A 64,555-nucleotide genomic window follows, 5' to 3' on the forward strand; every position below is an offset into this window, starting at 1 on the left:
CCAGATACAATCAATCTTTGCTAAATGATCACATGCTTATCCATAAATTCTTCAAAAGATAGTCATTCCCCATTCATGTAGGGGGTTTTGGGTTGAAGGTGTATGTGTGAATGGAAAATGAAGGAAAAATAGTGGAGGGAAAGTGAGTCCACACAAAAATAGAAAGTGTGCTAAAAAAGAAAAGTGTACTAAATTCTCCCACATTGGTGGGAGAAATAAGCTTTCATGTGTTTATATTGAGAAACACATCTCCACTTGGATAGTGAGGCAAGAACAAGGAGGTGCCTAGCGTCATCGTCGTCCTCGCTCGCTCGGCCTCAACTTCGATTTGGATTTGTCAAATGATTGATTGGTGAGATCTATCCTTTTAGAGAAAATTTATTGGAAACTTGAAGAAAGAGTGAAATTTAATCCAAAGAATCTCATAGAATTATTTTTCTCCATATGCGGGCACATTTCTGACGCTGGGCAAGCACATGCACATCGCACCTCGAAGGGATGCAATCCTTCGAGGTAAAGGACACACTATTTTATGCAAATAAGTGATCTGCACGCGCACATGGCAACTAGCGGTAGAAGGTCCAGCATAGGTGTAATGCAAAAGCCTTTGGAATTTGGACAGTGTCACCTGCGGTAGCAGATCGGACGCAGTTCCAGCACAGACTGGGCGTAGGTAATGTGAATGTACTGAAAAAGTGCCTTTTTCCTGCACCAATGCTTCCTTTCTAAAGGGGCACATTAAGTCTATAAATACCTGACATATTCCTCATGTATAGACATGATTTTCGACATCTAAAACAATCATCTTCTCTTTAAAAACTGATTGTGATCATTAACTATTGAGTAAGTTCGACGAATCCAATAATATAAGGTACCGTTATTAAGTTCGACGAATCCAATAATATAAGGTACCGTTATTGTTAGATTGAAAGCTATTTTATCCTGAGAGGAAAATTCCATAACCTCGGGTACTTGAGGGATATTATTTCATTAAGGACACTCCGTGAATTTGGAGGACTTGGCTTTAACTTTTTGTTTCATCTTATTTCTAAAATTATAACACACTTCTTGGATAAATTATTTTTTATCTTATGTTGAAGGTATTGTGTAACTTCGTAGGTGTTTTTTTTTTTAGACTTGAACTGGTGTTGAAGTTGTTGTGCCTAAATATAGATTTTTGTACCCCAAAAACATTGAAAATAACAATCGAAAGGAAATAAATAACTTTACATAATTTGTATACTTTTAGTTTCTGGAGATTAAAGCTTTAAGCTTTTTACTCCGTTTGAACATAACTAGTGGTTTGAAGAAATAAAATCTTCATCACAAGTTAAAAGATCAGTCGGTTGACGATTGGAATTCATAAAAACTTCATCGTTCAACTAGTAACAAGGGGTGTTTAAAGTTGCTACAACTTTATAAGTAGTATTTCGATACACTAAAGTTATTGTCTTGTTGTGATAGGAAAATGACTAGTGACAGCCAAGTGAATGATACAACAATGCCTGTAGTAGCAACTAATGTTGCCACAATGAGTCATATGAGTGCTCCGCAGGCAATAGTACCAGCGAAGAAACCTAAAAAATTCACGGGTGTTGATTTCAAAAGATGGCAACAGAAGATGTTCTTCTATCTTACAACTCTATATCTTTAAAGATTCACTTCTGAAGAAGCTCCAGAGGTGCCTGAGGGAACTTCGAACTAGGATAAATTTCCCGTTATAGAGACGTGGAATCACTCTGATTTCCTATGCAGGAACTACATTCTAAATGGCCCTCATGATGAATTGTACAATGTGTACAGTGGAACGAAGACTGTAAAAGAGTTGTGGGGAACGCTAGAAAGAAAATACAAGACTGAGAATGCTGGAACCAAGAAGTTCTTTGTTGCAAGATTCCTTGAGTTTAAAATAATTGATAGCAAACCTGTTGTATCTCAAGTCCAGGAAATGCAAGTGATCATCTACGATCTCCTCGTGGAAGGTATAAGTTTAATAAATACCTTAATTGAACATATTAAAAATGTTATTGATGTTTACATCAACTTTATTGTAGGTTTGATCGTGAACGAGGCATTTAAAGTCGTGGCAAAAATAGTAAAGTTACCACCTATGTTGAAGGACTTCAACAACTACTTGAAACATAAGGAAAGGAGATATCAGTCAAAGTTCTTATAGTAAGACTTCACATTAAAGAAGACAACAAATTCGCGAAAAGAAGGTCGAAAGGAAACTCTATAATAAGTAGAGCAAATATTGTAGAAGCCGACCACAACAATACCAAACAACGGAAGAAAGCTGGACAGGAAAGCAATCAATAAAAGAAGAAGTTCAAGAGAAAATACTTTAAGTGTGGCAAGATTGGCCATAATTCAACGGATTATCGTGCCCCAAAAATATTAAAAAAGAAGGACCAAGACAATATGGCTGAATTCGAGAAAGAAACGGACGATCTCTGTGTTATGGTGTCTGAATACAACTTGGTGGGAAATCCTCAAAAATGATAGATGGATTTTGGTGCCACCCTCCACGTTTGGGCAAATAAGGAGTTGTTTGTTGTTTTTACTCTGGCTCAAGGCGAAGAAAAGATATATATGGCCAACTCTGCAACTGCAAAAGTTGAAGGAATAGGAAAAGTCTGCCTTAAAATGATATCAGGTAAAGTGTTGACTTTGAACAATGTTCTGTATGTACCAGAGTAACGTAAGAACTTGATTTCTACATCACTTCTTAACAAAAATGGATTCAAATGTGTATTTATTTCCAGAAAAATTATACTTAGTAAAGGAGAAGTGTATGTAGGAAAAGGCTACCTCACTGAGGGCCAATTCAAAATGAATGTAATGAATGTTGAAATCAATAAAAGTTCAGTTTCTTCTTACTTGCTCGAGTCTTAGAATTTATGGCATGAATGACTTGGACATGTCAATTACAAAATATTGTGAAAACTATTTAACATAAAAGTTTTGCCAAACTTTGAGTGCAATAAATCAAAATATCAAATATGTGTAAAATCAAAGTATGCTAAGCATCCGTATATGTCTGTTGAAAGGAATTCCAATCCTTTAGACTTAATTCACACTGACATTTGTGATATGAAGTCAACACCATCTTATGGTGGGAAAAAATATTTTATAGTTTTTATTGACGATTGCACTAAATATTGTTAAGTCTATTTTCTAAATGGTAAGGATAAAGCAATAGATGTGTTTAGGCAATATAAATTAAAAGTTGAAAATCAGTTAGAGAAAAAGATCAAAATAATAAGAAGTGATAGGTGCGGAGAATATGAATCTCCCTTTGCGTAAATATGTGTACAGAATGAAATTGTCCATCAAACTACGGTCCCGTATTCACCTCAATCTAATGAAATTACGAAAATAAAAAATCAAACCTTGAAGGAAATAATGAATGTCTTACTAATAAGTTCAGGTTTACTGGAAAACTTGTGGGGGAAGATATCCTTACATCTAATCGAATACTCAATAGAGTGCCCTATAGTAAGACACAATCATAAGAAAAGAAACCAAACTTGAAATATTTCAAAGTGTAGAGGTGTCTAGCGAAGGTCCAAGTTCCTATGCCTAAAAGAGTAAGGATAGGACCTAAGACTGTGGACTGCGTGTTCATAGGATATGCTAAAAGTAGTAAAGAATGTAGGTTTTTGTTCATAAATCCAAACATCCGAATAATAATAAAAATACGATAATTGAATCAGATAATGTTGAATTCTTTGAACACATTTATACATATAAAATTAGACATGAAAAGTCTAGTGTGGGGTCTAAACGACCTCGGGATAAACCAACTGAGAATGTATAAAATAATGAGAATCCAAGACGTAGTACACGTCAAATAATGTCACCTTTGTTTTGATCAGATTGTGTAATATTTCTCTTAGAAAATGAGCCTCAAACATTTAAAGAAGTGACGACGTCTTTAGACTCATCCTTTTGGAAAGAGAGAGTCAATAGTGAGATTGATTCAATCTTTAGTAGCTATACATGGGAATTTGTTGATCTTCCTCCTGGAAATAAACCTTTATGTTCTAAATGAATCTTCAAAAGGAAAATTAAAGTGGATGGTACTATTATAATACCCAAAACTTTTTCTAGCTTAAATTCATTCCTAGAATGTTAAGGGATTAAAGCATTTTTAAGTTGACTGTATGCCAATTGGGCAGTCACTGCATCACGGTGAAGGAAAATTTCATAATTGTCACTTTCCAGTGGACCACCGCGATGTTGGCGCATTGCGACGAGGTCCAAGTTCAGATTCGTCAATTTTTAGTGGACCTCTATAATTTTGGCCCATCGCAGAGAGGTTCATTTTCCCAATTGTCGAAGTACAGTAGCCCAACGCAAAAGGGGCGCATCGCGCTGAAGGACAAAATGACATTTCTATAAGGCACCGCGATGGTGGTGTGTCGTGTTGAAGTTCTACTTCCTAATTGTCAAAATCCAGTAGGACAACACGATATCTCCGTATTGTAGAGGACCCCAATTTCCCATTCATGAGTTTCCAGTGAGCCACCGCGATAGTGGCGCATCATGGTGGCCCACTAAATTGGGACCCAGTTACATTTTTTTAGTTTTGTTCAGACGTCAAAAAGGGTATTTTGGACTTTTTCCCAGCCCTCAATTCCGTTTAAACACAAGATTTAGGGCTATTACAAGCATCTTATGATATATTTCTCAAGATTTCTCTCAACCAAAAATCCTAAGCTCCAACAATCAACATCAAGAATCCTAAGATTCCACCATCCTTTTTTCAAATTAATTTAAGATTTATGATTTCCAACATAAGAATTCCAAGAACGATCATTCAAGAGAACAAATAGAGTCTCAAAAGCAAGGTTGTTCATCTAGTTCATCATCCAAGGTATGTGGGGTTTGAACAAGGATAAATCTTTCATTTTTGTGCCCAAAAACTTGAATTTATTAAAGATTACATAATTTACAAGTTGGGGTTTATACCCAAAGCATCTTGTTTTAAGTTTATGAAGATATAAGTGATTTAAGCCTTGAATTGCATGTTTATCCCACCTATTTATGCTTTGAATTGAGAATTTATATTGATAACACTCAACTTACACGTCAATTTAGTGCAAGGCGATCGTCGTCAATATATTTACCCAACTTTGGAGTCAGGGTTGAATCCATAGGGAATAATGTGAGTGGCGATTAAACTAGTTTGAAACTAAGGCTACAAGTTAAATTCAAACAACTCGCACGAAAAGATAAAATGGAGGTTTTCAATAATCAGACAGATGTTAAAGTGTTAACTTGCTTCAGAACTCAAAGCCAAAAGTTCAATAGTTCAAATCAATGATAAAGAATAAACTAAGGTTGTGATCACTATGATTACTAATCCCCATTAAATAATAGTTGTGGCATCGGGTTCCCATGACTTGCGGGAAACACCAGATTATCAGTTTTGACAGTCCATCTAAGTGCTTCTCAACCTACCTAGATGTTGAACTCCCTAATTCTCTCGAACTTAAGAAGTCATTCTATACGTACTGATTTTATCTCAAATTGATCAATCTTGTTACAACATTAATCATTAGATGAGAACTTAACCTTCCTAAATCCTCATTGATAATTCACTTCTTACTCGGGTTGATTTCTTATCTCAAGCAAATCAACAGTAAGCAAAGTCTATTGTTTGCAACCAACAGAAAATAATTAATACAAAAGAATTAGCAAGATGTTTTCATAATCACTCGAACCCTAAACAACTACTAAATCAATGAAACAATAGTCATAGATCCCACAACCCTAGTTGTGGGTTTTAGTTGCTCATAAGATAGAAAGAGATAACAATGGTAAGATTCATAATTTAAAGAAATTAAACTTACAAAAGATGAAATCCAAAGTTGATTCCCCTCCAAGTATAATAAGAATTTTTCACAACTAAATCAAAGGATTAAAAAATTAAAATACAAGCTTAGAGACTAAAGAGAAGTAAAATAGCCTTTGGAATGAGTTCTTGATAGTTACAGATGATGAATGAACCCTAAAAGCTTCTATTTATAGTCGTAACTTGAGAAAAAGTCAAAATTAAAAATTCAAATTTTCGCCCCTTAGGTGACGACATTTGTGACAGCTTATCACAAATCTGATAACTTATCACAAATTTGACGACATTTGTGATGACTTATCACAAATCTGATAACTTATCACAAAATGACTTCAGACATTCTGCCCATGTGTGATGACATTTCTGACGACTTATCACAAATCTAACGACATTTGTGATGACTTATCATAATATTTGTGATGACTTATCACAAATCTGATGACTTATCACAAAATGTCGTCAGAAATGATTCACCTTTCTTGTTCTCTGCCTATATTTGATGACATATTCTGATAGCTTATAACAAATCTGATAGCTTATCAGACCAAGTCGTCAGATGAAATCTTCAGAACTTAATTTCTTGCATCTTTCATCAAAAATCATCCTTCTTGACGTAGCTTTCATGAGTTTTCATCCATCTTGACTTTCCTACAAAATCATAAGAAATATAATCAAAAACAACAATAGTCACTTAAGAACTTACAATTATTCCGAGTTAAAAGTCCTAAATGTGCTAACAGAATGCTAGCACATCAACACCCTCAAGTTAAAACGATTGCTTGTCCTCAAGCAACTACATGACACAACACTACGATGCTTAACCAAAAGAAACATAAGATACCTATGACAGTGGATCATTAATTTTAGCTCAAAACTCATCACTCTCTCTAAGTTCAATCACTTTAACCGAATTGTGTATATTAATGAAAAATAATAGTGCGACATATAGGAATCAAGATATGGCATCAATTCAGCAACAACAACCATGCGTGTACTAATATTACACTATCCAAACAAGTTAGAAACTAGCAACATAACCAGTGTGCCCTCACAACAAAAAAATCCCTCCTCACTCATATATGAAATCAAACATGTAAATGCAGGGACGGTCAAGAGGCACTCACTCTCAGAAAGAAGTTCCAGTCAATATATGCCAAATACCATAAGTTTGCCCTTATTTTCATTAGCAAAGCTTTCAGACAGTTAAGTTAGGATCACTATAGGACTTTTCTTCAGCTTGTAATGTACGTTTGGGGTTGGTATGATACACAAGGATATTTAAAGTAACTAAGCTTCCTTAGAACTACACTATTTTTGGGGTCTCACTTATCAACCTTTACCTTATTTCTCCCTTTCTTGATTAAAGCACATTCAAGCTGGGTGCAGTTTTTATTCATTCATCAATTTTTTTTTACAACTTTTCTTTTCTAGTTCTTTTCCTACCACACCCCGCCTTGCATTTTTTTATATTACCCTTCTTCATACTCACTTTATATCACGCATCCCTATGATAGCCACCCTTAACTTAGGCTATTTGCCTAAGCTAAAGTGCACAATGTCTAAGGAGGACCAGGGCCAAAACAGATTCATTGTGACACAAATGAGAAGGTGATAGGTATAATAAAAAGAATAGGCATTTAGGCTCAAAATCAGGATCAAGGAATATTATTCACACATGGAAGGTCATTTAAGCTAAAAGTGGACTAATATCAACAACTGCCTATGATCCTTTCCTAACCGCTATCCTACAACCAAGGCAAGACCAACTGGGCAAGTTTTGGATTTAACACACAACAGGAACTAGGTAGTATCTCACACACACATGGCATAAAGGTACATCACACGCTACTACGCATTCGGTTCATGCAATTATAAGCAGTGATTATCATGTCCCTAATACTAATGCCATAAAAATATTCACAATAGTCACATATAGATGCACATCACACAGGTACCAGATAGACAATTGGAGAAGTATTTATCATTCCAAGAAAAATCAACAAAAATATGTCAACTGGCCTAGATACTTATTTTTCCTCCAGTTAACCACAACACATCACAAAACAAACACAATACGCCTAAACATACCGGCTCTACTAGGAACAAGACTCCGGGGAAAAGAGGCACGGCAACAAAAACCCCAAGAGGACATCAACTCCCATAAGTAGCCGCACCCTCAACGTAAAATCATGCAATGTCCCCAATGCATCAAACCAAAACAAGAGAGTCAGAAACATACCTATGGCACCATAGGTGCGAAGATTTGATGTCAATCATATAATACAAATACAAACAACAAAATCCCTTGGGTTGCCTCCCAAGAAGCGCCTAATTTAGTATTGCGGCACGACCCGACTCAGCTTTTTCCTCTACCTTGAGGATATGAATTTTACCCTTAACTTAGAGACCATCTTATTTCCTCAATCATAGGGTGGTGGTACAAAGATTAAGAAGTCGAGTAATGGATGATGCATGGTAAACAACTCGGTCTTAAAGTGAGGTATGTTTTTTTGTTGCTTGTCTAATGTAAAATCAATAATATAGGATTCTTCTTCCTCATCTTTAAACTCTTCTACTATTTTAAATAATTCCACAGACAAGATATCATCTAAAGATAATATAGAAAAGTGCTTTGAATGAGGCCCAATCAATCCTACTTCAAACTTTATAGTTTTTACTACACACTCACTTTTATTCACCTTCTCAATATCAGTCTCAAGATCAAGATGGCAATTGAGTGGTTGTGATTCTTGAGTTTTCTCCTTAAATTGGCTAATGTCCTCCTCATATTCTTCTTTGTTTAGACACTATAAACACGGTGGGAGTGGTAACTCCTTTAGCTCTGCCCATAACTGTTCTTGATTCTCTAAAATTCGTTTCATCAATTTATTTGGTTGAATCGTGACAGCACACATATCTTCAGTATGATCACTTTGACCACAAGCCAAACACTAAGTTATAGTAAGTAAGACAGTATCTACATTATATTGTGAAGGTCCAGTCCATGCACTGTTAGGTAAATTTGGACAGCAAGCCTCAAAATATGGTTCCCCACAATAACAACAAGAATCGTCACAAGACTCGTCATCACTCAAAAATCCATCTATCCAGGCTGACATCTCAAGAAAGGTGTGAGAAAAATAAAAATAAAATAAAATAAAAAAATAAACTAAACAAATATTTACAAGTTTGAATTCAAGAAAGTAAACTAAAATTCCAAACCAATTCCAAATTGTTCCCTGGCAACGACACCATTTTTGATAACGCTCAACTTACACGTCAATTTAGTGCAAGGCGATCATCGTCAATATATTTACCTAACTTTGAAGTCTGGGTCAAATCCACAGGGAACACTATAAGTGGAGATTAAACTAGTTTGAAACTAAAGCTACAAGTTAAATTCAAACAACTGGCATGAAAAGATAAAATGGGGGTTTTCAATGATCAAACAGATGTTAAAGTTGTAACTTGCTTCAAAACTCAAACACAAAAGTTCAATAGTTCAAATCAATGATAAGGAATAAACTAGGGTTGTGATCACTATGATTACTAATCCCTATTAAATAATAGTTGTGGCATCAGATTCTCATAACTTGTGGGAAACACTAGATTATCAGTTTCGACAGTCCATCTAAGTGTTTCTCAACCTACCTAGATGTTGAACTCTCTAATTCTTGAACTTAACAAGTCATTCTATTCATACTGATTTTATCTCAAGTTGATCAATATTTTTACAGTATTAATCATTAGATGAGAACTTAACCTTCCCAAATCCTCATTGATAATTCACTTCTTACTCGGGTTGATTTCTAATCTCAAGCAAATCAACAGTAAGCAAAGCCTATTGTTTGTAACCAATAAAAAATAATTAATGCAAAATAATTATCAAGATATTCCCATAATCACTCGAACTCTAACCAACTACTAAATAAATTAAAGAATAGTCATAGATTCCACAACCCTAGTTGTGGGTTTTAGTTGATCATAAGATAGAAAGAGATAACAATGGTTGGATTCATGATTTAAAGCAATTAAACTTACAAAAGATGAAATCTAAAGTTGATTCCCCTCCAAGTACAATAAGAATTTCCCACAACTAAATCAAAGGATTGAAAAATTGAATTAGAGACTAAATGAAAGTAAAATAGCCTTTGGAATGAGTTCCCGATAGTTCAAGATGATGAATGAACCCTAAAAGCTGCTATTTATAGCCGTAACTTAAGAAAAAAATAAAAATTCAGATTTTCGCCCCTTGGGTGACGACATTTGTGACAACTTATCTCAAATCTAACGACATTTGTGACAACATTTGTGATGACTTATCACAAATCTAATAACTTATCACAAAATTTCTTCAGACCTTCTACCCATGTGTGATGACATTTCTGACGACTTATCACAAATCTGACGATATTTGTAATGACATTTGTGATGACTTATCACAAATCTGACGACTTATTATAAAATATCATCAGAAATGCTTCACCTTTCTTGTTCTTTGTCTATATGTGATGACATATTCTAATAGCTTATCACAAATCTAATAGCTTATTAGACTATGTCATCAGATGAAATCTTTAAGACTTAATTTCTTGCATATTTTACCAAAAATCATCCTTCTTCACATAGCTTTCATGAGTTTTCATCCATCTTGACGTTCCTACAAAATCATAAGAAATATAATCAAAAACAACAATAGTCACTTAAGAACTTACAATTATTCCCAGTTAAAAGTCCTAAATGTGCTAACAGAATGCTAGCACATCATATATCATGAACCGTACATCCCTATTGTGAATTGATATTTTCAAGTTTTGTCCAAGATAATTGTTGAGAATTAAGCTCATTATGAAATTGTGATCATTTAAGTACATATGCTTTAAACCCAAGTATGAATTTTGATATTTCATGAAGAGTATATTATTATCATACTTTAACAAGAAAGCATTCATATTTTAAAGAAAGATTGATCTTCCTAACCTAAGCTAAGATAGGAATCCACATTATTTATGATTTAAAGCAAAGAGAAGTATAATTGGTTTTTATTATAAACCCTTGTGATATTTTAAGATGGATTTCCTAAAAGTTCTGAGCAATAAGTATGGGAGTAGTATTTAGCACTAAGTTGGTTATGATTCCAAAGTTTTATGCCCCAGATCTACAAGCCATTGTAGGTTCTAAACGCCCATAGTGGGCTACGTTAGTAATCACTAAAGTTAAGGTTTTATTCCAATGGAAAGGATAGAATAGCACTCTCCAACGTGGGCAAGATGTTAGACTCCATGTCAACTCACATGGTTTAAGTCAGTTAGAAGAAACTCTCTGAGTCCCAAAGTCCCTAAGTCCCGAAGTTCCAAGATTTTAAAAGCTCCAAAAGCTTCTAAGCTTTAAAAGAAAAGAATGATAGAAAAGCTTTTATAAGACTAAGTGTTATACCTCACTAGATTTACAAGTATGATTTATTATACATGATTTTATATTTTGATATTTTAGATAATCAAGCTTATGTGAGTCATGTACATCCATATATATTTACTTTCTAATCATGATGATGGTTACTTATGCATTACACCCTCACATACTCAGTACATCCTCAAAGTGTTGATCCGCATATATGTCTATGCGCTACATTGTATTATAATATAGGTTCAGGTGCTCAGTATCAGCAGCATGAGTAGTTCGAGCATCTCTATATATACTTTCATAGTTGGTGAGTCCTCATGATTTGAGGGCCTACTTTTTTATATTTCCAGCTTTCATAGTAATTAAGTTATCATTTTCAGTTTAGCCCGAGTCAATTGGGGTCTGTCCCAATGGCTCTCTATTTCTTTAGTAGTAGAGGTTTGTCGCACAATGAGTTTAATTATAGACTTTCAGTATTTGTTATTCAGACAGTATCTACAGTTTATTCAGTTCAGTTTTGGTATAATACAACATTAATTTTTGATTAGATTATCTTAAAGTAAGGTTCAGTGACATCTCAAGATTAGATTTTGGGGCGTTACAACTATTGACAAATAAAAAGCAAGACTTGTAGTAAAAGGCTTCAGTGACGTCTCAGGATTAGATTTCGGGGCGTTACAACTATTAAAAAATACAAGGCAAGACTTGTAGTAAAAGGCTTCAAACAGAAAAAAGGCCTTGACTATTTTGATAAATACTCGCCAGTAACAAGGATAACATCAATTCAAATATTAATTGCCTTGGCGATGGTATATGATCTTGAAATCCATCAATTGGATGTAAAAACAACATTCCTAAATAGAGAATTGGAGGAAGAAATTTATATGGAACAACCCGAATTCCAGAAAAAGAAAATAAGGTGTGTAAACTTGTTAAGTCACTTTATGAACTAAAACAAGCACCTAAATAGTGGCATACAAAGTTTGACCAAGTCATGTTGGCAAACGGGTTCAAGAAAAATGAATGTGAAAAATATGTTTACATTAAAGACGCTCCAACTCACCAAGTCATTATTTATTTATATATGGATGATATGTTGATCATCAGTAGAGACATTTTTGATATAAATGCTACAAAATGAATGCTCGAGAGCAAGTTTGATATGAAAGACCTTGGAGTTACAGATATGATCTAAGGAATAAGAATCCATAGAAATCCCCAAGGATTGGCATTATCACAGTCTCACTACATCGAAAAAATACTTAACAAATTCAAGTATATGGAATTTGGTATTGCCAAGACTCTATTGGATGTGAGCTTTGCAATTCAAAAGAATTAAGGTAAAAGTGACTCACAATTGGAGTACGCAAGAGTATTGGGATGTTTAATGTATATAATGAATGCTACATGACCAGACATAGCATGCGCAATTAGTAAATAGATTCGGTACATGAGTAATCCCAACAAAACTCATTAGATGGCAATGAAAAGAGTTTTGGGGCATCATAAATACACCCAAACTATACTTTGCATTATAATAAATATCCTGTGGTACTTGAAGGATATAGTGATACAAACTGAATCACCAGATCAAATGAAGTAAAATACACGAGTGGATACGTATTTATAATAGGTAGAGAAGCAGTCTCTTGAAATCATCCAAACAGACATGTATTACTCGCTCTACAATGGAATCAGAATTTATCGCATTAGATAAAGACGGTGAAGAAGCATAATGGCTCTAGAATTTCTTGGAAAATATTCCTTATTGTCCCAAACCATTGACGCCAATATGTATACATTGTGATAGTTATGCTACATTAGGCAGGGAAGGAAGCATGATGTACAACGGTAAGTCTCATCACAGAAGATGAAGACATAATACCGTTAGAGAACTTTTCTCTTATGTAATTATAATTGTTGACTATGTAAAGTCAATGGATAATGTGTCGGATCCACTTACAAAAGGCCTATATAGAGAAGGAGTTGAGAAGACATCCAAGGCAATGGGTTTAAGGCCTAGGATAAGTCAGCATAGCGGTAACTATACCTAGCAGACTGGAGATCCCAAGAGCTTGGTTCAAAGAGATCAAATAAAGTTGTGTCTTACAAGTTCAACATCGTCATTATACCCAACATATTCTCATGATGTAGACAATATTTAGTAAACAAGGATAAGACTTATGGTGTGAAGTCTTTTAATAATTGTCTAAATTTGACAGATTTAATAAAATAATTAAATTTAAAGGATTGAACATTTAGAAATCACCTATGTGAGGGAGAAGTGGAAACCACTTCAAGGAGAATGTTAGTAAAGTTCTATTCTCAAATCTCTCATGAAACCGGAACGTATTTATGTCTTAAAAAACAAATTCATGAGAACCTTAAATGGTAAAAGGCTGCTTGTGTGACATATGTTATCTAGGTGTACATTAAAGTTTGATGGTTCAAAGATATCAAATCTATCAATTGACCGAGTGCATCCGATGCATGTTCACTATGAAAAGTTCAAAGGAAAATCCACTTATCCAGATGCAATCAGTCTTTGCTACATGATCACATGCTTATTCAAAAAAATTTCATAAGATAGTCGTTCCTCATTCATGTGGGGGATTGTTGGGTTCAAGGTGTATGTGAGAATGGAAAATGAAGGGAAAAAAATAGAGGGAAAGTGAGTCCACACTAAAATAGAAAGTGTGCTCAAATAGGAAAGTCAACTAACTTCTCCCACATTTGTAGGATAAAGAAGATTTCATGTGTTTATATTGATAAACACATCTCTATTTAGATAGTGAGGCAAGAACAAAGAGGTGCCTCGTATCGTCGTCATCTTCGCTCGCTCGGCCTAGGATTTGGATTTAGATTTGGATTTGTCAAATGATTGATCAGTGAGATCTATATTTTTAGACAAATTTTAATTGAAACTTGAAGAACAAGTGAAATTTAATCCAAAGAATCTGATAGAATTATTTTTTTCCATATGCGGACTCATTTCTGACGCTAGGCAAACATATGCACAACTCACTCCGAAGGGATGCGACCCTTCGAGGTAAAGGACACACTGTTTTGTGCAAATAAGTGATCTACCGCACACCTGGAAACCTGCGGCAGTAGGTCCAGTGCAAGTGTAACGCAGAAGCCACTGAAATTTAGATAGTGTCACCTGCGGCTGTAGATCGGGCACAGTTCCAGCACAGACTTGGCGTAGGTGACATGAATGTACTGAAAATGTGCCTTTTTCCTGAACTAATTCTTCCTTTACAAAGGGACACATTAAGGCTATAAATACGTGACATATTCCTCATGTATAGACATGATTTTTGACAGCTAAAACAATTTTCTTCTCTTTAAAAACTCATTGTGATGATTAACTATTGAGTGAGTTCGACGAATCCTATAATTTGAGGTACCGCTATTGTTGGATTGAAAGCCATTTTATCCTGAGAGAAAAATTCCATAACCACGGGTAGTTGAGGGAAATTATTTCCTTATGGATACTCCATGAATTTGGAGGACTTGGCTTTAACTTTTTGTTTCATCTTATTTCTGAAATTATAACACACTTCTTGGATAGATCATTTTTTATCTTGTGTTGAAGGTGTTGTGTAACTTCATAGGTGTTATTTTTTTTAGACTTGAACGTATGTTTAAGTTGTTGTGCCTAAAGATAGATTCTTGTACTCAAAAAATATTGAAAATAACAATCTTAAGGAAATAAATAACTTTACAGAATCTGTATACTTTTGGCTTCTGAAGATTAAAACTTTAAGCTTTCTACTCCGTTTGAACTTAACTAGTGGTTGGAAGAAATAAAATCGTTATCATAAGTTAAAAGAACACTCGGTTGACGATTGAAAGTTATACAAACTTCATCGTTAAACTACTAACAAGGGGTGTTTAAAGTTGCTACAACTTTATAAGTAGTATTTCGATATACTAAAGTTACTGTCTTATTGTGACATGAAAATGACTACTGAAATTCAAGTTAATGGTGCTGCAATGACTATGGAAGCAACTAATATTGCCACAATGAGTCATACGAGTGCTCCGCAGGCAATGGCACCAGCGAAGAAAACCAGAAAATTCAAGGGTGTTGATTTCAAAAGGTGGAAATAGAAGATATCTTCTACCTTACAACTCTGTGTCTTCAAAGATTCACATCTGAAAAAGCTCCAGAGATACCTAAGGAATATTTAGACCAGGATAAATTTGTCATTATGGAGGCGTGGAATCACTCCGATTTCCTATGTAAGAACTACATTCTAAATGGCCTCTAAGATGAATTGTACAACGTGTACAATGGAATGAAGGTGGAAAAAGAGTTTTGGGGTGCTCTAGAAAGAAAATACAAGAGTGAGGATGTTGGAACCAACAAGTTCTTCATTGCAAGATTCCTTGAGTTTAAAATGATTGACAGCAACCCTATTGTATCTCAAGTTCAGGAACTGCAAGTGGTCATCCACGATCTCTTCACGGAAGGTATGAGTTTGATGAATACCTTAGTTGAACATATTAAAAATGTTCTTGATGTTCACATAAACTTTATTGTAGGTTTGATCATGAACGTCGTGTTGCAAGTCGCGACGATAATAGCAAAGTTACCACCTATGTGGAAGGACTTCAAGAATTACTTGAAACATAAGCGAAAGGAGATGTCAGTCAAAGATTTAATAGTATGACTGTGCATTGAACAAGATAGCAAATCCACAAAAAAATAGTCGAAAGGAAACTTTCTAATAAGTGGAACAAATATTATAGAAGTCGACCACAGCAACACCAAAAAGCAGAAGAAAGCTAGAAAGAAAAGGAATCAACCTAAGAAGAAATTCAAGGAAAAATGCTTTAACTGTGGCAAGATTGGCCACAAGTCAACGGATTGTCGTACCCCAAAGAAAGGGAAAAAGAAGGACCAAAAATATGGCTGAATCCAAGAAAGAAATGGATGATCTATGTGTTATGTTTTCTTCCCGAAGGACCAAAAATATGGCTGAATCCAAGAAAGAAATGGATGATCTATGTGTTATGTTGTCTGAATGCAACTTGGTAGGAAATCCTCAAAAATGGTGGATGGATTCCGATGCCACCCACCACGTTTGAGCAAATAAGGAGTTGTTTGTTGTTTTTGCTCCAGCTCAAGGCGAAGAAAAGATATATATGGCCAACTCCACAACTACAAAAGTTAAAGGAACAGGAAAAGTATGCCTGAAAATGACATCAGGCAAAGTGTTGACTTTGAACAATGTTTAGTATGTACCGGAGTTACGTAAGAACTTGATTTCTGCATCACTTCTTGACAAAAATGAATTCAAATATGTATTTATTTCTGAAAAAATTATATTTAGTAAAGGAGATGTGTATGTAGGAAAAGGCTACCTCACTGAGGGCCTATTCAAAAGGAATGTAATGAATGTTGAAATCAATAAAACTTCAGTTTCTTCTTACTTGCATGAGTCTTATGATTTATGACATGAACGATTAGGACATGTCAATTATAAGATATTACGTAAATTGGTTAACTTAGAAGTTTGCCAAACTTTGAGTGCAATAAATAAAAATCTCAAACGAGTGTGGAATCAAAGTATGCTAAGCATCCGTATAAGTCCGTTGAAAGAAATTCCAATCCCTTAGACTTAATTCACACTGATATTTGTGATATGAAGTCAACACCATCTCATGGTGGGAAAAAGTATTTTATAACTTTTATTGACAATTGTACTAGATACTGTTATGTATATTTGCTAAATAGTAAGGATAAAGCAATAATGTGTTTAAGCAATATAAAGCAGAAGTTGAAAATCAGTTAGAAAAAGAGATCAAAACAATAAGAAGTGACAAGGGCAGAGAATATGAACCTCCGTTTGCACAAATATATGTAGAGAATAGAATTGTCCATCAAACTACGACCCCGTATTCACCTCTATCTAATGGAATTGCAGAAAGAAAAAAATAAACCTTGAAGAAAATAATGAATGTCTTACTAATAAGTTCAGGTTTACCACAAAACTTGTGGGGGAAAGCTATTCTTAGAGATAACCGAATACACAATAGAGTGCCCCATAGTAAGACACAATCAATTCCATATGAAAATGGAAAGGAAGGAAACCTAACTTGAAATATTTTAAAGTGTGGGGGTGTCTAGCAAAGGTCTAAGTTTTTATGCCTAAAAGAGTATGGATAGGACCTAAGACGGTGGACTACGTGTTCACAGGATATGCTAAAAGTAGTAAAGCATGTCGAATTTTGGTTCATAAATCCAAACATCCAGATATCAATGAAAATACCGTAGTTGAATTGGATAATGCTGAATTCTTTGAACATATTTATCCGTATAAAATTAGACATGAATAGTCTAGTGGGGGTTCTAAACGACCTCAGGATACACCAAGTGAGGATGTACATAATGATGAGAATTCAAGATGTAGTATACGTCAAAGAACGCCAGCTTCATTTGGATCAGATTTTGTATCATTTCTCTTAGAAAATGAGCCTCAAATATTTAGAGAAGCGATGGCATCTTCTGACTCATCCTTTTGGAAAGGGGCAGTCAATAGTGATATTATATCAATCTTAAGTAACCATACATGGTAATTATTGATATTCCTCCTAGAAATAAACATTTAGGTTCTAAATAGATCTTTAAAAAGAAAATGAAAATGGATGGTACTATTAACAAGTACAAGGCAAGACTTGTAGTAAAAGGCTTCAAACAGAAAGAAGGCCTTGATTACTTTGATAAATACTTGTCATTAACAAGGATAACGTCGATTTGAATGTCAATTTCCTTAGCGGTAGTATACGGTCTTGAAATCCATCAAATGGATGTAAAAATGGCATTCCTGAATGGAGAATTAGAGGAAGAAATTTATATAGAATAACCCAAGGGTTTTGTGGTTCCAGGAAAAGAAAATAAGGTGTGTAAACTTGTTAAGTCACTTTATAGACTAAAACAAGCACCTAAACAGTGTCATGCGAAGTTTGATCAAATTATGTTGGCAAACAGGTTCAAGATAAATGAATGTAATAAATGTGTTTACATTAAATACACCCCAAATCACCAAGTCATTGTTTTTTAATATGTGGATGATATGTTGATCATCAGTAGAGACATTTCTGATATAAAGGCCACAAAACTAATGCTTGAGAGCAAGTTTGATAGAAAAGACCTTGAAGTGGCGGATGTGATATTAGGAATAAGAATTCATAAAACTCCTCAAGGATTGGCATTGTAAACAGTCTTACTACATCAAAAAAGTACTCGACAAATTCAAGTACATGAAATTTGGTATTGCCAAGACTCCATTGGATGTGAGCTCCGCACTTCGAAAGAATGAAGGTGAAAGTGGCTCACAATTGGAGTACGCAAGAATATTGAGATGTTTAATATATATAATGACTTGTACACGACCAAACATAGCATGCGTTATTAGTAAAATGAGTCATTACATGAGTAATTCCAACAAAACTCATTGGATGGCAATGAAAAGAGTTTTGGGGTATCTTAAATACACCTAAGACTATGCTTTGAATTATAATAAATATCCCGCGGTACTTGATGGATATAGTGATGCAAACTGGATCACCGGATCAAATAAAGTAAAATCCACGAGTGGATACGTATTTACAATAGGTGGAGGAGTAGTCTCTTGGAAATTGTCCAAACAAACATGTATTACTTGCTCTATAATTGAATTAGAATTTATTGCATTAGATAAAGCCAGTGAAGAAGCAGAATGGCTCCGGAATTTCTTCAAAGATATTCCTTATTAGCCCAAACCATTGGCACCAGTATTTATACATTGTGATAGTCAGGCTGCAATAGGTAGGACAGGGAGCATGATGTACAACGATAAATCTCGTCACATAAGACGGAGACATAAATACCATTAGAGAAATTATCTCTAGTGGAATTATCACTGTTGACTATGTAAAGTCAAAGGATAATGTGTCTGATCCACTTACAAAAAAACTATCTAGAGAAGGAGTTGAGAGGACATCCAAGTGAATGGGTTTAAGGCCTAAGACAAGTCAGCATGGCGGTAACTCTACCTAGCAGACTGGAGATCCCAAGAGCTAGGTTCAAAGAGATCAAACAAAGTTGTGTCTTACAGGTTCAACAATGTCATTATACCCAACTCATTCTCATGATGTAGACGACATTTAGTAAACAAGGATAAAATTGATTGTGTGAAGTCTTTTAATGATTATCTAAATTTGGCAGATTTGACGAAATAGTTTAATTTGAAGGATTGAATATTTAGAAATCACCTATGTGATGGCGAAGTGGAAGCCTCTTCAAGGAGAATGTTAGTAAAGTTCTATTCTCTAAACTCTAATGAAATCGGGACGTGTTCATGGCTGAAAAGGAACAAAATCGTGAGAACCATAAACGGTAAAAGGCTCATTGTGTAACATGTGTTGTCTAAGTGTACATTAAAGATCGATGGTTCAAAGATATCAAATCTACCGATTGACCTAGTGCATCCGATGCATGTTCACTACAGAAAGTTCAAAAGGAAACCCACTTATCCAAATGCAATCAGTATTTGCTAAATGATCACATACTTGTCTGTAAATTCTTCATAAGATAGTCATTCCCCATTCATGTGGCGGATTGTTGGGTTCAAGGTGTATGAATTAATGAAAAATAGAGGAAAAATAGTGAAGGAAAAGTGAGTCCACACTAAAATAGAAAGTATGCTCAAATAAAAAAGTCTACTAAATTCTCCCATATTGGTGGGAGAAAGAAGCTTTTATGTATTTATATTGAGAAACATATGTCCACTTGGATAGTGAGGCAACAACACGGAGGTGCCTCGCACCGTCTTTATCGTCGCTTGCTCGGCCTCGGCCTCGGCTTCGGATTTGGATTTGGATTTGGCAAATGATCAATCTATGAGATCTATCTTTTCAGACAAATTTTATTTGAAACTTAAAGAACAAGTGAAATTTAATCCAAAGAATCTGATAGAATTATTTTTCTTTATATGCGGGCACATTTCTGACGCTGGGCATATGCATGCACAACGCACCTCGAAGCGATGCGACCCTTCGAGGTAAGGACACACTGTTTTGCGCAAATAAGTGATCTGTGCGCGCACCTGGCAACCTGCGGTAGAAGGTGTAACGCAGAAGCCACTGGAATTTGGACAATGTCACCTACGGTCGCAGATCGGGCGCAATTCCAGCACAGACTGGGCACAGGTGATGTGAATGTACTGAAAAGATGTCTTTTTCTTGAACCAATACTTTCTTTCTGATGGGACACATTAAGGCTATAAATACCTGACATATTCCTCAGGTATAGACATGATTTTTGACAGCTAAAACAATCTTCTTCTCTTCAAAAACTCATTGTGATCATTAACTGTTGAGTGAGTTCGACGAATCCAATAATTTGAGGTAACGCTATTGTTGGAATGAAAGTCATTTTATCCTGGGAAGAAAATTTCATAACCTTGGGTATTTGAGGGAGATTATTTTCTTAAGGACACTCCATGAATTCGGAGGTCTTGGCTTTAACTTTTTGTTTCATCTTATTTCTAAAATTATAACACACTTCTTGGATAGATCATTTTTTATCTTGTGTTGAAGGTGTTGTGTAACTTCATAGGTATTCTTGTTTTTAGACTTAAACTTGTGTTAAAGTTGTTGTGCCTAAATACAGATTCTTGTACCCGAAAAACATTGAAAAGAACACTTTCTACAGGTAAATTTGTCAATGGGAAGCTTTGTTGGACTGCATCTGCTGGTCTTGATGATTACGATGTGTGCAACATCATTTATCTTGATTTGGCAGACGAGACATGGGGAAGCTTAGAGGTCCCCATTGGTGGAGAAGACTATTCTAATTTCAAACTGGGAGTCGTGGGAAGTGACCTTTCTATGCTTTATACTTGTCAGCTAGATCCTACTACTACAACTAATGATGTGTGGATTTTGAAGGATTGCATATTTTGGACAAAACTGATCGCCATCGAATATCATGCTAGGCGACATGTGTATTTTCCATGCATTAACACATTTTATATACATATGCTCCAGTCAAATAAGGGCGAGATTTTGCTTTTTCTTCACTCATCCATCATGAAATATACAGTTCAACCGGACAATTAAAGCACACGCTTGATGTTGACAGAGCCCATGCTGAAGAAATCTATGTCGAAAGCCTTGTGAACCCCCTAACATTATCTGACCTGGAAGCCTCACAATCACTATGCTTATAAGTTGTAAGAATTCTGCTTAGATAACAGAACATTGAATATATATGTATAGCTTGTAGTTCTTAAAGTTGTTGGACTATGTTTTACTTTATCTGTATACTTTCCAACAAAGGAGAGAGTAACAACATTTATTGGTATCTCCTCGCATACACTGAACATGAAACATCGTAATGAAGAATTCAAGGGTTCTTTAGTTGTAGTTTTCTTTTAAAGAGAACGGGATGACTTAGGTTATTTCAAAAATTAACAGAACTTGAGATTTTCTATTGAAAACAACAGAGCAGGAAATTAATTGCTTATTATACATAATACTAAAATTGTAATTGTTAACAGTACCGAGACAACCACATAAACTTGGCACAATTTGTAGGATAGTCGCTCAAAGTTAATGAGTGATCAGACAGACACTTAAGATCAGATAGACACTTAACGTTCGCAGAAGTGTATCTTTTAAACATCCGCATACATAAGACCAAGTGCGGGAATACACTTGCTTATGATGTATAGAATAGACCAATTATTGAATGGCGTGTGTAATATAAAAAAAAAATTGAAACCCCACTCCCCCATCCCCTTGATCATTCCCTTCATTTCCCATCCCCCAGGTCGTCCCGCCATCTCCCCCATTTTTTCTTCATTTTTTAGCTCTACTGTTGATTGAATCTTTTGTACTAAACAACTCATTACCCGGCTAATCAAGTTTTCCATGCAAATCCATCGCAAAATATGGGATAAAGACTCTTCTAAGAAATCCACTCACAAAGATCAACAACTTTGCATTGTTACTAATTTTACTTGTATTATTATTTGTGTCCTCTTCTGACTCAATCGAAACAAGAAAGAATTTGATAGATGTGGGTGAGTAAGTAATTGTAACTTTTCGACTAAAAATATTAGCAAGTTCGAACTTGTTCTGGATAACGAACTGAAATAGTAATTATTATTTTGAGGAAAGAAAGAAACAAGTGGAGGAGTTCAACAGTTCACGCATTTTTCAGTTAGTTTAGGTTGGACTGACCTTTTTTCCGATCACATAATCACTGGAAATTGTGAAAAAGATCAGAGTGAAATGTTAGAAATCTTTTCAATAAATAAAGTGAAAAAATATGGTTAAACCTAAGTTTTTCACGCGCTTGAAACTGGTTTTAAAGCACATATTTTGCCACGTCAGACATCGATGTTTAAAAAATACACTTTTGACAAAGAAAATTCTCCATCTGTTCCATTTTAACTGCCACTTTATCACTTTTCACGTCTATTAAGAAAAAGGACAGACACAAACATACAGTTTACAAATTTTTCCCTATTTACTAAATGCTTTTTGATAATTAAGCATTATTAAAAGAACTAGTTCTTTAATGTTGAGTGTATAGTTGGAAACAATTGTCAACTTTAGTCTTAAATTTCTAAAGCAACAACAATTTTGTGAGCTAATTGTCAACTTTAGTCTTCAATTTAGAAGAAAACTGACTGGGAATTGGCAGAAGACTAATGTGCCAAAGGGGTTTGCTGCCCTCCGAGCGTGTTTAACGCAGGATGGTGCTTTTTATGTGAGAATGCTAGGAATGCATTCAGAATTTCTGGACTTGCTAGAGTCTTTTGCCAGGTCCATTTTGTGTAATCTTTTCAACATTAATGTTAGAAATTATGCCCTTAATAAAAAGGAAAAAATGTCATCCGAATGATGCTCCATATAGACACTCAAAATTCGAAGGGGTAAAAAACAAAGGAACCTTGTATCTTTGCTCTTTTTTCTTATTGGAACAGTGACCATCAATAGACTAATAGAAGATGGTGGGAAAAGGGGATTTGAGATTGTCCATCACAGAAGAGGAAATATGGTCACATTCTATCTATTGTTCACTAATGATACCACTTAGGTTAATTAGACAATTTCAATGCCATATTGAATAATAGTTTGGCTTAAAACTATGTTATCATGATACAACTTTGAGATGCGGCACATCCATACATGGTGTGAGTGTTTTATTGTTGTCTGTTCATCAAGCTTAGACATATGAGAAGAGATTGCCTAGTTTTCTTAAATGGATTTGACCCTGATCTCCCATAGTTTCCATCCCACCTTATTAATTTCTTCACTCCTTTGTTTGTATGTAGTAATTTGTATGAGCACATTTTATTTTATCTATTACAGTGTTGGTAGTGGATAATAAGATGTTCGTTCACGAGGATGTGATCTGATGGGTCTATCTTGAAGTATGAACAGTTCAGAGTTTTCTTCTTTTCGCACCCAAATGTGTGGCCTAAGAGTCAATGATGTGGATTGAGAACTTAGGTCTCGGGATCAAATCTCAATAAAGGCAAAAAAAAAAAACTGTAAGTGATTATTCCTTGGTGGACAGAGTTACCAGCACTACCAAAAAAAACTGGAAAACCGACCAAAAAGCGTGGTAGCTTTTTGAAAACCGACAACGTGTGGTCAGTTTTTTAAAAAATATATTTATTTTTTTGAAATTCAATATTATTTTTTTAAAAAAAATTTTAAATAAAATAAATTTTCAAAATAAACCGACCACAAGTGGTTGATTTTTTATTTAAATTAACTATTTAATTTATCAAAAAATCGAACAAATGTGGTCGATTTTATTTAAATTTATAAAAAAAAATAACCACATGTGGTCAGTTTTCAAAAAAAAAATTAAAACCCACCACATGTAGTCGATTTTCTGGAAAAAAAAAAAAAGTGAAAACCGACCATGTGGTCGGTTTTCTGGAAAACTCTATTAGAAATCGACCACTTGTGGTCGGTTTTCTGAAAATCTATTAGAAAATCCGACCACATGTGGTCGTTTTTCTGAAAATCTTTTAAAAAACCGACCACTTATGATCGCTTTTATAAAATATTTTAAAATTAATTTTTAAATAAAACTGACCACAAGTTGTCGCTTTTTAAAAATACTTTTTAATTTTTTAAATAAAATCGACCACAAGTGGTCGATTTTTTAAAATTATTTTCTTTTTTTATTTTTTTATTTTAAAACCAACCACTTGTGGTCGCTTTTATAAATTATTTTAAATTTAATTTTTAAAATAAAATCGACCACATGTGGTCGCTTTTTAAAAATACTTTTAAATTATAATTTTTAAATAAAATCGACTACAAGTGGTCGATATTTTAAAATTATTTTTTTTTATTTTTTTAAATCAAAAATCGACCACTTGTAGTCGGTTTTATAAAATATTTTAAATTTAATTTTTAAAATAAAACTGACCACGAGTGGTTGCTTTTTAAAAATGCTTTTTGATTATATTTTTTAAATAAAATCGACCACAAGTGGTCGGTTTTTTAAAATTATTTTCTTTTTTTTTTAATTCCAAAACCGACCACTTATGGTCACTTTTATAAAATATTTTAAATTCAATTTTGAAAATAAAACCGATCACAAGTGGTCACTTTTTAAAAATACTTTTTAATAATATTTTTTAAATAAAACCGACCATTTTCAAAAGAAAGTTAATTCCAAAACTGACCACAAGTGGTCGATTTTTAATTTTTTTAAAAATAAATAAATAATAATTAATATAAAAATTATTAAAATGATTATTTTGAAATTTTAAAATATAAAAGCGTTTTTTAAAATAAAATAAAAGATAAAAAACCGACCAAATTTGTGGTCAAAATAACTATTTTTTTTAGTAGTGCAGGTATTTGTTGCTGGGGCAGGTGTCAGATATCTCGTGGATTTAGTCGATGTGCGAGAAAGATGGCCGGCCATAGTTATCAAAAAAGAAAAAGGGAGATTCTTCTTTTCTATGCATATTCTTGAAAACGTCCTGGCGGACTAATTCTTTATCAAGTTATTACTTTCGTCAAAAGACATCCAGAGGATGAAATTCTGTACATTATTCATGATGTATACCCCAGAAAAAGGGAACAGGACTGATATATATGGAAAATGTGGCGCGCAGCGTTGCAATAGGTTTGAAGTTTCAACATAGTGCTGCTCAGACATCATTGCTTACCAATAATGATGATTTTCTCGCATCTAGATGGCTATTTTTGCAGTGCTTTACAATGTTTTTACCAAAATTTTGTGAGATGCAACCTTAACTTGTTTTGTACTATTGAATTTCAGGAAGTGTAAGCTAATCAATGGTTGCTGACTGCATGGATCGAAACGAAGAAGTCTTGTAATGTATTCTTTGCTTTCTCCATGTATTTTGTAACAGACCTGTAGTGCTATCTTTTTACTAGTGTTGCAAACATCTTCTATAAACCAGAATCCTGAAAACAACCACTTTAAAAACTTGTTTTGGTATAAGCCTGTTGGGTACGATGTAGTTTTGATGATTGATAAACTAATAATATAATATGAAACATGTCAGTCAAGCTGGTTCACAGACGCACTGTCTAATGTAGCTGAAACTTGTAGCAAAATCATCGATGATTAAAGACAAGGGTGGAAGAAATAAAGAATCAGATGAGTGGTTAATTATGATAAACTCAAGAAAATAAACATGTGCTAATTTGAAGAAATTAAATTTGATTCAAACACTTGATGATAAGGGAAAGCAAGTTGAGTTGAAAAAGGAGTCCTATGAAAAGAAGGAGTTTCACTTCTGAGCATATCCTGAAGAGTCCTATGCATAGAAGGAGAAAGATTCTGCAGATTGAAGAAGTCTACGCAAGATAAGAAACATACAAATTGAAGGACTCTTTGTTAGATCAATGAAGTTTTTGATGACTGACACATGAATGGACCATGTTACCTGAGCTGGTCCAAGCATAGGAAGACAGGTTTCAGATTTCACTGATAGATGCAGACAAAGATTGCTTAAAGTCAGGAATGAATGAGCGAGCCTAATTCTGATATACTCAATTTACTTATCACATGAGAAATTGAAGAAGTTGTGGTTCAGTAAAATACTTGAAGATAAGCTGATTTAAAGAGTTGGAATTTTATTACAACACTAAGGAGACAAGAGCTGGAATTGAAGAAGGAGTCTCACTTGAAGTAGACCTCTATGCAATGAGAGTTCTGATTAAAGGAAGAGTTTGAAATAATGAATGAATCTTTGGAGAGCTGTGCTTAAATGGAAGATGTATCATTCAGAGTAACTTACGCACTTACAGAGAGAGAAAAGGCTAAACACAAGCAAATTGAGAAAGTTCAAAATTGAGAGAAATCTGACTGAAGATTCAAATGCTGCCAGTACAAAGGAACAGATTGACGAACTTGTTTCACAGGATTAAACTTTACAGTTCATGAGTCATTTTAAATGTATTGTTCTTATTGAGTTGTAATTTATTGCTTTCCTAGATTGATTGTTTAGGAATAATACTGAGCTGAGTTAACTTCAAGTTTGGGATAACTAGAAGTGGGTTCAACAGTCAAGCGTCATTGTTGAGTTATAGAAATTAGAGTTTATGATTCCTAGTTGTTGAGTTATAGGAATTAGAGTTTACGATTCCTAGTTATTGAGGTATAGAAACTGGAGTTTATAATTCCTAGTTGTTGGTTACAAGAGTCTTGTAATCAGTCGTTGTTGAGGCTCAAAATTATTTAGTGAAGTTGTGGTTAAATCCTGTAGAAGTACTGGTCGTGGTTTTTTACACCTTTTTGAGCCGGGTGTTTTCCATATAAAAATTATTGTGTTCTTTACTTCATGTTTTACTGCTTCCTTGGAACATGTCAGGCAACCCGTTCCATCCAAAGGCAACTCTTACGTTAAATTCATTGATAAGTAGGGCACGTACTCTAGCAAAGCCCTTTTTTCATTGTATAGTTAGCTATTTGATTGTCTTTAGAGTGTGAAGAGAACACGATATTGTTGAGTATCGGAATAAAACAAGTCCCAAATGATGCAAAATGGATATCACGGATTCATATAGTTTATTCGTACTTGTATACAAAGAATGTTAGAGGAAACGTGTTCCCAAAACCTATAAATAGTATATTAGATTATTGAGAAATAAATGATCAGAGGTGGATTCTTCCCCTAAAAAAGCAGCCCGGTGCACCGAGGTTCCCGCTATGCTCGGGATCCGGGGCAGCGCCCAACCACAAGTATCTATGGTATGCAGTCTTACCTTGCATTTCTAATAAAGGTTGTTTCCAAGGCTTGAACCCTGTGATCATGGCTCCCCTTTAGGTAGATTCTTCCACTGCTTTTCATTTTTTATTTTATTCAAATAATCATCAATGGTACAAAATCCAGAAAATAATTTCTTTTAAAAAGGTGGAAGATGTTTTTGTAGTCTATTTCTCTCCAAAAACATTAATCTCTTCACCACGTAGCTTCGGGATCTCAGACATGGCTATGGGATTATCACAAAGAGAAAATCCATCAACCGTTTCCCTTACTCTATATGTTTCTATTTTATGTTTTTTCATTAGGTGAGTCAAACCAGTTTGTACCTTCTCCTTCGTTGCTACTTCTTTACTTGATCAGCTTTGCCACAAGATCCATTAAACTTATGGCTGATTCAATAATTCCTATTCTTCCACATAAATTCATCATAGAGATCCTATTAAAGGTTCCCCCAAAGTCTCTGTTGAAGTTCATGTGCGTTTCAAAATCATGGCTTCAACTAATATCCAATCCTAAGTTTGTAGAAACCCATCTAAAATTAACATCTAATGACAATGAATGCAGCAATCATAGGATTATGTTTCAAGAATCCACAGGCAATTTCATGTATGTTGTCTTCCTTCCTTATTATACAATGAAAAAAGCACTCAACTATTTGACATAGATTCTCCCTTGGAAAACCCCACTATTTATACTTGGATAGTGGGTTCTATCGATGGATTGATTTATCTATACAATAAGATAGAAGAGCCAATTCTATGGAACTCCACAATTAAGAAGGCAAAGAAATTGCCTACATTTGGAGAGAAATTGAGGAAGGATTGCTCTTACTATTGCAAATATGGCTTTGGATATGATGAGTCACATGGCGATTATAAAGTGGTAGTTATTCAGTGTATATCTGAGGATGATGGCTCGTATGAGACCATAGTCAACATTTATAGTTTGAAGGCTGATTCTTTGAGAACGATCAATAAGTTTCAGGGCAACTTTATTAGGCTTTATCTGCTGATGTTGATACGTTCAATATGTGCAACATCATTTCTCTTGATTTACCAGACGAGACATGAAAAAGGTGGAGCTTCCGACCAGTTACGGAAAAGGCAGTTATCCTTTAACTCTAGGAGTGGTGGGAAGTGACCTTTTTATACTTTGTCCTATTTGTTATGAAGGAAGTAATTTTGATGTCTGGATTATGAAGGATTATGGAGTTAAAGTATCATGGACAAACATTTTCACCGTCAATATCCTAAAGATCTTGGGAAGTTCATATTCTTTTCACCCATTTTCTCTGCACCTTTTTGCCAGTCAAATAAAAATAGATCGTTACTTTTACTTCCTCCAGTTATCATGATATATGATGGTTCAACTAGACAACTAGAGGTTGTTGATCAGTTTAAGGAATGCGCTGCAGCAGAAATCTATGTAGAAACCCTTGTTGATCCCCTATTGATTTCATGAAATAAGATTGTATGAGAACATATTCCCATAGTCGGGGACAAGAGGCGAAACGACCTCTTGATCTTCATGTTGCAATCATATATTCTTGGAATGCCAGAATTTCTCCTCTTAATTGATGAACCAACTTAGGCTAAATCAATTAAGTTTTGTGGGCTCCATCTTAGGAGATGATAAAAAATAGGAGAATTTCTTTTTTTCTATATATACAAAATTTGGACTTATATTTACCAAACATAAAAGGTGATTTCCGTTTATTATAGCAAGACTTGTTTTCCAAAACATAAATAAAATTTTGCTTAAAGCGCAGAATTTTTCTCACATTTTTCGTCTACGAAGATTGTAGAAAATCGGTATGAAATATGTACATTTAGCTCAAGGCTTAGTATTTTAGCCACATTTTTCTTGTATGAAAACTGTATAAAATATGATATTAAATATGTATATCGCGTTCAAATTTAGAATTCCGCTTACAATTTTTATGTACGAAAAATGTAGAAAATCATATGAAATATGTAACTGTTCAAATTTTGTATAAAGTTCATGTTAGGTTTCTAGAAAAAAGATCGCGCATAAAATCTTACTCATATGATTCATGTATGAAAATGTACATAACTGTATAAATTTAAGAAAGGGAAAATGGTCAAATTTACCCTTCTATTTGTAAAATTGACTAAATATATCCTTTGTCATACTTTGGGGCAAATTTATCTTTGTTGTCATACTGTAGATCTAAATTTACCTTATAGTTAGAAATATTGCTAAATATTCCCTTAGTCATACTTTGGAGTCAAATTTATCCTTGATGTCATAGTTTAGGATGAAATTTACCCTCGTTGTTAAGAAAATTTTCATATATGTCCTTCTCTTAACAAAAAAGCCTAAATCAACATAAAATTTTTCAATTTTTAAAATAAATCACATCATAATCTAATTCGCCTGATTCGACCCACAATAAAGACACAAATAAATATACCTTCTTTAGTTCTGTTGGTCAAAAATTTTCAACGAAATTAAGCCACTGGATATTTATTATAGCATAGCAGAGGCGGAGCCAGGATTTGAAGTATGTTCTGAATTAAGTAAAAAAGCATAAAAATCAAGGAAAACTAAACATATGCTGCTGGGGTTCGAACCCACATCTGTGGGCCAAAGATAGCCTTAAAACTGACCCAACAACCACTGGGTCAAGCAACAATGTTTGACAATGAGTTTACAGTATATAATAATATACATATATTCAGAATTTAGTAGTATAAATATAGGGTCTACGTAAAAGCTACTGGGTTCGCCCGAACCCCCATAAGGCACTATAGCTTCGTCCCTGTAGCATAGCTCATGAAAAAATAATTTGCATCAGTGTAAATACAAAAGAAATATATCCCTCTCTCAGTTCATGGATCTGCATCAGTGTGAAGCTCATGAAAAATGGCACTTGACAGTCAAATACAATAGATTATGCCCATTGGATATTTTTCTGGGTGGTTGAGGTAAGAAGTCTCCCTATGTGTCAATCGTGACATCTCTTCATTCATATATATCTTTATATGCAATTTAGTTTTATAAAAAAATTTCATCAAGTCATTTGATCAGAAAATTTATTCATTGATTCTAGAATCTCGATGCACATAAAATTGCATACCAAATTTTAAAATTTGAATATAATCAAACAAGAGCAGAGTTTGTAATAGACATTTTCTCTAGTTTCATGCTTTTACGTTATCCCATTTCGTTTTACATTTTTTTTATTTGTAAACAGCCTACCAGCATTCACGTTGAACGAGAAGTATTTTTGTTCGTTGAAAAAATTCAACCAACAGAACTCAGGGAGGAGTATATTTGTGTATTTTTTGTGGGTCGAATCGGGCGAATTAGATTAGGGTGTGATTTATTTTAAAAATTGGGCAATTTAATGTTGATTTGAGATTTTCTATTAAGAGAAGGGCACAGATGACAAGTTTCTTAATAATGAGGGTAAATATGACCCCAAAGTATGAAATCAAGGGTAAATTTAGCTCCAAAGTATGGCGAAGAATATATTTAGCCAATTTTTCAAAGTAGAGGGGTAAATTTGACCTAAAAGTATGACAGTGAGGGTAAATTTGACCCCAAAATATAACGAAGAATATATTTAGCCAATTTTTCAAAGTAAAGAGGCAAATTTGACCTTTTTTCCTTTAAGAAAAGACATCAAAACGTTCTCAAACTTGTCCACAAAACTTACTTTAGTAATATACATTACAGATAATTCTTTTTCTCTTAAAGAACTTTCAAATGAATTTCACACCACCTCTAGAATATCACATCACTCTCACTACGGAAAGTTCATTATACATACGCCACATCGGAGCCACGTAATAAATTATGTTTTAAAACAAAATACCCCCCACCCTAATTATCTGCAGCTCGCCGCCAACCACTCTTTTTATTCTTCAACCCCACCCCAGCCCTTTTTTTCATCATCTGAAAACCCCATTTTTCCTCCCCACCCTCCCTTTGAATTCGAACTCGATTATATTTTGAGGTCCATTATTTTTTATTTTTAATCCAAATCGTTGAAATTTGATTCTTGAAGAATTACATAGTAATGCAAAATATTTTGAGTTTTAGTATAAGGATAAAAAGAAACAAAAATATGACAATTATGGAGTTAATTCAGACTATTGAGTAAAATTGATTTTGATGGAATAAATTGAATTTTCTTGAAGATTTTTCTATAAGAAGATGACCTTATTGCAGAAGTCCACATGACAATATTTTGATACATATTTGATTGGAGATGTTTGATGGGTAGAGTGAAAAGAAAAAAAAAATAGAGGAAGGAGAAAAGAGGGAGTGGTGGGGTGTGACTTGTGAGGAAGAAGAACGAAAGAAAAGTTGGTAGCTGAAAATTTAAAAGTAGGTCCTACTTATTTTTTTCACTTCTTTTTTGTCATTATGCATTGAACTTAAAAAATTTTGCCACGTCAGCCATTAGGATTGTATAAAATTCACTTGAATGTTGTTTAGGGAGAAAAATAATTATTTGTAAAGTTAAAATTTTAAAGTGAGTTTTGTGGACAAGTTTAAAAATATTTTGATGTCTTTTCTCTATAAATTTTGTATAAAGTTCATGTTGATTTCTGAAAATCTAATACAACTATAATAACATGGTATGCAACTTTTATACAATATCCATATAAGTTTAATACACTCGATTGTAGCATCGGACTTCAATGAATGGATTGATATTCAGTCCCAAACTAGTTTAGATTTTATCCAAATAGTTCCAAATTTTAGTTTTGAAACCTCTCCCCTCCCCCCCCCCCCCCCCCCCCACCCCACCCCACCCCACCCCCGAAATATTTCAATTCTTTTGAGATATCACCAGCGCAAAATAAAGTTTATTTGCCGCAAATTGATTTTTGAAACTTGAGCTTCGAGCTCCTTTAATTAGGGCTGGCATAAAGTACTAAAAATTGAATTATCGAATCGAACTGAAAATTTTGATATTCGGTATTCAATAATTTTGTATTTAGTACAGTATTTGAGAGTAACATTTTAAAATTACGATATTCAAATTTGTGTTTAGTCAAGATGTTAATACCGTTTGGTATTCGATACTTAACGAATATCGAATTATTTATTAAATAGAGATTCTATATATAATTAATTATAAATAATCAATACTATCCTAGATTGTAAAATGTTATATACGAACACATCCAACAAGCTAAAAACCCTTTGCACTTATTCAAAGTTTTCTCTACTCAAACTCTTTTTAGTCTATTTAATTTTACACTAGTCTTTCAAAGTGTAGTTTCACTAAAATTGGAAAGAAGGTAAAGTATAATGTTACTTCTCATTGATGAGAGTTTTGAAACAATTGGCTTTATGAGTTGTTGAAAAGAATTGATCAAAATAAACAATTGCTTCCAGAAACATATCAATTTTTTCTCATATATTTTTAGTGTAAGAGAATCACATATCAAACTGCGTATCAAAGCAATATGTGTTTCACCTTTATTGAATTTATTTCTATTAGCCTTTCTCTCCAACTTTAATATGGTATTATCAAATATCGTATCAAATCAATGTCTTTTTTATGGATTATCGAATTACCCAACCGAAGTTTAAAAGTATGGTATTTTTTATCTACGTTCAATTACCAATTATTGAACTACCAAACTCAAAATTTAAAAATATATTTTATATCTACTTTCAATTACCAATTATCGAACTAACAAACTCAAAATTTAAAAATACCGAATACCGAACGCCTACCCCTACGACATTAATAGCTTCCCATAGAGCTTTCACCCACTAAAAATGTTGTTTTCCATTTCTAGAAAACTAAGAAATATGAAGGAACTATAGGGAAACAATCCATCATGGAAGAGCTTTATATCCTTTTTTTTTTTCTTTGATAACTTTGGTGTTTGAATCAGCTTGTGTTGTTCCTTGATTAATTTTACGGATACTTGTCATCTCCTATCAGCAACAGGTATCAGATAACTTTGTCCATCGAGGTTAGAACAAATGAAAAGAAATCACCTGGTATTTGTCTCTTTTGGGAATCGAACTTGAGACCTCATTGTGCTCAACCCAACTTTACTGAACCAGTTGGCCAAACTCTTGGATATTTTTGACAAATATTTAGGAATAAGGTAAATATATAATAATAGTCTTATTTAGTAAGTGAAAATTATCCTAAATTAACTTATTAGATTATTTATTGCAACTTATGACAACATTTTTCAATAATTACTAGACTAAAGAAATTATTGCAAGTTATAACAACTTTTAAGAATAATTTTTCAGAAAAATGTTAGAAAATTATTTTTTATTTTTAATATTCATTTTATATCCTAAATTATTGCCTTTAGTATGTATCACTTTTATTAAATCTTTTGATAATTATGGTAAGTTTGATTATTGATATCAATAATTATTTCTTTTTTTAATTATATTAATTAAGTAACAAAATCTGTTCACAATTAAAGCACTTAAATATGGTAAATATATTTTTTTACAATAATACTTTGTATTTGATTTTTATTTACTTTAACAATTAATTTTGTAGTTCTATAGTTACACGATTTCCAGTTTTAGTTTACCGATAAGACTCTTCTTCTTTTCCATTAATTTTTTTAAAATTTTTCTCTTCTTTTGATATTTCGTGGTATGAAGTTGGTATTCCCCAACTTTCAAAACTCTAATCCCATTGACTTTTACTTTTATTGATATCAGTGTTCTTGTTTTTTTTATTGAGACATCCGAAAAAATAAATTTAATTGTACTCAAAATAGAAAAAGTTTTATATGAATACAAGAAAATAGTTTGATTATTCTTTTTTGCTTCTCTTTGATTTGGGGTGTTTTACCCTTCTCCATTACGATTTTACATAATCAAAGCAAAATTTTGCCAATCAAAATTGATTTTTCAAAAAGTTCATCATTATTGAAGCAGCTGCAATTGAACATGCAGAGAATACTTGTAGCCAAAAAGATTGTTCCACAAGGTAAGAGGATTGATAAGAGAAAAAAAAATTGTAATTGAACAAGATTTGAATTCTGATTTAGAAGAAGAAATTTTCACTCAAAAAATGAAGAAATCAAAAAGAAAAATCAACAAAATACTCGAGTTACAAGGTCCAAGTCTAATGTCGGTGTTGGCAAAATTATTGATAAGAATGTTCACACGAAGAAAACAAGAAAAGTCTGTAAGGTTAATATAATTTGAATTTTGACTTAATATTTTTTTATATTATAATGGTATAAACTTGATATTGAACCATTTTTTTGTTTTTATAGTGGCATCCATGTTAATTAGATTTCAGAATACTTTATTTTAGATTTCAGAAAACTTAATATTTTATTTTATGTTAATTATTTTAGAATACTTCAAATCCCGGTGGACTTTTGGAAGTATGCTGGTAGGACTGGTTTAAGGTGATTGACTGATTTGTTTAACAACATTTTCAAGACTGCGAGAATGTCTGAGGCTTGGCGATGGAGTACGATGATCCCGTTATATAAAAATAAGGGTGATATTCAGAGCTGCAACAACTATAGGGGTATTAAGCCGTTGAGTCACACTATGAAGATTTGAGAGAGATTGGTTGAGAGGAGATTGAGGAGGGTAGTGTCCGTATTGGAGAATCGGTTTGGTTTTATACCTGGCCACTCGACAACAGAGGCAATCCACCTGGTGAGGAAACTGGTGGAGCAGTGTAGAGAAAGGAAGAGGAATTTACACATGGTGTTCATCGACCTGGAAAAGGCATATAATAAAGTTTCGAGGGAGGTTCCGTGGAGATGCCTGGAGGTGAGGGGGTCCCGATGGCTTACATCCGAGCTATTAAGGACATGTATGATAGAGGAAAGACCCGGATGAGGACGGCAGGAGAAGACTTTGAGCATTTTTCAATCGAGACAGGGTTGCATCAGGGTTCGACCCTTAGTCCCTTCTTATTTGCGCTGGTGATGGATGTGTTGACGCAGAGTATTCAGGGCGAGGTGCCTTGGTGTATGTTATTTGCGGATGATGTAGTACTGATTGATGAGATGAGGAGGGGTGTGAATGACAAATTGGAGGTTTGGAGGCAAACCCTTGAGTCTAAGAGGTTCAGGTTGAGTAGGTCCAAGACAGAGTATTTAGAATGCAAGTTTAGTCACTTGAGGTAGGAGGAAGAAGTGGTGGTGAGGTTGGATGCCCAGGAGGTTTGTAAGAGGAATGTTTTTAAGTATCTTGGGTCTACAATTCAGGGGAACAGGGAGATTGATGAGGATGTTTCTATGTGTATTGGAGCAGATTGGATGAAGTGGAGGCTCGCCTCGAGAGTGTTGTGTGATAACAAGATGCCTCTTAAGCTTAAGGGAAAATTATATAAAGTGGCAGTCCACCCGGCCATGTTGTATGGACCGAAGTGTTGGCCGGTCAAGCACTCTCACATCCAAAAATTGAAGGTGACGGAAATGAGGATGTTGCGTTGGATGTGTGGACTTACTAAAGGGGACAGAGTTAGAAATAAAGTTATCTGGGAGAAGGTAAGAGTGACTTCAGTGAAGGACAAAATGAGGGAAGAAAGGCTAGGATGGTTTGGGCATGTGAGTAGGAGGGGCGCGGATGCCCCAGTTCATAGGTGTGAGAGGCTAGCTTTGGATGGATTCAGGAGGAGTAGAGGTAGGCCAAAGAAATACTAGAGGGAGGTGATTAGACACAATATGGAGCAACTTCAACTTACTGAGGACATGACCCTAGACAGAAAGGTGTAGAGGTCGCGGATAAGGGTAAAAAGCTAGTGTGAGTGTGTGGATTGTAGCAAGCGATTAGGTGAGACCTTGTGTTGCCGGGTTAGTAATATTAGGAATCTTAGTATTCTTAGGTGTCTTTGGTATGTGCGAGTATGTTACAACTAGGTAGGTGTCCTTCGTATTTTTTTGCGTACTTCTTATTTTCTCTTTTTCGTGTTGCCCTATGTATCGTATGTCGTATTTTCTCTGTTTTCTAGTGACAGTACTTCTTATCACGAATTTTTTGTTGTGGTATTCATCCTTTTGTTACTGTTCTGTATCTCGAGCAGGGGGTCTACCGAAAATAGCCTCTCTACTTCTTCGGAGGTAGCGGTATGGTCTGCGTACATCTTACCCTCTCCAGATCCTACTTTATGGGAATACACTGAATTTGTTGTTGTTGTTGTTGTTGTTCAAATTTTAATATTATTTTTATTGTCTTTTGTATGCCAAAAATTCTACAAAAAGTATAGGATTAAGTTGTTTATTAACTGTAGAGGTTTGTATTACAATGGTATAAATTTTATATTGAATCAGATTTTTTTTGTTTTTATAGTGACATCTATATATATATATATAAAAGCAAAACTAAAACAAGACAAGATGCCAAGTGGCAACTAATTAAAATAGACACGTGGCGGTTTTAGGGCAAAATTAAAAATATTGTAATAAAACTTTTGAATTGAAACATCAAGTATTTAAACGTGAAATATATTATCTTAATAACTAAGAACTTATTATTGAAGGGTTCTAATAGACTATTACTATTGCAAACTTATCTCTTTTATAATTTAAATATTTATTTTAATAATATAATAATAATAAGTAATAAATAATAGTAATAGTAATACACAAGTTGTATTGCTTTTAATTTAAAAATAAAATGCGGTGCAGTAGTAATAGTAGTAAAAATAATAAGAATCTATACAATAGTTTTATAAATAATATATTGTATGGTAATAGTGGTGGTGGTGGTGGTGGTGGTACTAGTAGTGGTAGTAGTAGTGGGACCACCACCACCACAACTACGACTACTACTACTACGACTATGACTGCGACTACCACTATCACCACTACTACCACTACCACTACCACCACTACTATCACTATCACTACTACCACTACTACTACTAATAATAATAATAATAGGATAAGTAGTAGTTGTAATAATAATAATAATAATATTTAAAAAGAAAATAGTAGTAACAGAAATAGCAATACATAGTAGTGTAATAGTTGTAGTAACAATTATAAGAATAATAATTAATAGCAATGATCATTGTCAAGATAGTTATTTATCACATTAAAGAGTTTAATTGGATTATTGTTGTCTAACTAATTCTATTAAATATTATTTATGTTATATCTTTTTAAATTTGAATTTAAATTAAAAACTTAAAAATATTTGAATTTGAAAATAGTAGGCCTTGAAAATTTTAAAATAATTCATTAACTTAAAATTAAAAAGTCATAATTGAAGAGTCCTAAAACATCTCTAACTATATCATAAATTTATCTCTTTTAAATATATTTAAATATTAAATATAATATAATAATAATAATTAGAAGTTAATTTATAATAGTAGCAGTAGTAGCACTGCTACAAACGTACAAACGTAATAGTAGTAATTGGTAGTAGATGTACTGATACTAATACATTTTAATACTAATACTGATATTAATAATAACAGTAATAATAATGATACATTATTTACAAGTAAAAAATATATGGGTTGATTTCAAATATTTCTTTTATTTCAGTTATAATATTATAAGATAAATTTGCATTGTATTTTGCAGAGAGGTAAAATGGCAAAGATAATTAAAAGTAATAAATTGTTGACTTTAAATTTAAAATAATATTAAAAAAATATAAAATTGTATATTAGAAGTAGATAATTATCATACTAAATAGTTTTAATTGGACTCTTATTATTATATAATCACTCCTCTAAGATATTAGTTATTCTATAAATTTTTTTTTATTTTGAATGGGAGATAAAAATATTATTTCAAAGATAAACTTATAATTTACAAGAAAATAATAGATTATTAGATGTGCTTAATTAGTAATCATGCTACACTTTTTTTTTTTGGCTACATGATTGATCTTAATATTTATCTCAGATAATAATGAATAGATAATAATAATAGTAATAACAGTAATAGTAATACATCATAGTAGTGTAAAGTAAAAATAATTAAACAACAACAACAACAATTCTAATAATAATATATTATATTATTATTATTATTGTTGTTGTTGTTGTTGTTGTTGTTGTTGTTGTTATTATTGTCTTATTTATTTCAATATTTATCTCAACTCAAATATATATTGATTGTAAATATGTATTATATTTGAAAAATGTAAAGATAAGAAAGAATAACAAACTAATCTTTTTAACAAATATATGTGATATTTGAATTTGAATTTAAATGAAATTTGAATAGGAATGAAATTCTATCACTCGGCCTCTTTTATATATATTTCTCTATCATTAACTATATTCATGAATTTATTTATTGCATTTTTTTTGTTCTTCATTTGAAAAGTTGTTCTTGAATTGACTTTTTTTTTTATGCAGAAATGATATAACATTTCCATCTTATCTTTCTCTGTGAATGTTCAAGGTCTACCAATTTAAATTAATATAAGTAATTGTTCTTTTTGATGATTCAATTTAAGAATTAATATTGTTGTGACTACTCTTTTTTATCATCATAATCATATATCTCCACCGTCATCTCTTTCTATTGCTTTCACGTTTATTAAAATTAATTATGACGATTTCTTTTTATGAATTCAAATATCAATTTTCTCACAAAATTTTTTTAAAATATATTACTAAATGTTTACTCTTAATATTTGTATGTGCTTTTATCATCATCTTTGATGGTGTATGCTTATATAATTTGTTTCATTTTGATGATGAATTAATTCACTACATCTCAAGTTATTTTCAATAGACAACAAAAAGCATAATTTAATTGAAGTGATATAACATGGTTGAACTTAATCGAGTAATTTTTAAAAAAAAAAAAATTAAGATAATAAAAATACGAATTAGTAGTTATTAGTTGATTTTGAGCTTACAAACAGACAATTTTATTTGATGTGATTTTTGACATTAGTAATAGCATATATGTTAAAATAAATTGATAATTGATATTTTATGAGTAACTTAAGAAATATTTTCTAATAGCATTTTTGTATATTTAACACACAATAATAAATTGCATAAAGGTAAAGTGATGGATGAGAGAAAGAGTAGAAGATTATGACGATTGGGGTGGGGTAAAGGGTGAGCTAGGTGGGTGGGGTAGACGAAGTGGTAGTGTAGGTGGGGCTTGGAGTTGTGTAGTAGGAAATTTTGTTAAAAAAAAGTTTAAATTTTTTTGGGGCCAGGACAGAAGGATGGAAAGTTTTTTTGTTTTTAAAATCAAAAATAAAAATTATTTTTGTAGGGTTAGGTAGGGGGTCGAATGGGTTTTGGGGGTAGGGGTAAGTGTGATAACTAAATGAAATTTATGTATTTAATTTTTGAATTGAAACTAAATGAAATTTAAAATTTGAAATTGAAAATTTTGTAATCAATACAAGTGAGTGCTTTTAGTATTTGAGATGCAATTAAAAGATGTAACTTTTTAAAAATAGTATAGTTAGTTGTGAAGTTAATTGATAGACAAAAATATTAAAATTTGAAATGGAAGGTAAGGAATGTAATTATGTCTTATTTGATTAAAATATAAATATAAGAGTTCAAAAATAATATTAATAATTATTTATATTTTATATTTAATTATTTTAAAATTCCTTAAATAAAATATGATTAAAGAAATATTTTTTTTTCATATCAAAACATCTAAAATAATTGTAATTGTGATTAGTTATTAAGAGTATCAATTGTAATTTCACTATTAACACTATTTTTAATGTTTCAAGGCCAATTTAAAATACATCAGTGTGATCAATAAAAATTATTTAATTATATTATTTCAATGTGAATTAGATAACATTTTCAACGCATATTATTATAAAAATATTTCGTGAATCACGCGGGTACTTCTATTAATGTATGTTAATTATATTTCAGAATATTTTTTTTTTAATTTTTTGGTTCAGATCTTAATATTATTTTTGTTGTCTGCTATATGTCAAAAATTCTACAAAAAATATAGATTTAATTTATTTATTAACTGTAGAGTTTTGTATTATAATGGAATAAAATTATGATTTGAACCAATATTTTTGTTTATAATGGAATGCATTTTAATTAGATTTCATATTTTTTTGGGTTTAATTATTAATATGTTTTTGTTGTCTGCTATATGTCCAATTTTTTTTTAAAAAATACAGGTTTAATGTCCTTATCAAATGTAAAGTTTATTGATTTCAATTTTATCAGTTTGACCGTTATTGTATAATTAACATAACATTATTATTATATCTTTAATTTCAGGGGAAAAAAAAGATAGTCACTAGTACACTTCATACATTAAGGTTAATGTGTTTGATGATATCAAATAGAGAAAGCAAAATGTTACTAGCAAGCATAGCAGTTTCAAAATATAAAGTTATTTCAAAAATTCAAGGACACGATCATTCCAATCACAAAACAAGATTATAGTAGACGTTTTTTATTTAGTTATTGTGTTTTTTTCTGGATCTTTGTTATTTGAATGTAGTAGGTTCAGACATTATTTTGTTCTGTTAATATTGTGTTAAACTTTACTAATTATATTTTATGACTTATTAGAAAGTGATTGAATGACTTTTTTGTTACCAAGTTTCATATTATTGTTATTTATTTTTTTGATCTTTTATATGAAACAATCTTATTAAGTTCAAGTTAAATATTGTATGGACTTTGTTCCTCGTATGTTATATTTTTTTTTGCAATATTAATAATTTGCAATTAAACCATTGGATTCAAATTACATGCAGTAGATGAGAAAAATCTTTAATCGCCTTTGCATACATATTTTATCTTAATAAACGCATATATGTCTTTCGCTATCACATATAATTAATATTAGTTAGATTATTTTTTTAGTTTAGTGTAATTATTATATCGCTACACACAACTAATAATCAAAGTATACATAAACAAACTCTACCACCATAATGAAAGAGCCAACAACACATTGAAACTGTATAAACAGAGTATTGAAAATGATAAAAACAACATCATATAAATAATTCATGATAAAAAAATCATTTATTATAACTCAGTCAATATCATAACTGATAAAGCAAATTCAAATAAATTATACACTTATAATCAGTTATCAAGAATAACTATAAATCTCCAGAAATTGATCATTAATTTTGGTATGTGTTGCATCATCAATTAATTGAACATGTTATTCTTCAACTTCTTCGAAATCTAGAGTTATACCTATTAAACTAACGCAATCATTGAAAAATAGATTCGTCTGTTTTGAAAATCTTTCGTTAGAACTCTGTTTTTTAAAACAAACTATTAATTTTTTGGTAAATTATAATGGTTCTAATAATATATCCTTAGTTATAACATACAATGGATATTTATAAAAAAAAATCATCAATTATTTTTTTTAATTCAGAAAGAACTTCACAGTTGTGTCATTGTGTATGACCTTGACGGACACTATCACTTATTATGTACTTTGTTTCAAACTAATTTGAATGTGTGTCTATCCTGAGCTGTATTGCAATTACTTCTACTAAAACTTTATAGTTTATAGTTGCATTATACATAATCCCGTCTGGACTTGGGCTGGGCACCTATCAGCCAACTATTATTTTTCGGAATGAAAAGAAGAAAGGATGACCTTGATCACTAATGTCGAATTCACGAAAAAGATCATATATGAAAGAATCGTTAGATTATACCAAAGTATCTTGGCCTACCTGTTGTGACAACACACATTATATAACTTTCGATAATCTTATGCAACTCATAATCATACACAGTTGTACTATATCATTTACTGTTTCAAGATATTTTCACCATCTTATTATTTAACTTTCAACACTTTAACATTACATCATTGAAGAGAAATATATATACATTTTTAAAAATATATTCTCTCTAAATGATTTAAAATAAAACTATCGAATTCTTTAAATATTGAATGTAAAATAACAAATTGCTAAATAATTTAACATACCTGCAGAATCTCTTCTTCTTCCATGATGTATCATAATTAAGTGTAAATTATCACAACTCATATTTATATGTATTGTTCTTATTTTGTTTTGCAGATTGGGAAATCTTTTCTTTAAATAAAAATTCTCAAAAGATGCATAAACCAATAATAACTTACGAAATCTTTTTACTGAAATAATATAATCTTGTAGGAAAAAAAATAACGAACGTGTATGAAGATGGAAGATAAATCTTGATGTTTAAAAAAGGAGACAAAAAATGAAAAAAAATAAAAATTGGGAATGTGATTTGTACCAATTAGTAAATGGTAATTATATTTAAGGAAGAAATATTGTTGTTTAGTTATATTAAAATAATATTTTTCATTTTTTGTGCTGATTTTGGTATGGATTTTTTTTAAATGAAAAAATATATATTTTTTAATGAAAATTATTATAACTTGAAAATATTAAAAAAAAAAAAGGGCTATATATTGAAATAAACAATCTAATAAGTTTATTTAGGTAATTTTTTCGTTTAGTAATGTGATGAGACCTTTCCAACAATTAATCAAAAAATTACACAAATACACAACTTATGTTTTCAATATTACAAAAAATCTCAACTCCCTAAACATATTATAAAAATCTCACATATACACAGAATGCTATGTATATGTCAATTGTCGACTATATTATATATATTAATAGGGAGAGAAAGTAAAGTAATTAAAAAATAAAAAAATATGTAATTACTTTTAAAAGATTGATATTTATGTTATTTATACCTAATTAATAGTGCCCTTTCAATCCGGCCCACCTTTTCTTAAAATAGTTGACAATTTCTCAATAAAGTTTGACACTCGACTTTATTTACTTATGCAGGTTACTTTATTTAGTGTTTGCTTGTCTAGGAAAATATAGAATTCAATATATAGCTGTTTCAGAATAAGTGAATTATTCAGATATTTATTGGTGTTTCAAAATAAATGAATCATTAAATTTTTTTTAAAATTTATCACAGGGTCAATTTTTTTTTGGGTAAAAATAAAAAGTTGTGTTAAATTTATGCTTTTAATGTTTTTTTCTTAATTTGTATGACAAAATTCAACAATTCATTTATTATGAAATGAAGAAAGTAATGATTATGCCTAATAATCACAAATCAGTTGTGTTAGTTGTATAATCTGCAGTGATCATTTTTTCTGTCTAAACTCAACTCATTATTTTATTAACAATAACAATTACTATGTCCCAAATCCAAATAAATTGGGATCGTCTGCTACATGAATTCTCATTCTATCATTAATAATTAATATGTTTCAGTCCCAGACTCTAACTCATTTCATCCCCATTTCAATATAGAATTCAAAATACAACAATAATCATTTTTCAATCCCAAAAAGTTGTGTCCACTGTATGAATTTTTAATGACCATATTTCTCATTTAAACTCAACCCATTTCATGATCAATAATAACTACGTCTCAATCTCAAACAAACTAAGATCAATTGCAATAATTCTCATAGACCATTTTTCTTTTTGGTCTAAGCTCAACTTATTTAATTTCATCATCATATCAAAAATAAAATTCGAAAACATATTGACTAAGGAACATTGGCTGAATGTAATTCTCGAAAACTTTCTCAAAACTAAAGTAGTCAACACTTGAAAGGAAAAAACAAAAAGCAATTATTTTTTTTTAAAAAAAGATAAATTAAAAACAACATTCTTTACAGAATTCTCACCAAACCCTAAAATTTTCATAGAGAAATGCCATTAAAAGAAAGTTTTGCTCTCAATATTCCAAGAAATTTATTTTTCCTTGTTATTAATGCAATCTACTAGTAGAAATTACAATATATAACTACTATATCTAATTTCCTCATACAAGTACACTATCAAAGATATTAAAAATAAAATCTTAAAAAAAAGACAATCTAGTGCACAAAATATCTCGCATAAACAAAAAATATAATACATACATTTCAGGAATGATGATGATCATCTGCTCCACTATGCAGATTAGAACCACTAGCATGATCACTTTGCCTATAATTGTTCATCGCCGCCGTCAACATCCCCCATTGGCCTTCCGCTGCCGTCCCGCCACCGCCACGTGTTTCCAAAATAGGTTGATGAAAATTCATAAAATTCAATAGCCCTCCTCTAATAGTTGAGTTATCAATATTGTTACTAGGAGATGCCCACATAGAACAATTACTAGTGTCATGATGACTAGAATTATTATTAGTAGTAGTACTAGTATTGTTTGTCATCATATACAATGTTGTTGCAGGATTTTGTCCAATTTGATGACTTGCTGGAATTGACCCATAAGTACTAGATTGCAACAAATTACCCATTTGGTGATTTTGCAGTAAATCTTGACCTTCTGACCTCCGCTTAATTCGTCCAATATTATCATCGTTATTATCAACTTGGTCCCTATTGTCGCATAGTTCCTCCTTCGCTTGTAACATGGCATGTACATTCAAATTCCCACTGGGGAAAAATGAATTTTCAGACGAAAATAACCCCATCCCATTAAAATAATTTTGGTCATGATGAACATGACCGAAATTATTATGTGCTAGATAATTACTGGCACTAGTAGTATGGTGTCTAGCACTTCTTACAGAAATATTAAGTGATGAATAATTAGCTGGAATTGTACCAGTACCAGTAGCAGCAATAACAGCAGGTTCAGCTTGTTGTAATAGCCATTCAATAGTTTCACCATCAGATTTGTGACCTAATTCTCTAGTGAGTTGAAAAACCCTAGCTGCGCATGTTGCTGGCATTCGAATTCTACGACCACGACCATCGACCTTTGTGTGTCTGTCTTTTGTTGTGCCTTTCTTTGCTTGTTTGATCTTGTTTGGTTCTTCTTGATTTTTTGGTTTTTGATCATCAACACAAATTGCATCATAAGTACTAGAGGTGGTCATGTGTAAAGTAGGATGAAATAGAGATGAATTTGAACATATTGTATGATCTTGATCTCTTTTTTCTAACAATTGTAAGGGGAAATTTGGCCTTTGGAGGGAGTTTATAATATTATCATGATGATGATGGCCAGTTTCCATTGTAAGAAAATTAAAGTGGTGGTCTGTTTCTTTGTTGTGGGATGTGTTTGAAAGTGGGAGCTAAGGTAGATAGCTAGTTGTAGTGGTAGTGGTACATCTAGTAGTAGTGGTAATGGTACATCTAATATGATGTATCTATCTATCTATTTTTTTATCTATCTTTATTCTCTAATGGATGACTCTCAAGAAAGGATTTTGTGGGTCTCTTTATCTAGTCTTTCTTTCTATTGAAAATAATCTCTACCTTACAAGGTAGGGATAAAATTTGCATATATTTTATCCGTTTCAGATTCCTCGTATATGGAATCACACTAGCTAGGTATAGGGTACTTTTTTTTTTTTTTTAGAAAATAATGATTATATAAGGAGTATTAGGGGTAGGGGAATGAGAAATCGAAGAACGAATTACAAAGTACAAAATCGAACTCTGACCAATAAAGTGAAAGTTCAAGTAGTTAGCTAACTGAGCTACTAATCCGATCTTCCTTTAAAAAAAATTACATCGTAGCACAAATAGAAAAAAATGATCGAGGAAATTATAAAGTGAGGAATCAGTTGAAGTTTAGGTAAATACGGAGTATGTTGTATCCTAACCAAAATGAAAAAATCTTTTCATATTATCAACATAATTTAATTCGTTATAACAAGTTCATTAGTTAAGTTATGATTGAGATTAAATTTTACAAGTTTAACAGAGTATAAAAGTAAAATTCATTTGGTTATAACTATAACCATACACTAGCTTTTTGCTGTTTGAAGTTTCTTCTGATATATTTTTTGAGTCAAAAGAAGGGGGGAAAAGCTAAGGGAAAGCAAGTCACTTTAAGCAACAAACATAATAAGTTGAAAGGGAAATTATGAGTGGGCTATGGGAATTGGAAAAGCTAATGTTAATCATGACAGTAAATCTTTGTTTTTCTGAGGGTATCATTGTAACTTAATCTAAAATTATTTTCTAAAAAAATATTTGTAATTTTATTTGATGAAAAGGAAATTAAAAGTGAGAAAATTTAATTTCCTGGCAGACTTTTTATTATGGCTGACAGGGGTCGAGCAGGTACGGCCGACGGGTACATTAGAATTCCCTTTTCGAAGAATTATATTTTTTATATAATAATAAAATTATTTTTTTTATATAGATATATATAATAAATATTGAATTTTTTTTTAATCTTTTTATATATATATTTTTTTTACTTTAAAATGTTTTAGTGAAAATTTTGACTCCATTATTAAATTTGAAGCAAATATAAAGTCCATTCATTCAGACTCCACATGTAGTGCTGCTTATAAAGACGCAAAGGAAGATAGTATACTAAAGTAATTTTAAGGAATTTTGTTTGTTGTTCGCTATTTGGGGGTTCTTCATTAAAATTGAATTTGGATTTGCATATTAATTATAAGACTTTTTTTGGCGCAACGTCTCAATAAAATATTACTAATTAAGAATGAAGAGATATCAAACTATTCCACCATAATTTGTATTGATGATTTTATAGAATTAAAATCTAGAAGTTTATTTTAGAGAAAGAAAAACATATTTTAATATATCAGTAGTTATTTAAGAGGGAAAAAAAGAGTAATAAAGTCAAGTAGCTCCATGTATAATATCTCGTTTGAGCAATCATTGTGTAGTTCAACTTTTATCATATTTAATCAACCAATGTGTTGGGAATTCAGGAACTTCTTTTAATGTCGATTTGATTGAAAGCTAATTTAAGTGGGTTTTCTTCTTTTTCATCAATTCTTATGTGTCTCTTTCCAATTAGTAGTATGATAGAACCCAGATTTTTTATCTAATGTACAAGATGCGTGCATTTCTTTAGTAATGGTTCATCCATCTCAAATTATTTCTTCTGTTTCTTAAAATGTTTTTTTTTTAAATATATTAATTAAGAGAGTTTAGATGCGATTGATCATATAATCATGCTTATATAGATTTTTTTAATACAAGATTCTATAATACTTGGACTCCGAGAAGGTGAGAATGTAAAAAGAATTACCAACTTAAACCTTTGCATGTATTTTTTTTTGTTTTTGTCAGATCTTCGCATGTATTTAATTATAATATACTTTTATTTATATCTTAAAAAATAATGTTTTTCATTAAATATTTACTTTATTTAGTTGTTTGTACGCAATCTTCAAAAATATTTACTATTATGGCTGAAACAGAAAATATAATTAATTTATCTTGAAATTATAAAATAATGAATAATCAGAGATAACTAGTTTTAGAAATGATGATAGATGATTTGAGACGAGAGGCATAGAATTTTTTATTTTGGCATTTTTACAAAAGCAGTCTCTAAGAATTTACTATAGATGCATATGACTTGAACAATATGTAGAAGATTATAACAATTGAACTACCAACAACCAACATGATTTAATATTTTATTTGACTAACTATGATATAAAGAAAGATAATTTGATAGGTGTATAGTTGCATGTTATTCTCAATACTTAATCAATTATGACCCTCCACAGCTTGATTATGACTACTTTCCTCTTCAAGTACATCTTCATGATCATGGGCATCAAATTAGCCATTGATTTGTTTTAAATTATACATAGATTAATTTGCTTATTAGGTATAGTTGCATGTAAATCTCAGTACTTAATTCTATATGGCCCTCCACAAATTGATTATGACTACTTTCCACTTCAAGTACATTGTTATGATGATCATGGTCATCCAATTAGTGTGTTTGTTTTGTTTTAAACTCCATTTAGATTATGCTTAGTCATGTCTGTTCCCTAAGAATTAGGATGTAACTATAAAAGTACTTCTTAATCAATGCACAATTGTTAAGGAATTACACTATAATAATTACTTGGCCAACACAATCAAATGTACATCTCTTAATTAACTTAAATTGTCATCATGACTTATAGTTATAGACTTATAGGTGGTTTGATCGGGAACAAGTTATTCCGAAATTAAATTATTTTGTGATTTACTATTTTAAGATAAGTTATCTCACCATGTCTATAAAATAAATTGTCCCATTATTATGTTATAAATGGTGGATATATAATTTTGGAACTAACTAGACCCTCCAATCAATCAAATTAACGCAACATAAATAATCCTAAATTTTATAACCAAATACCGAGATAGCATATCAAGTATTGGTAACTGAATTCAATTTTTATATATATCTAATTTTAATTCGATTAAAGTTGAGCTAAAACTACTTAATTCGACTGAAATTGAACTAAACTACTGAATTCGATTTAACCAGAAATAAGTTACCTTCTAGCTCACGCTCATGCATAGACTTATAGTTGCATATGTACTTTTATTATTCTCTCTTTTAGACTATTACCCTTAACGTGGACCTATGAAATGATCAGTAGCAGACTAGCGGTAATATTTGTTGGAATTTAATCATATAAAAAGTACAGTAACCATAATCCACGACAAACTCACGTTGTGTTCTCAATTCTGTCATAAAAATAATAATTGTTTATAGTCATGATTCCACCAGAAATGACATTATATGCATCCTGAAGTTACTTGGATAAATCGAATACACACTTTAAGTCTTTAACCAATCACACAATTTATATCTTCTAAACTTATTTGAGTTAAATATTTTTCTCCTCTCAAAGCTAATCTAGCAAAGAATATGTTTATCACATTCTTATACGCGCATGCGTGGAAAGCAAAAGAAACTTTTCTTTCGCTATTTTTTTTTTAAATTAGACTTATTATATGTTAACCCAACTGTGATTTATTGTTTTAATATTTAAGGTAAAATTACGCATTATAGACCCTGGAGTCTAGTTTTTCCTCGGAATGCATATGGAAATTTTCCTGCACCGACTACGTTTTATAGCTTCAAATATATTTATGTTTTTTCAAAGAAAAGAAAAGAAAAATTGTAATTTGAATATGAGAAAAGTGAAAGACTGTAAAATTTAGGAATAAAGGGATTATGTTGTTGATTTTATTAAGTTAGGATGGCCTTCAATGGACAAAAGTGATTGATTGAAATTTATAAATGATCGAAGTCTGAAAATATCTTTTTGGAAAAAATATAGGGCAAAATGACCTTCTGGTTTTGTAAGTTGGATACTTCTACTTACATGTTTGTCATCTGGATTTCCGAATCTACTAAAAAACAATATTTTAAACTCTTTTTGGTGAGTGTAACACACTCTTCCCACGTCAGCCTCATCTTCCACATCATCTGCCACGTCATTTAAAAAAAAAATAAAAAAATAAAAAATATTAAAAATAAAAATTTTTAAAATGTATTACATTAAATTTCAAGTCATTTTTAAAATGCCAAATAACAAATTAAATATTAAAATTAATTTAATTAAATAAAAAAAATTTATAATTGTAGAAAAATTTGAATAATCATGTTCTTATTTTTACTCACAAATTAAACATCAAATTCATTCCAAATAATTAAAATTCTTCTCCAACTAATTTAAATTTTTAACTATAAATTCATATATACAAACATAATAAATTTTTTATTTTTAAATTTGAATATCTTTAAAAAATTCACAAAATTTTTAATTTTTTTCAAGCGAAACTCACTAATTTTTTTCAATATTCACTATCACTCACTTTCAATTCAAGGGTCCAGATGACAAACATATAAATAGAAATGTCCAACTTATAAAATCGATATAGTACAAGAATCCAGAAGGTGATTTTGCGAATAATATAGTGATGATTCTCTACAGGGGATTGTAGAAAATTTTTATCCTGTATGAGATATTGATTGAGTCAGTTTTTTCTGTGTTTGACAGGTGTCCATTGTGGGACACAGATTTTACCCTACATTCACTTTACTCTTTTTGCGGGGTAAGCACTTACTCCTAATCCAACTAGAGATCTATATTAAAAAATTTGAAAATGGCAGCAGCTAAATGATTTGAAGGAGCGTGCATTGATTTTTTTTATTAATTACGTGCTCATGGCTGCAAACTTACGTATTTATTGTCAAAATGAGTTGTGTTCTTTTTTTGGGGATGGTTTTGATAGATTTTGATGATATTAAAAAATAATAAAATTACTTAGAAAATGAATTAATTTAACAGTATTGGATTTTAACCGTTCGAATGTTAAAAATTGGAAGAGTAAGGCGAGAAATTAAGGGTATTCAAAAAAAACTAAAAGTTGAAGAAACTCAATATCTTTTGATTTTGATTTTAGGGAGAAAATATTTAATAAATTTAAATTCGAACCAAATAGACTTTATAAATGCATACTTAAAAATTATAATTACACGTACATATGCATATTTTATATAGTTCTTTTAAAAGTTTACATATTAATTTTTTGCGCTCTTAGTTTGTAAACCATGTGTTTATCTTTATAGTAACCTAATTTTTTGTCATTACTTCTAGTTTAATTTGTATTTTTTTATTTTAATGATGCTAAGAATTTAGTGAAAATAACATAAGTCTCAACTCGTTTGGATTTCATGCATCACATTCTTTCAAATACATTACTTAGATTTTACATGAATATATCAAATTCTTATCCAAGCTTTTATCTGAAATCATGAATTTATATAATTATTTAAGAATTAAAAATTTAAATAGTTATGGTAAGTTAAATAGTGACCACGTAATTTTTCCAAGAATATATTAAATATTCAAAATAATGTGTACTTCTTTAATTAATTATAATTGTTTAATTCAAATACCATCATCAAAATATATACAACTAAATATTTTATTATTTGCATAAAAATTTGTTGTAAGAAATTTATTTATATTCATTCATTAGAAATGACTAAAATTTTTAACAATGTGTACAATTTTTTGAAAATAAGTGTCATAAATAACTTGATTAAATATTTGTACTTCTGTCTTTCTTAAAGAGTTACTGATTTTATAATATTTATTTTAAAAATGACTAAAATTGAATAATCAAAAAAAAATCAAAGTAATAATTTTTTTTTCAATTAATTTGATTGATTTCTATATTTAATATGACTTATTTGATTTGATTTTGTTTTTGCGAAAAATTGTTTCAAGTTTTAAAAGGTATAGTTTAATGAATAAAAATAAAAAACTAATCGGAGAAGTAGATAAAGAATGAGAAGACTTTGGCTCATTTCTTTTAGTGGGACCCAAGCACCACTTGGTAAAGTATGAATTATCTAATACAACTATTGTCTGCCACCTAATACGTGTATCTCATGCATAGTAAAATTTTTTGGGATTTTCAAACTAGTCTAGGAAAAAGAAAAATAGATGGAAAAAAAAATGCAACTGACACGTGTTGGACATTTTAAATTTGTGAGATAGTTGAAATTTCTCTATCCTTAATCAGATGTCTCGATTCAAATTCATCAAAATGAAAAAAAAAAATTATATAGAGCATCGCTTTCTGAAATTGACTTTGCAATGAACGAATTTGAATTTTTTTCTTATTCAGTGTTCGACATCCGCATTGAAACTCCGACTAAATTGGATCGCACATTGTAAGACTCATTCTAAGATTGACGCTCCCAATAGGACTCGAACTCAAAATTGTTGGCTAAAAGTGTAGTAGTCCTACTACCATTTGAATTTAATTAAACTCTAAAACAAATATTGAACATCGAAGAAACATTCGCATTGAAGCTCTAACTAATTCGAAGTTCATTCTAGGAGTGACGCTCCTAACAAGACTTGAACTCAAAATGATTAGTTAAGAGTGTAGTAATTAAATTTCGATATAAATATTGAGAAAAAATTAAAAGAATAATGTATAGGTGGTTGGAAGATTCACGTGAGATGCCAGCTCTAGTTGCTGCAGTGATGGAGATGTCTTACCATCCATGCTTGCTTAAATCATTCAAACAAAATTGTCGGAATGTTGCTGCTTATTTTAACTTAAGGATAATTCATTTCCCTCTTTCCTTTTCTTTAATATAAAATATTTTTTCTTCTCTCCATCAATTTTGTGGGATCTTTAAAATTAACTGACAGGAGTTCTAATTTCACTATAAGGATTTGTTAGCGTGAGGTATAAGGTATTGTTACCATCCGAAGCGAGGTCCTGGCAGTGACGGACATTTCGAACCATGAAGGCTCGAGAGCCCCTTTAACTGACAATCATATGCATAATTCATATACCATAAAAAATGCGGAATACAAAACGAAAACATGGTCATCTTCTCGTTATTACTGAACAATACTAATGTGAGTTCATAAACATTTAAAACATCTAACACTAGTCTGCGAAATCTCTCACAATACGAAAATGATATCTGTCTGAAAAATCGGACCGTGAATTAAAATCAATGACAATGTTTCATAGAACAAGGCCTCTCGAAATAAGGGAGACTCACCAACTGTAACCTTCTGACAAATCAATCTACTGCTTAGTGGGACCCCGGGACTGAGCCTCAGATTCAGAAATACAGGGGGTCAATACAAATGTACTGGTATGTGAAACAATCCAAAATAACATATCTTTATACAACATATTGAGAGCCTTTCGTAAAACAATGAACATAATGCATAAGTGAAAACATATGAGCATACTTTAATGAACTTCAAAACACTTCTTTAAACCCATGACTCACTCTTTATCTTACTTCTGAGCTAGATGGATCACCCTACATATATGGTAATCTGTGGGATATGTGGATCCCACCCATAACCCGGCGGCCAGACTCCCAATCCAAGTTTGCCGCAATGATGGAAAAAATCATGAAAAGGTATGCCCACTTACCGACATACCATGCTATTCCACTTGCCGAATAGCACATAAAGACCTGTATCAGCAAAATACGATTTCGGGCTACGAGTTATCTGAAATCAAGTCTTTTTCGGGTAACTAACTAGCTCTCTTTAAGCCTAGTTTTTGATTCTTTAAAATCATGATTCATACTTTTACAACATTTGCTTCATTCAAGTTAAGGGCAATCCACAATAGATATCCTCATACCAAGACTTGCAAGCCATATCATAATCATAGCCCTTTTTATAAAAGAAGTCATTTAGATGGCCACCTCCAACGATTCAAAAAATTCATGAGGACATTCTTAACTCAAAACACATGCAGACATATGCAAAACAATTCTTCTGAAACACATTATCACGTCGTGGCCAATCTTTTTTTAAAACACATGTATCTCTTTTTATCAACAAAATGAACACTTGTAAATAAGGAGATTTTCCCCCTCTCATCATGTTATAAACCATGTCAACCACATTAATATTTAGGAACTTACTTTTAAAACCCAAATTCATGCATTCAAAGTAACCCACAAATTAAATATACAATATATTTCATATAAAGAATGAGAATTCATTGTCATGCTCTCAATTAAACTTTCAAAAACTGAAAACATATGTATATATAAGGAGCTATGATTCAATTCAACAAAAAAGAGTTCAATACTATTTATAAACTTTCGTCAAAACGATTTCATGACATGCTTTTCGAACAACATCAAAACCCTTCTTTGTATCATGATTATAAATCCTTAAGCTTGATAAAATCATAAAAACTTATGCCCTTGGAGTTTTAGGATTGTCCCACATACCTTAATGAAGAAGAAATCGTGAAAATATTGAACCTTTAAGCTTGAATGAGCAAATCCTAAGTTGTTTTTCTCCCCTTGTATTTTGGAAGGATAAACTAGGGATTTGAGAGAGTTAAAACGTATTTACGGACTTTGATTTCGTGTAAGTATGTTTAGGGGCGGTTATTAGATGCAAAAAGATTTTGTTTCCATTGAATTAACTAAAAAACGGAGCCCCTATACCTTAATACATCAAGTGCGTGACACCCAACCTATGGCCTAACCACAAGTAGGCAGCGCCTAGCCTATGGCCTAACCTAGGATGGGCGACGCCTAAGCCATGGCCTAACCCAAGGTGGGCGACGCCTAGGCCAATGCCTAACCCTTCCAGTGAAGGTAGGCGATGGCAATGCGATGCCTAGCCATCTCCTAATCCCTACTTGGCGACTCCTACCTAGTTTTGAGTTCCTAGAACACCCCCAACACCTCCCACAATGTCAACACATGATCTACCATCGCTATGGGAGTCCTAGAGGTCATTTTAGAAACATTAAAAGAGTGTTATTATACAACTATGGGGTGTTACATGAATCCCGTGAACATCTTTCACTTTGACAACACTTTTCACACTAGGATAAAGATCATGACACATGAATTCAAAAGTAAATCATGGAATTATGATTTACACACGTAAGAACGACGGTTCGATTTCTCACTCAAAAAATGCAGGGTGTTACATTATCCCCCCTTGGGATCATTCATCCCAAATGATGGGTAGGAACTTGTTGAAGATATAAAAGCATGAAGTATGGAACGTAACCTCGCATTGAATATCTTATTTTTCTCAACGGAATATACAAAGGCATCAAAAGAGTTTCATGATAACTCCCTAATGACAAGTGTAAGAACGAAGCGTGAGATATTAAGAATTGACATAGAGATGACCTTGTACACGAGTTTTAGGGATCATAATCACCACCACCTAAGATATGAGTTTATTTAGTGATCATAGGCCTGATTTCCATCAGAACTAATCATGATAGAAGGTTTCGTGGGACATAGGAATAGAAGCATTCTCTCTCTTACAAGATACAACGAATATACTTAAACTTAGGGAAACTACTCGTCTATGCCCCAAACAATAAATAACATACTTCATTATTTCCATCTTACATTTCTACCATCATACATCTCAATACAAGAGTTTGAGTCCCGCTGCATAATACCTTTATGTTGAATCCTAACTCGGAGAAAAAGGTGCTAGCTTAAGTTATGGGACCTCATATTCTATATCCCTTTAAGAATATCACTTCACCTTACCATTACCATCCAATACTCTCACTTTTTAATTCAGGGAGTACTAACCACTTAGCACGGTGGTTTGTTTTTTCACCAATCACAAATTCAAGCCTATCATTACTACACCCACTTCATGGATCTCCCCACTAAGACCAGTAAATTCAATCACTCTCACAAAGATCTTCGCCACATATTTCTTCCCACTATTTCACATAACGAAAGTTTATCTCTTTTATTCCCTCTTCACCAATAACCTTAGCTAAAAGATATCACATAAAAAATTTTACATTGAAAAACATCTACTCCCTCACCTAAAACATTACTACGCTTCCACAACCACCATCATACTAACATAATGAGGGTCATTGAGAGACTCGAGCATAAGCATTATAAAAGAGAGTGACACCATCCAATTATAACATATACTTAATGCACTACTTAAGGTGGGACATGAGTTGAAGATACGACAAATCACGAAGTGCTTCATATCTCAAGTGTATGGATCATTAGTAGAGAGTCGTTCGGCATAAACACAACACAACATGAGTGCTTAGGACAAACCATAGTAAGAAACATGAGCGGTTACATCACAAGTCGTATAACATAAGTTTGGAATTCATGAATTCAATGACTGAGGCAAGGACTTCTACTCGAAGCTATCGCTTCTCATTTTTAGAGTTGAAATAGTCATGAGTTCACACAACTTTATATTTAGGCTAATCCCGACATAAAATGGATCAGTAACATATGAAAACATAGTTTCTTAGAACCAAACATGATTTGGGACACGGATTTATAGATCATGAACAACATAACATAAAGCTTGAATACATGAAAGACTAGATTTACTGAGACATCATTGCTTCTAGTTTGGAGGTCGGAACATTACATGAGTTACATAGAGAACTCAGACCTTATACATAGGCAGGACTTGAATACATAAGACATTAGGAGAACGAACTCTTAAACTGAAGTAGAAGGAATGTGCTTGAATAGGAATAGGTTTATCATGATTTCTCCCCACAACTTGCCACACTGAGAAAATTTGGGAACTAGTTTAATTCACCATCAGCCCCTTAGATCAAAGTCACAATCCTAGATTTGCAGACATATTCCCTCATCAAATCTATAACCACAACTCTCAACACAATGGAGGATCATTATACACATGAACGCAACTCCCCTCAATAATTTTAATAAAAACACACAAATTTCTTTCTAGGACCTCTCCCTCCAGGGACACTAATCATAACTTTCTCCAATCCCTAAAGTCATCGACTTATGACTAATATTATCATGGGCCTAGACATCCATGCTTCTTAACACTTACCGCTCTGTTTTCAACTTCTTAGGATACTAGCATCACACCTCTAATCACATAACTTACAACTTAACAAAATCTGTAAAACAATTCCAAAGACGCATATTGCCTACCCATATTTCCTCAATTTAACTTTAAATAACGTTATTCAAAAACTCCCCAGACTTCTCCACACTAAAAGATTCGAGAATGAAATCTAGGTACACGTGACACTCATACACAACACAACTTATCTAACAACATGCTACCTCGGGGTTCAACTTATTCTTTCATACTTACGCCCTTATCCACTTAATGACTCAACCATAATTCATTATTTTTAACATTAATCCTCATGACTATATATATATCACAATTTTTCACTCCTTATTCCGTAAGTTGCCAACCTAGGCGATTTTACACCTCACATCAAGCCTACTAATTCATTCCCACAAAACATGCATCATTAACCTTAAGCTACTATTTCACTACCACAATCCACATCTAAAGTTCAAGCCTATTTTCCAACAACACCAATCATATGGAGCATGCCATATACTACACTAATCAATCGAATAAAAATATCAACCTAAGTCTCTTATTTCACTTAAATATGGCCCATAAGTTCATCCTCTCCACGACATTACTACTACACCTCAAAATCTACTACATACCTTCTCACACATAGTACTAGTTTACAACGACTAGAGAAAAGACAATCAAGGAGGTAAAGTAACATAATAGAGACAGTCGATCTTAATCTTATAACATAATCCATTACGATCTTATCAACATATACCACTTTCTCATATCATATTTACTTACTCATACATGCATCCCCAATATCTTCAAGTTTCATATACACCAAAGAGTCTCTACCCATAACTTATTGACTAATCTATTCCTTTTCATTCACAACCTATAAATGATTTCTCTAACCATCATAACTATCCACTTTGAGCTCCTTCCTTATTTTGAATAAATAACAATCATACTCAATCACTTCCTCCACCGATTACCATACAATCTACAAATCTTGCTACCACACTAGTCTATCACTATAAAATTGCAACCCATCCCTAAATCAATGGTTATACAACTAAACTAGATTCTTTATGCAAAATTTACCCTCATTCTGACTTTTAAGCTTGTGACCTAATATCACTAACTTTTGGACCATCTTATAGCTCATAGGTTATGAAACTTTATCACATACTACTTCTCGGGTGCAAATAATGTTTCAACATTTTTCCACTCATCATTACCCTTAAGCATGATATCTGCAACAAGGGTTTTATAAAAGGGGACTAAATACACTCTATACCTCATGCTGAAAAGCGTGATTTATCAGGATAAAGTATACACTCGAATCAATAAACCTTGAAGCACTAACGGACTCCTCTCAAGTCCTTATACTATTTCATAATATTTTATAACTCAATTAGAAAGGACCACATCATTTAGACTCTAAGCCTATCGTTCTTGAATCGACTCAACAATGAGACCTAATTAATAAATCAGAGTAAAGAAAGGATTTGGATAACTTTCAAATGGACAACACAACGGCACGATCTAGAACATGAAGGAAAGTGAAACATTTCTAAACGTCTAGTAGCTTCCTCCTTATAAGTGTGACGTGCTACACACCCATAAAAGGACTCTACTCGACACGACTTTGCAGATATTCTGAGATCATGAATCGTGATCTGATATCAAGTTTGTCATGACCCAAACCGAGGCCCTGGCCGCGATGAGCATCCCAAATCATAAAGGCCCGAGAGCCCCCCTAATTGGCAATCATATGCATAATTCATATACTATAAAAATATGGAATACAAAATGAAAACATGGTTATCTTCTTGTTATTACTAAACAATACTAATGTGAGTTTATAAACATTTCAAATATGTAACACTAGTCTGCAAAATCTCTAACAATATGACAATAACATCTGTCTGAAAAATTAAGACAAGGCCTCCGGCCAGACTGTGAAATAATATCAATGACAATGTTTCATTGAACAAGGCCTTCCAAAATAAGGGAGGCTCGCCAACTGTAATCTTCTGACAAACCAATCTACTACTTAGCGGGATCTCGGGACTGAGCCTTAGATTTTAAAATATAAGGGGTCAATACAAATGTACTGGTATATGAAATAATCCAAAATAACGTGTCTTTATACAACATAATGAGAGCATTTCGTAAAACAATGAACATAATGCATAAGTGAAAACACATGGGCATACTTTAATGAACTTCAAAACACTTTTTTTAAAACCATGACTCACTCTTTATCTTACTTCTGAGCTAGATGGATCACCCTACATACATGGTAATCCACGGGCTATGTGGATCCCGCCTATAACATAGTGTCCAAGCTCTTAATCTAAGTTTGCCACAAAGATGGGAAAAATCATGAAAAGGTATTCCCACTTACCGACATACCATGCTATTCCACCTTCCGAATAGCACATAAAGACCCGTATCGGCAAATCATGATTTCGGGCTAAGAGTTGTCTGAACTCAGGCCTTCTTTGGGTAACCAAGTAGCTCTATTTAAGCCACCTTTTGATTCTTTAAAACCATACTTCATACTTTTACAATATTTGCTTCATTCATGTTAAGGGCAATCCATAATAGGTATCGTCATACTTAGACTTGCAAGCTATATCATATCATATAATAAATCATAGCCCTTTTTATAAAAGAAGTCATTTAGATGACCACCCCCAACGATTCAAAAAGTTAATGAGGATATTCTTAACTCAAATCACATGCAGACGTATGCAAAACAATTCTTCTGATACACATTATCATGTGGTGGCCAATCTTTCTTTAAAACACGTGTATTTCTTTCTATCAACAAAATGAACACTCCTAAATAAGGAGACTTTTTCCCTCTCATCATGTCATAAACCATGTCAACCACATTAATATTAAGGAACTTACTTTCAAAATTCAAATTCACGCATTCAAAATAACCCACATATCAAATAGACAATATATTTCATATCAAGAGAGGGAATTCGTTGTCATGCTCTCAATTAAACTTTCAAAAACTGAAAACGTGCATATATATATATATATATATATATATATATATAAGGGGCTATAATTTAATTCCATGAAAAAGTGTTCAATACTATTTATAAACTTTTGTCAAAATGATTTCATGACATGTTTTTCGAACAACATCAAAACCCTTCTTTGTATCATGATTATAAATCCTTAAACTTGATAAAATTATAAAAACTTATGTCCATGGAGTTTTAGGATAGTCCCACATACCTTAATGATGAAGAAATCGTGAAAAGATTGAACCTTTAAGCTTGAATGAAGCAAACCCTAAGTTGTTTTTCTCCTCTTGTGTTTTGGAAGGATGAACTAGGGATTTGAGAGAGTTAAAACGTATTTAGGGACTTTGATTTCATGTAAGTATGTTTAGGGACGGTTATTGGATGCAAAAAGACCTTATTGCCCTTGAATCAACTCAAAAACAGAGCCCCTATACCTTAATACTTCAAGTGGGAGACACCATCCTATGGCCTAACCACAAGTAGGTGACGCCTAGCCCACGGCCTAACCCAGGGTAGCCAACGCCTTAGCCATGGCCTAACCCAAGGTGGGGGATGCCTAGGCCATTGCTTACCCCCAGTGAAGGTAGGTGATGGCAATGTGATGCCTAGACATCGCCTAAGCCCTAGTTTGCAACGCCTACCTAGTTTTGAGGTCCTAGAACACCCCCAACACCTCCCACAACGTCAACACATGATCTACCATCGCTACGGGGGTCCTAGGGGTCATTTTAGAAGCATTAAAAGAGTGTTACAACTACGGGGTGTTTCATGATTTCTATGAGCATCTTTCACTTCGACAACACTTCCCACACTAGGATAAAAATCATGACACATAAATTCAAAAGTAAATCATGGGATTATGGTTTACATACGTAAGAACGACGGTTCGATTTCTAGCTCGAAAAATGCGGGGTGTTACAGGTATAAACAGTTTTGGAATAAAATAAAGGATTATTTTATCGCGCGTTTAGTTGGGGGTATTAGTTAGTTCCGAGATTATTTATCCCACTATATTTATACCATAGTGATGAGATAAGTTATCGCATATCCATGATGGGATAACTAATCCTGAGATTAATTACCCGCAAAATAATTCTTTTTCAGCTAAACAACCCTAACGGTTGTATTTTCTTTCACCTCAATTATTCAATCGAATATTAATTTATTATTTTTCATTAGCATGTGTATTCAGTAGCTTTGCTCGCAAAGACTTATCTAACGTTTGGCCATATGTTAGGGTAATAGATTTTAAGATTTACTTTTAAATATGTGTGTGATCCTGAAATTTGATCAGATTTCGAAATATGATATTCAAGTATTTTCAGTTCTAAAAAAGGGCTTAGATCCCTTTTTGGGGTTTTTGGGACTTCTAATTAGAGAACCTCAAAGTTTTTTAAAGTAAAATGCATGTTAAACATAACTTCAAATTTCAAAAATCACTAACTTCAAAAACTTAAATTTTCAAGCATCAAATTTCAACTTCAAAATTTACGAACAAGACAAAACTTAGGCAACAACAACACCTAATTATACATTTTGTGTGTCTATTCAAATTTGAACTTTGGATTTTAGAGATAGGACTAGTTGTGCCAGTGCAATGACCAACTGCTCCTAATCTAGAGGATCCTGAAGAAGAGCAGGTAAAATGCCAAATGCTCTTATCTGAACACTGTTGAACTATAGAAGAAATTGCTCAGTTTTTGGGTAGTATTTGGAAAGAGATAGGACATCTTAACATTTTTTTGTTTCTCATTTCTCTGTTTCAAATTATATTTTTATCTATTAATATTCCTATACATAGAGGCAAATTCAGAAATTTAAATTTATTGGTTCCGAACTTCACAAAAAATAGCTTATGTTGAGTTTTTTTACAAAACTTCAATCGAAACTGTTGAATTTTATTGAATTCGTAACTAGAACTTTAACTCTTCCCTTATCTATAAAAAAAGAAAAGTATAAGCATGCATGTATTGAAAGAGGCATAGAAAAAGGAAGCTTAACCTAGTAGCCAAGAGAGGGAAATAAGTTAAAACTCATATGTTTCCATCATTTTCATTAGTGATCACTTTGTATATTATGTTTGTACAAAATTGATAGTGATATTTCCAAATGGTTTTTAATTTGAAGTGTCAATTCCAATCCTTTCTGGCATAGTTGGTGGGTAAGCTGACAATTCCATGTCGACCTCAAGCACTCAAAACTTACTTGATGACTATTTTTGTATTTTCCCATCCATACAAAAAGTACACACATAATTGAAAAAAATATATCTATTAAATAATAATAATATGTTGAATTAAAAATAAATAGTTGACGTTACATATAGGTGTATTAGATAATTACAGGTAATATGCATTCCTTCTATCTAAAGTGACAAGAATTTTAATCAGACAAATAGAGGTGTAACTAATAATTATTTGACAGACGATGACATGAGCGGGAGTCGAAATTTTGAGTTTATTTATTCACAATTAAAGGAGGTTGACCTTAGGTTATTATAAGCTTGTCAAATGGGCCGGGAGCCCACCCCACTTACAAAAATTGGCCCAATTTGATCCAATCCGGTAAACCTTAGGGGTTTAGGGTACCAAGTATCGGATCAGATTTTTCATTTATTTGAGTCCGGTTAACCCGGCTCGGACCAAACCCTGTTAGGAGACGCCGGTTACCCGGCCTGACCCAGCCCGATTAAGTTTTTTTTTTTAAAAAAAATTGGATTTAATTATAACTTAGTTTTAATATATTATTAATTTACTATCAAGTATTATTAATTTATATATGTGTATATATATCTTCTATAGACGTCTACATTTTACCTATACATGTATATATGTTTTATAAATTAATATATAATTATATATATAATTATATATTATAGTATATTTTATTTAAAGTAGTACATATATATTGAATGGTACGTATATATGCGTATATATCTTCTATAGACGTATATATTTAATGTATACATGTGTATACGTTTTATAAAATAGTATATAACTATATATATAGTGTGTGTGTATATATTGTAGTATATTTTATTTAAAGTAGTACATATATTGAATGGTACGTATATGTGTATATATCTTCTAAAGTAGTATATATTTAACGTATATGTGTGTATATGTTTTATTAATTAGTATATAACTATATATATAGTGTGCGTATATATTGTACTATATTTTATTTAAAGTAGTACATATATATTGAATAGTGCATTTATATGTGTATATATATTCTATAGACGTATATATTTAACGTATACATGTGTGTATGCTTTATAAATTAGTATATATATCTATATATATATATATATATATATATATATATATATATATATATTGTAGTATATACATATATTGTAGTATATGTTTTACTTAAGAGATAATACATCGAAACACTCTCAAACTTGTTGCCAAAACTTACTTTAGACCCTAAACTAACCGGACAATTATTTACCCCCCTTAACAACTTTCAAGTGAATTAATTTCCACCCTATAATTATACTACCAGTCTCAAAGAGAGAGTGCGTTGTGCTCACGCCCACATCAACGCCATATCAATGCCATGTCATCGCCACATCATAATTTTTTTAAAAAATATTATTTAATAATTTAGTAAAAAAAAAAAGGAAAATAACCCCCACCCCATGCCAGTTCACCCTCCCCACCCATAGCCCATCTTCTTCATCTTCTCCGATCACCACTACCATTAACACTGTCGCCGTCATTGACAACGCCACTGAGGAGGATGGTCCAATCTCCATTTCACCAAATACTTCAATATCCCCAAATTCTCAAAACATCTCAATTCACAACACTTTCTTCTACCATCACCATTATTGCCGGAGATGAGGACCACCTTCCATTTCAAAAATTACTACACCACCTCCTGCATTTTCACAAATACAAGTACATTTCTCTTTAAATTACTCTTCATATACAGAAGAGGCAGCATTTTAGTTCTACATCATCACCAAAAAAATATTTTTCCCAATGACAATCATTATTAAGATCTTAATCACTCTTCTTCTCCCTATACTTCTCAACAAAGGTAAACATCATTATTTCTCCCCTTCCAACCCCACGCATGGCACAAAAATGCCTCCCCCTCCATTTTTTTTATTTTCTCCATTAACACCACCAAAGAATTAACAACCATAAAGACATCAATTTAAGATTTTTCCTTCATTAAAATATTATTTCAACCTTCAATTCTATCTCCTTCAGTTAGAAAGTTTCGACCATAACAATGTGTTTGAGGCAGGGGGGACAAGGGGGGAGGAGTTGAAGAAGATGAAGAAGATTAACTCTTTCAGTTAGAAATTCTCAACCATAACAATGTGTTTGGGGGGGAGGGGTTGAAGAAGATGAAGAAGTAAAGAAGTGAAGAAGATGAAGAAGTGATGAAGATGTTTTATATATATATATATATTTAAAGAGAATTTATAAAATTTAAAAGGTGGATCCCACATTTTTTCACGTTTTTTAGGCCATTCACTCGCTGTTTTTTTTTTTAATTTGCCACATCAACAATTTGGGTGGAAATTAATTCAGTTGAAAGTTGTTAAGGGGGGTATATAATTGCCCGATTAATTTAAGGTCTAAAGTAAGTTTTGGCGACAAGTTTGAGGGGGTTTCGATGTATTATCTCTTTACTTAAAGTAGTACATATATATTAAATGGTGCATATATTTGTGTATATATCTTCTATAGATGTGTATATTTAATGTATACATGTGTATATGTTTTATAAATTACTAGTATATAACTATTATATATATTGTAGTATATATGTGTATATATCTTCTATAGATGTATATATTTAATGCATATATGTGTATATGTTTTATAAATTAGTATATAACTATATATATATATATATATGTATATATATATATAT

The 64,555-nt window shown here is 32.2% G+C and overlaps 2 protein-coding genes and 1 pseudogene across 2 annotated transcripts; 2 read left to right on the forward strand and 1 right to left on the reverse strand.

Annotated features, from left to right (window-relative positions):
- The first annotated feature begins 20,301 nt into the window (after window positions 1-20,301).
- LOC124888804 lies at window positions 20,302-21,486 on the forward strand. Its single transcript, XM_047400095.1, has 3 exons — window positions 20,302-20,464; window positions 20,970-21,261; window positions 21,360-21,486. The coding sequence occupies exons 1-3, from the start codon at window positions 20,302-20,304 to the stop codon at window positions 21,484-21,486; spliced, it is 582 nt and encodes a 193-aa protein (XP_047256051.1).
- Window positions 21,487-27,922: 6,436 nt separating this feature from the next.
- Window positions 27,923-28,998, forward strand: LOC107847416 (annotated as a pseudogene).
- A 15,205-nt stretch (window positions 28,999-44,203) lies between these two features.
- On the reverse strand, window positions 44,204-45,952 carry LOC107846860 (transcription factor TCP15). The gene has a single exon (XM_016691130.2). It carries the CDS (start codon window positions 45,486-45,488, stop codon window positions 44,388-44,390), a length of 1,101 nt encoding a protein of 366 aa, XP_016546616.1. The 5' UTR covers window positions 45,489-45,952; the 3' UTR covers window positions 44,204-44,387.
- Window positions 45,953-64,555: the final 18,603 nt, after the last annotated feature.

This window comes from Capsicum annuum, chromosome 11, assembly GCF_002878395.1.
Source record: "Capsicum annuum cultivar UCD-10X-F1 chromosome 11, UCD10Xv1.1, whole genome shotgun sequence".
NCBI classification, from domain to species: domain Eukaryota; kingdom Viridiplantae; phylum Streptophyta; class Magnoliopsida; order Solanales; family Solanaceae; genus Capsicum; species Capsicum annuum.

What these genes read in the sequence shown, in the direction of transcription:
- LOC107846860 (XM_016691130.2), bottom strand. Translation starts at nt 45,488, where the DNA reads ATGGAAACTGGCCATCATCATCATGATAATATTATAAACTCCCTCCAA.
- LOC124888804 (XM_047400095.1), top strand. Translation starts at nt 20,302, where the DNA reads ATGCGACCCTTCGAGGTAAGGACACACTGTTTTGCGCAAATAAGTGAT. An exon ending in CCAGCACAGACTGGGCACAG is followed by an intron (nt 20,465 to 20,969) that starts GTGATGTGAATG and finishes CACTTTCTACAG; the next exon opens with GTAAATTTGTCAATGGGAAG. An exon ending in TATCATGCTAGGCGACATGT is followed by an intron (nt 21,262 to 21,359) that starts GTATTTTCCATG and finishes TGAAATATACAG; the next exon opens with TTCAACCGGACAATTAAAGC.